General features: G+C 40.8%; 4 protein-coding genes and 2 long non-coding RNA genes across 10 annotated transcripts in view; 4 read left to right on the top strand and 2 right to left on the bottom strand.

Moving 5' to 3' along the window:
- Window positions 1–531: 531 nt before the first annotated feature.
- Window positions 532–1,394, bottom strand: LOC121049881. Its single transcript, XR_005801512.1, has 3 exons — window positions 1,309–1,394; window positions 758–861; window positions 532–650 (listed from the first exon to the last, which is right to left on the bottom strand). It is a non-coding gene; the product is annotated as an uncharacterized LOC121049881 (long non-coding RNA).
- A 19,316-nt stretch (window positions 1,395–20,710) lies between these two features.
- LOC121050232 lies at window positions 20,711–22,312 on the top strand. Its single transcript, XR_005802426.1, has 3 exons — window positions 20,711–20,909; window positions 21,429–21,560; window positions 21,723–22,312. It is a non-coding gene; the product is annotated as an uncharacterized LOC121050232 (long non-coding RNA).
- Window positions 22,313–31,267: 8,955 nt separating this feature from the next.
- LOC112169730 (DNA glycosylase/AP lyase ROS1) lies at window positions 31,268–32,078 on the bottom strand. Its single transcript, XM_024306785.2, has 3 exons — window positions 31,888–32,078; window positions 31,753–31,791; window positions 31,268–31,550 (listed from the first exon to the last, which is right to left on the bottom strand). Exons 1-3 carry the CDS (start codon window positions 32,006–32,008, stop codon window positions 31,441–31,443), a joined length of 270 nt encoding a protein of 89 aa, XP_024162553.1. The 5' UTR covers window positions 32,009–32,078; the 3' UTR covers window positions 31,268–31,440.
- Window positions 32,079–32,437: 359 nt separating this feature from the next.
- LOC112169114 (UPF0481 protein At3g47200) lies at window positions 32,438–34,887 on the top strand. The gene is made up of 2 exons (XM_024306064.2): window positions 32,438–32,565; window positions 33,327–34,887. Exon 2 carries the CDS (start codon window positions 33,331–33,333, stop codon window positions 34,666–34,668), a length of 1,338 nt encoding a protein of 445 aa, XP_024161832.1. The 5' UTR covers window positions 32,438–32,565; window positions 33,327–33,330; the 3' UTR covers window positions 34,669–34,887.
- A 30,157-nt stretch (window positions 34,888–65,044) lies between these two features.
- LOC112173041 (cytochrome c oxidase assembly protein COX15) lies at window positions 65,045–68,001 on the top strand. Its single transcript, XM_040508936.1, has 7 exons — window positions 65,045–65,248; window positions 65,561–65,865; window positions 66,194–66,419; window positions 66,500–66,745; window positions 66,870–66,980; window positions 67,435–67,566; window positions 67,727–68,001. Exons 1-7 carry the CDS (start codon window positions 65,099–65,101, stop codon window positions 67,895–67,897), a joined length of 1,341 nt encoding a protein of 446 aa, XP_040364870.1. The 5' UTR covers window positions 65,045–65,098; the 3' UTR covers window positions 67,898–68,001.
- A 57-nt stretch (window positions 68,002–68,058) lies between these two features.
- The window catches only part of LOC112174768 (probable E3 ubiquitin-protein ligase ARI8), a 5,462-nt gene continuing 1,934 nt past the window's right edge, over window positions 68,059–71,586 (top strand). For all 5 annotated transcript variants that reach the window (XM_040508940.1, XM_040508939.1, XM_040508938.1 and 2 more), the window contains exons 1-5: window positions 68,059–69,644; window positions 69,989–70,077; window positions 70,759–70,866; window positions 71,053–71,143; window positions 71,252–71,341. In XM_040508940.1, coding sequence (XP_040364874.1) covers window positions 70,823–70,866; window positions 71,053–71,143; window positions 71,252–71,341 — 225 coding nt within the window. In that variant the 5' untranslated portion in view covers window positions 68,059–69,644; window positions 69,989–70,077; window positions 70,759–70,822. The remainder of the gene's footprint in view (window positions 69,645–69,988; window positions 70,078–70,758; window positions 70,867–71,052; window positions 71,144–71,251; window positions 71,342–71,586) is intronic.

Below are 71,586 nucleotides of genomic sequence, written 5' to 3'. Positions count from 1 at the left end.
ATTATTTTTGTCGGCAACTTTAGTTCTTTCTCTCTCTCAAGTAGAAGTTGAACCGTAAATTTAACCTCTAGCACTTTCACCCCATCCTGTAACTCCTTCACTTCATCCTTAAATTCCTTGAAATAAACACTATAATGACAAAGAAAAACAATGATTAGTAGGTGAGGAACTGAGGATGATGGAGATAAATTTGATGGATATGGTAATAACCTTTTTCTTTCATCATGTTGCTGCAGTTGAGCTTCATCTTTAGCTTGAGCTTCAACATTAGTGATGTTGGAGACAACGACAATATCCTGTTCCTGATAGTATGTGAAGGTAATATGTGAAGATAAATATTAATCTTCATTGAGATGTAAAAGTGTACACACACCTTTGAGAAAGCATGAAGTTCTGTTATATTTAAGTTTGGAGCATCGTTCACTATCAGTAGACCAAACCTTTAGAAAAAGAAAAAACTAAAATTAGTCAAAATAACATACTTGCAAACTCAATATGTTAATTGTATAACATACCTTCCATCTGCTCTTATTTTTGCCTTTGCTTCATCATATAACTTCTTTTGTTCCTTATAAATATCTTTAGCAGAAATTCTAGAAATTCTACCATACGTCATATTTTTCAACAAATTGTCTCCATGCAAGGGAAAGCTATAGCAACAACGTAAAACACACCATTAAATAACACCAGTAAGTGCATGTACAAATCTTAACCTAAACAAACCAAATGTAGCAAAAAAATTGACCACATATAGCACCTCTTTGCTATCTCGAGCATTTTATCTGGCCTAAAACTACACGCTCTTGAGAAATCAAGGTACATGACCTTTTGCTTCTCCTTTGCTCCATCTTCCTTTGGGAGCTGCACACAACCAAAACAAATGGAATACGTACAATTGTAAAAGACTGTGAATATGAGAGTACATGTATATATACCGAAGGTTATATATCCAGTACACACGTCTATTGCACAACAAACAAATTTCCAGAGATTACCGTACGTCTCAACCTAAACTCAAGGGCCATGATATAGTGGTGGATATTGAAATGATATATGTCTTTGACTTCTAAAGAATCACAATTAATTGGCTGTTTTTCTTCATTTGAAGTCCGGAACCGAAGTTTGTTTTTTCTTCATTTGAACACGTCTATTTCACAATTTTTTTTTCTTCTTGGCCAAAAAAATAAATACATAGGGCAGCTAGCTTAGGAAGAAAGAAACCATCGGGAGGGAATATACCAAACCTAGACTAGCTAGAATGCATTATCTTGACATCTTAACATAAGAATCATGAACTAAGTCACTTACTTGGCTAATGACACAGAATCGGTGACACAGATCTGTCCTTGTCCTGGCCGACTTCTCATGGCCAGATATAAGGGTTACAGATTTTTTCTTGATTCCTCCTGCCATAAGGTAATAACAATAATTACAACACTAGCGAATAGTTTCAAAACTAAATAGCTCTGATATATCAAATAGATCTGTATACGTTGATTGATTTAAAATGAGCTTTCAATGGTCAATTAAAAATTCTAGAGCAGATCGAGCATATTTATTCTTATTAAGACTTTAGTTATTTTCAAATAGTTAAGGATGCATCCCGAAACCATACTCTTAGACTCTTAGCAGCTTAGTAAGATCATGAGAAAGCAGTAGCATCTCATTGTAGGATTATATACACTATTTCAAGGTGAAAGCATCCTTAAGATATCGAATGTAGATCTTACAGCTTATCAATAGATCTAAGTGTGCAAACTTGTGTTCTCAGAATGCTCAATCTATCATGCACTTCAGGCTGATATGATTGATATCAATACAAATTAATCAATCTATTGTTTTTACAATCTTAATTACTAGACGAGCATATTGTCTCCCTAGCCTCCTAGGTGACAAAATTGTCCTGCAACTAATTGAAATATATAGTTTCATGTAATACATGATCACACAAGTTTATGTTTAATTTTTACTAGTGTCACTTTATTTTTGAGACAGGAGATGGACATGTTTAACTTACCACCAAGCCGAGCATCAACCCTTTCCAAGTAAGTTTTAATTCTTCCTGCAGCCATGGCTCTATCTGCAAAATAACAGAAGAAGAATAATTTGATTACGAAACCCAAGAAACCAAAAACAACGAATAGTCATTAACAATATAATGAAACTCTAATCTATTTGTTGATACGGTAAAATTACCTAATGCCGAGTTCACATCAAAAGGCCTAGTTTGAATTAAATAGGGAACTCTGTGGACATGGGTTTTGGAGTCCTTAAGGGATCCGAATTCAGATGTTGCTGGGAGAACAAGTGGTAACCTACATCTAGAAGATCATGAATTCTAACTTACTCTATTCTAAGTCATCGAATCTATCACATTCTAAGAGTGCTCAGGTGTAATGTAGATATGAGGTGTGAGCGATCTTTATTCACTAGTAAAACCCTAAGGGCCTTAACGCCAAACTGAACGTAACCCGAATTGGAACCACTGTAAATTCGTGTTCTATTTGTTATCAATCTCTCATCAACATCGGGAGTTTTTCCCATAGGAAGTATTGATTACCAAAGCCAACAGTGGAACTTTTTAAGAAATCTATGAAATTTAAAAGTCCCAGTGTATTCAATATAGACTTTCAGCAGTCGATGAAAGTTTTGGGTATTCGATTAGAATTTTTAAAGACTTTATGAATTCCACCAAAATCTATGAATATTCAATTAGGACTTCTAAAAATGAATAAAAGTTTAGAGGTATTCAAAATTTCATTCATACTTATGGAATTAGAAAATCAAGAATAATCATGGACTTTGTAGTGTTAACTATACATACCAAATTCCAATAATTTTCTAGCCACGAGACCAAAGATTTGAAAAAGTCTATCAAAGATTTTTTTTTTTTTTTTTTAAATCTATCAAAGTTTTCTTTCTACGCGCAAAGAGGTTGGTTATCTATCATCTCTCTTCCTTTTTCTTCTTATCTTTTCTCTAATCTTACATGATATCAATATTTTTTGATTACCCAACATGTTCATTGTAGTTGTTGAATGTGATTTTTTTTTTGTTCAATTGTGATACTTGGAACCCTAATAGCAATAAAAAAAAAAAATTTATGAAATCCTAAAACCCAAATATTGTGGTCTACCCCTAAAACCTTAAATAGTGTTGCTATGAAATACTAGGTTTTGTTTTATTAATTATTCTCATCGATTTGAATTTATATCATGGTTCAAGTAAAGCTTGAACAATTGAATTTCAGTTGATTGATTATAGATCAAGACATTGATCAATATTTTTTATGATATATGTTAATAGGTGAAAATAAATTTGATGAGAATAATTAACCATAAATATCAGGTGATCTATATTGTATCTTTAAGTTGATTGGGAAATTAGAAATGAGAACAATCTAGCTAGACAGAGTAATAAAGAGTCAAGTTCTACTAGAAGATACTTGACCATTGAAGAGGCAAAGAGTTATTATCTTGCTTTGCATTTGAACTGCATTAGTTGTGTTTTTTGTTTTTTATTTTTATTTACTAGAAAATCTATAGAAGTCATTCATAATAAAGTATATAGATTTTCAAGAATCAATAAAAAGTATATTGCTAAAATCAATGGTTGTAAGATATCAATAGTAGTCTATCAATTTTTTAAAGAGTCTGTGGACTTTTTAAAAAGTCTGTCATTTAAAAAAAATCTGCACAAATCCAAATACAATACACCTTTATGAGACGCCTTCTCAATTTTACCACTCTCTCTCTCTCTCTCTCTTTCTGTATATATATAGTGCCTTATCAATGAAGCCTTCTATTGCTGGTCAATGACTCAATCAGTGATAATTGTCTACTAGCTAGTTGAGGCTTGAGAGATTACCACGACCTGCGTGATCAAGGCTCGTCGGATCGTCGTAGTAACTATGGAATCTAGTCAAAATATATATACACCATCAATAACAAAATTAACAATCCTTGGTGCTTTTTGATATTCTTTTCTCTTAACACTCCCCCCCAAAAAAAAAAAAAACACTCCCCCTCATTTACGGGTCTCTCTCAATCATGAGAAGTAACAGGTAGAATTCCAAGTCAACTTATTGCGCGCAATTTACTTTCATAAACATCCTTGATCTGGAAAACTTCATAAGTTTGAATACAGTACATTTTTAGGCAAAGAGATTAATTGACTTCTATGTTTCCTCTAATACATAAATCCAGTCTTCATATCAGAAAGTTGTAACTTCATCATGATTTCAATATGTCTTGGGATGATGACTGAGATGCCTGCTTCACATTCTAGGAATTCTATATTTCTATGTCATCGTAGCTTGTATAATGGAATTACCATTGTTCGCTTAATTAAAGTGTATTTATTACATTATCGACATTGTAAATTGGTCTTGTTGGTCATCTCGATTCCTATAAGAACTCACAAAAAGGAATAGGCTGAAATTAATTATCTCTTTATTGCTATTTTCTTTGTAATTTCTGATGCCGAGGGTGAAAATGTGGGTCTACCTGCTCCTTTTGGAGATCTCCATGACATTTGATACCCTTTTCGCTTGAAAAATGGTTCTGCTGGTTGTCTCAATCATCGAGCTGAACTTTCATGAGAACAGAATCGTGCCATTTTTAATCTTTACAATGGTACATATTATCATGTCAGTGGAATCAATTATGAAAACCATACAATTCAGCTTGTTGATCCTGGTCTGCTAAGGGATCGATGCTTGCCCCCCTAGGCCATTCTACCTTTTAAAAAGGAGTAACTTTAGCGAGGGAGGATCACACAGCTGGCACAACGTTAGTGATTTTGTAACCTGCTTGGATTGCTTTATATATAACAGTTGAGTTTCCCAGCCATGTAAAAATCAAATGCGTTACTACCTCATCTAGGAATTCCTATTCATATATTGGGTTGGGAGATAGTGTAGAGAATCTTCAACTCTCTTGTATATAATTAATGTGACCACAATATGTCCTAATTAAGATGCTGGAACAAGCTGGAAACCTTTCCTTCTCTTCCATCTACCATCAGTTGAAAAGAGGTTTCGAGCTTTCGTGGGGGCTATTTCTCTGCTAAAAGCGTCGTGCATGGGGTGGTTTTTGTTATGGAACTGATGTTTGAAGTAACACCTTTTCCAAGATGGACAAACATTTGTTAAATTGTTAATTCATAGATCGAGTTGGATTAGAGCGCATGAATAGAAAGGAGTTATTAACCAAAACAAAATAGAAAGGAATTAGAATCCTCTGCTAGGAAGGACTTGAAGTCTCACAAGTCTTCTCTGATCCATCTTATGCTATATCTATGCATTGGTCTAATTTGGCCAAGTTGCAGAATTCTTACTTGGTCAATAATTGATTGTCGGTCTAGTTATAGCACAAGAATACCCTAGCTACCCTAGGCAAGCAATCCATCATGATAGTGAGTAGCCATGATAAGAAGGTGAAAAGAAGAGAAGCAGCACTAATGAGAATGAAGAAACTTGGAGACCAAGTGGTTAAGATCTGCATGTCCATCGTGGCCAAACTCCCAGTACACAATAAGAACAAACCAAGGGGATCTTCCAATAAGACGATGGAGGATCAGAACAAACATGATGATGCCAAGACCAGCAGTACTAGTTCACTGAACAACAGTAAAAATACTAATACATCCAGTACCTTTATATTTAAATGCCTGTTCTGTAATGAGAAAACTCCTCTACTAAACGCATTCCATATAAAGGGTTGCAACCATTTTTATTGTCCCCCATGCGTTGTCAAATTCGTGGTGTCCAAGCTCCAAGATGACATCACGTCCATTATGTGCCCGGTATCATACTGCAGTACTGGAGTGTTAGACCTCGAGTACTGCCGAAGAATCCTCCCTAAGGATGTAACTGATCGATGGGAAAAAGCCTTGTCCGAAAATAATAATAATGTGACTACGGGGCTGCCATCTGACAAGTACTTGAACTGTCCCTTCAAGGCTTGCGCGGCACGGTTGAAATTCTCTGAAGTACGGGATTATCTGTACATGATGAAAAAGAGAAGGCTACTACCTTCTGGATTTTGGAGCGGGTTTAACACCGAGAACAAGTATATGTGTCCTAGTTGCAACAGAGAATTTTGTATCAAGTGTAGGGTTCCTTACCATTCTGAATTCAATTGTTTTTTGTATCAGAAACTTAGGGTCAATGGAGGCGGCGAAGAAGGGATGGTGATGTACCTTGCAGGGATGAAACAATGGAAGCGGTGTCCATGCTGCAACTACTATGTGATAAAAGAGGACAGCAGCTGCAGCATTAACTACGTCACATGCTGGTGTGGACATACTTTCTGTTACTATTGTCTATTACCATCAGGTAGTCATCACCATGATAAAAGCAAATGTAAACCCATCTTCCCGGCTTAGATATTGACCTGCATTTTGGATTTTTGGCTATAAGGATCAGTATTTTCAGTTGAAAGTTGTCATATATTTAATCCCCCTAGCTAGTAATGTTATCCTCAATTGTCTTAATTACCAAGCATATATGTTAGTAGTTTTTCAAAATAAATAAGATTTCGGCTCTGCCTAATTTAGCATTTGCATGAAGCACTAATTAATACATCATATACCACTTGATGCGCATATAATTAATTTGGTCGAAGTTGCTGGCTGGGATAGGTAAGCATATGATTAATCCAGAATTGATACAAAATCCCAATTAATGAGGATTGTGAACCTGCTGGCTGCTGCGAAGTTGATGAGTTACCATGATGAAATGATAATGTTCAAACAAGATTGGTCAGTAGGAAAGGCAAAAACATTGTGTAGACTGAGATGAAAACTGATGCTGATATTTGAACAAAAGAAAACAAAAGAAAAAATGATGATCAATAGGGAGAATAGGCCGGATTGATTCGTTGGGACTTGTGATGGTAGTCCATTATATATGGAAAAGCTAATTCTTAGATCATTGACCTTATGAATGCACATTGATCTAAAAACCAAAAGTACAACTACTTGCTATCACAGTCGATATTGATAGCATCATTTTAGTGCTAACAGAAACCAATTCAAAGAACAAAAGTTCATGAAAACAAATCAGTGTTGTGTAATGAATTCCCCGGTTGTTTTGTCCCGAAGATTCAGGGGTCTGAACATCGATAAATATGTTAATGTCAATGTGAACCACCATCAAGTCACAGCATCTTGACCTTCATTTTCCACGGTGACATTAACAATTTTGAAGCCTTGGGTATGCACATTGACATCAATATTCCCAGGTACACAACTCTTCCCCTAGCCCCAATTAAAAACAATTCACATAATGTATGAAAAACAACACATAAAGCTGCTTTACCTTACTCTTCACAGGTTACATCATTTGGTTTGGCTTTAGGAGAAGTTCACAGCAGAAAAAGGGAAAAACAAAAACAAAAACAAAAGAACCTAACACGAAACTATAGCCCTCCTCAAAAAAAAGAGAAAAAAAAAAACTATAGCCTAGGAAACAGAAAACACCTTGCAGAAACCAGAACACTAAGCTACAGAAAAAGTTGTGAATCAAAGAACGCTATTTAATAACCTCAGTAGCAAATACTTGGCACACTCCAAGTCAAGATTCTAGTGATTCTAAGACTGGCATTGCAGTTCTGCATGCGCTGGTTCCCATATGTTAGAATATGCTTTTCTCAATTCACTTTTATTAAGTTGAGCAAACAAACTTAATATAAGCAGAGTCGACTAATTGAGTTAATTACGGCAGAATTGGGGATTCCATTTATTATACTAGTTTCCTTCTATAAGAAGCCATTTAGTGTTCCAACTTCCAACACTGTTTATTGATGACCTTTTGCTCTTAAATAAGTACAAGATTAAATGCATGAATGACTCTTCAAACATCTAGAATTTCAAAGTTCCCAATTCTATCTCTAGAACATAGAATGCTCCTCAGGCTGCAGAATCTGGAACTTTAGGGCAAACTTCAAGAAACCTTCAGTGTATAAGATACCTTTAAGAGACTAATTAAACTCACCAGTTATTTTAACTTGGTAAAAATTTCCAGCCTAACATAGAGCCAGGTAGAACCTCATATATGTAACATGAAGCTCACTTTAACCCAAAAAATTTAACGTCAACATTTGCCAGGAATTGTATAGACAGCATAGTATGCTGATAATAGGTTTAATTCTAAAGTTCTTGGTTCCACAGATAATCAATTGTAGAGTCTCATTAATTAGTGGACTGCACAATGCAATCCGCTACTATAGCTACCTTTCATGTTTTGCATTGGATGCAGCACTTTGTTGAAACGGCATTCAGTATACTGATCACTAAAATTTCAAAACAATTACAAAATGTGAGGCGCTTTTGATGCTTGATTTAGTCCTTGGAGTGTTTAATATATAATGGGTACGTGTATCCCCTTTCATACATGCATCAAATGTTCAAAGTAGTATAAAGTAATGTAAAAACTGAAAACAAAATAATACAATTACATGTCAACTGTTAAGGGATTAAGGGGGCTAAATAAGTAAATAAAAAAATAGATAGTAATAGTAAACCAAGAAGATTTTCACACGAACAAACCGTTAAGACATTTATTGTTAGTTTTCTACTCAAATCATATTTTGAAAGTCAGTCAAGTCCAGTAACACACCAGCATCCCGAAACAGAAACACAGGAACTCAGAAATCTTTGACCTCAATTCCTTAACTAGGCACGGGATTGCTAAAAATTGTGGCATGAGTCTCATGCTTCAATTATCATAAAATTCTCTTGATTAGTAGGTTCATATGTCTGCACAGTAGTAAAAATATATCTGTAATTTTGACAGATTAGTGCGAACCTTGCAAAAGCAGTTGCGACATGTATACACTCTCCTCTTATTGGACATGCATTGCAATTTGGTTTGCCTTTTTTTTTTGGCAGAAAACCTACATACAGATCAATTACAACATATGAGACAATATATACTAAATAATTACAGGTAATGTTTGTAGCAAATGAAACGGCATTCATAGCCTTCCAAATGTAATCATTTGGTAGTGTAACGCATACCTGTAGTTCAAAAGCAAATCAATTAGTGAAATCATACGTAAATGAAAAAAAAAAAAAGCAAATCAATATGAATTCTGCATGTATAAGTAGTGTTTTCGAATTGAATGAATAGCTTCAGGGAGCTATGAATTGGCAGGATTAGTTGATCAAGTTGGCGTAATCTTGGCCACAGATCCTATTAAATTGACTGCTGCATTGTGTACCTACAAAAGAATATAGTTAGCATTTGCAAATACCGGAAAACTCAAGCATTCACTTTATGCAATACTCTTTCTTACAGTTCTAGGAGGTGTAACTGAAGTTACTCGGGAAGTGATTGGAGGCGGACTCATCCCAGTTGTACTGCTGTTCTTCCCACATTTGTATTGATCTTTATGTACAAAATTAGAAATAAAAAATCATTGACTATAAGATGCTCTACACCTTATTCAAAATCAGTAATTAGACATGTAAACTTTACCAGGAAAGGAAGATCAATGGTGCATCAAGTGTCAAAAGGCGAACACATTCCACATTTTCAAGCCCAAAACCTCAAACACTTAATAGATAATCCCTGCAAAAGAATTGTTTGGAAAAATATATGATGTCTAGGCATTTCAGGTTAAGGGGCAGAAGGAATAAGAAAATGGATTATATGCAATGGCTTGGCTTGGCTGGCTTACTTTGCTTTATTAGGGGGCACATTTCTTAACCATTCCAAATCGATGCTTCCATGGTCTTTAACCACTAGATTTAGGAACTCCTGCAAACATTTTGCAACCATTAGTATAAATTATTTCTTAACCTATCCACTGGCTGATCACGATGCTCTAAAAAAGAACGAGGTTGTTAAACTAAAGAATAAAAGAAGGGAAAACCTGAATTCCCTCTGCTAGCATGATGTTCTTCCTTCACTCCCTGATAGCATTATAAATCTCTTTAACAGTAGTACTAAGTGCTTCATAGTCAAGCGAGTCCATTACATCTTTGTTTCTTTCATTTTTCCTACCAGCATCCAGCACCTGCTTCCTTAAATTATCCCAGTCAACTGCATTCTTTTTCTCACTTCAGCCTTTCCCTTCCTTCCTTTGAAAATATTAGTAATTTTCTCATTCTGTCTCGTCTATGGGAATATTTCTCCTTTCTATTTGAATAAAGCAATCCATTGTTCTCTGTAGAGATACTGTCTCTGGCATTTTGAAGATTTCTTTTTCGCTGTAGAGATACTGTCTCCAGCATTTGAAGTTTTCTTTGTCTCTGTAGAGATACTGTCTCTGGCATTTGAAGATTTCTTTTTCAGCTGATTGAAATTTGGGATATGCAGCATGCTATCATTCTTCTTTCCTGGAAGTGGTTCACTATGTTTTACAGGCTCTGAATGAATTTTTCTCTGATTGGAAGTTCTGGTTCCACATGTTGATGACTATTGCAGGAAGGTTGATAACATTCATAGCTGTATCTTGTTTGAGAATAATTTTGTTCCTCAGTTGAAACAACAAATACACCGATAGTTTTCCTGCTTATGCATTTACCTTCTGAGATGCATTGCTCAGTTGTTGCTCAGGCTACTGTATGTGGTCTATCTTGTCCATAGACTGTATTTTCCTCTCCTACCGGATGAGCAAACTTTCTCATTTCTCAGTGATAATTATTTTTCTAGTTGATCGAACAATCTATATATGATTTCCCTTGAACAGCATATTTACAACAATAACCAAGTCAAAGAAGTCCAGAACATATGAAAGCAGATGAATCAGGCATGCTTTCTCAATCACCATATTTCAATCCAACTGGCAGCAACACAATGTTGGAGCAAGGTGAAAACAGATACAGACTAACTTGAGGGGACTAAGTGAATTTAGTGATCAACACTTTTTCACAACTTTCAGTAGATGAAACAATATTACTACCAATGGAAAAATAAAATATTCAAATGTAATCATGAATTAATGAGACAGGAAAAATGAAACTAGTTTCAGTGACTGTACGTGATATGGGAGGATTGGAAACAACACCAGATCATGGCTAGAGAAACCAATTGTCAACACTCATTCAAGTGGTCTTGAAATGTAAAAGTTTTGATATTAAATTCATTTACAAAAGAAACCAGAAGTGACACAACCTAAATCATATATGTAAATTTAAATTTGTTCTCACCAAATAAGAGCGCTGCAAATATTGATTATCAGTATATAAAAGAGGTCAAAAGCAGCCTCTGTGTGAACTACCATAGGCCTAGCTTATTTGATAAGTTGTAGTAATAATAAAATACAACTCAATAATGTCGACTTTGTTGGAAGGCAAAATACATATATTAGACAAAACAGATAAGATACATTGGTTCAAAGCTACCAAATAACACAATACAAAAAACAGAAGTTCAACGTACATACAATTGAAGTGATCAAATAACACAACACAGTAAAACAGAAGTTCAACATACATTGATTTGAAGTTACCAAACAACAAAATACAGTAAATCACAAAACTTCATCAAACTCCATCTTCATCAAACTTCACTCCCTAGCCTCATATTTTTTATATTCTTTCTCTTGTCCTTAGCCATGAGCTTAATGATATGAGAAACATGAAAAAGAAGGGCAGAAAAAACCAATCTTGGAGGCTTTCCTGGATGAGCAAGGCATGCCATGTAGAAGGCCACTTGGTTGACTTCCACAATTAGTCCCACAGTAGCTGGAAAGAATGGCCACATGAACCATTTGCGCTCTCTTGATGCCCACTTCTGCTTGATCTCTCATCCCCAAAACAACGCCCCAAAGGTAGCTACGACAAGCCCAGCAATACTCAAACTCCTACTCTCGGGCCATTTAAACTCCTTCAATTGTTCTAGGATAAAGGCAGCTGCACACAAAGACATATGAATGAAGGCTGTTATTATCCCATTTATTCTTCTTGTACACCTTTCTTAAATTTGTTGCAACATGCCATAACTCGAGAGCACACCAAAGCGAACCATTTGAGGAGGAAACTGCAAACATGGTCAAGATTAATACAACTATTAGTGCAACTAGAAAAGCACACTGAAGGATAAATCACAGTAAAGGATAAAAATAAATCAGAGGAAAGGATAGACATACTTTGTTCAATAGATGTGGCAATAGTCGCTCCGGTCATTCCTTTTGTTGGGAATTTTAATTCCTCATCACTATTAATGAGGAAGTGCGTCATCTCAAATTCCGAATGTTGTTCTTCATCCTTGGAGACTTTGATGTAAACACTATAATGACAAGAAAGACAATATTCAGTAGGATCAGGATCAGGAGGTGAGAAGTGAGAATGATGGAGAATAAATTTGATGAGTATTGTAAAAACCTTTTCGTGTCATCATGTTGCCCATCAGCTTGTTGACCATCATTGTTGTTGACAATGATAACAATCTTTTCTTTCTAAAAGAGAATATGTGAAGGTAAATATTTGAATGTAAATATTCACTTTAATCAAGTGTAAAAGTGTTAAATTCATACCGTTGCAAGATCATGAAGTGCCGCTGTAGTAAAGTGTGGAGTATCAATTGGAAAATCATTCAATATAAGTAGACCAAACCTTTAGAAAAACAAGAGAAAATAAAACCAAAATCAGTCAATAATTTGCAACAGTCAATAATTTGCAAGGTTGTTAACTTAAGATGTTGTATAACTTACCTTCCATCATTGCTTATTTTTGCAATGGCTTCTGCATATAACTTGTTTTGTTCATTGAGAATTTCTCCACTAGAAATTCTACCATACGTCACATTCTTCAATACATTGTCTCCATGCAAGGGAAAGCTATAGCAACAACAACAAAAACATTATTAAGTATATATGAAAATCTTAACCTAAACAAACCAAAAATCAGAAACAAAGTTAGTCACATATAGCACCTCTTTGCTGTCACAAGCATTTTGTCTGGCCTAAGGCTACATGCTCTTGATAAATCAAGGTACATGACTTTCTCCTTCGCTCCATCTTCCTCTGGGAGCTGCAACACAGCCGAAAAAAAAATGGAAATACAATTGTAAAGACTGAATATGAGAGCATAAGGTTATGCAGTACACACGTCTATTGCAGTACAAACAAATTTCCCAGAGATTACTATGTCAACCTAAAATCAAGGGGAATGACTGGAAACATGTCATTGACTTCTAACGGATCACAATCACACTTAATTGGCTAATTTTCTTCATTTAAACTCTTTCTATGCTAAGCAGATAAAGCACTGGAAACAATGGTTTAAAATTTTTCAATTTTTCCTTTTTTTATTATATATTTTTGGTTTATACATAATTAGCTCTAAGAGAAATCATATAAATAAAGACATATTAAATACTAATCACAATTACATATAAGTAGGTAAATTAATTTTCCTTATTTTGAATATTACTAAAGACACGCATGAAGTCCTGGACAGATAAGGAAAGCTAGGTTAGGAACAAAGAAACCAGAAACACAACCAGGGAGGGAACAGACCAACCCTAAATGGTTATCTTGACATCTTAATATAAGAATCATGGACTGAGTTACTTACTTGGCTAATAACACAGAATCGGTGACACAGATCTGTCCTTGTCCTTGCCGACTTCTCATGGCCAGATATAAGGGTTACATTGTTTTTCTTGATTCCCCCTGCCATAAGGTAACAAAAATAATTACAACACTAGCTAGCTAATAGTTCTAAAACTAAATAGCTCTAATATATCAAAGAAGATCGGTATAATGTGAGTGATTCAAAATGAACTTTCAGTGGTCATATAAATGGTGATTCTGGAGCAGAGCATATTTATTATTTAGGCTTTATTTATTTTCAAATAGTTAAAGATGCATTCTGAAACCATATTCCTAATTAACAGCGTAGTAAGATCATGAGAAAGCAATAGCATCTGAAGGTCGGATTATATACAGTAAGGTGAAAGCCTACTTAAGATAACTACATTCTTGCTACTGTTGAATTTACAGCTTATCTATGGCACTAAGTATGCAAATTTGTGTTCTCAGAATGCTCATTATATGATGCACTTCAGGCTGATATGGTTGATATCAATACAACTAATATATCAATCTGTCGTTTTTACAATCCTAATAGATGAGCATATTGTCTCTCCCTAGCCTCCTAAGTGACCAAGAGTCCTGTAACTTATTGGAATAGTTTCATGTATTGCATGATCACACAAGTATATATGTTTAATTCTTACTAGTGTCGCTTTATTTTGTGAGACAGGAGATGGACATGTTTAACTTACCACCAAGCCGAGCATCAACCATTTCCAAGTAAGTCTTAATTTTTCCTGCAGCCATGGCTTTATCTGCAAAATAACAGAAGACAATAGTCTGATGACGGAACTCAAGAAACCAAAGAAAATAAACTGATAAAGGATAGGCATCAACAATTTACGAAAACTCTAAACTATACATTCAGAAGTTTATGTTTGATGCTTTTCATTGTCACCACCTAAAATTCCTTTTCCCAGAAAAAGAAAACAGGGGGAAGTTGAGAACTTGAAAATGCAGCCATACAGAAATGATACAACCACCAATTTGGGAGCTAGGCAAGCATACACACCAACCCCTAACACCTTTATAGACTAGAACAATAGCCACTATAAAATGCTGAGTTGTTGCATGTGTTGAAGCAAAGTGAATTTCACACTGAACATGTTGGTAACAGAGTAATAGTCGATTATATTCATGCATGAGCATATCATGTCTCCCTTAGTCTGGCCTCCTGGGTTACTTAAGTGTGCTTCAAAATAGATTCAGAAATCTTGCCTTTTGGGCAGAAGGGAATTCTCTTATGTTGGGCTACCATATTTGATTTCAGGCATTAGGCTTTACATCTTACATGTGCTATAGACTGCTGATGTAGGTGTTACTTTTTTAAAAATAGGCCTCACAGATCTTAAGAAACTCAAATCTATTCCAAAACTTGTTTTTCATTGCCAAGTGACTCAAGTCCTTGAAATTCAGTTTCTATAAAATGACTAGTTCCCCAGAAAATGAAAAGGGGGGAAATAGAGAATTTGAAATACAGCCATATAGAAAATGATAGAGCCCCAGAAATTAGGAAGAAAAGAAAAGCCCCTAGCTAACCCCTCTAAATTTCATGCCTTTCACCTTTCCGTCAACTAAATGTCTCTGTTCTTTAGGAAAACCATCGAAATCTGAGATTCTAGCTTGCAAACAAATATATTTTAACCAATGAATAACAGCATACCAAATATATAACTCCATATATGCATAAAAGAAGTGTTTAGTTGCAGAAAAATGGGGAGAAAGAATAAGATTTTTGGTTTAGCTTCAGGGGAAGCAAGAAATAATTAAAAAGAGGCACTTGGCCTGTTTGTTTACCTATAGCTAGCTATTATTTCTTTTCTTTTCTTTTCTTTTGTAAGGAAGGAAGGAACTTGATGGAGTTCGTTGAAATTAACAGTATGAACATACAATAAGCTAAACATTCAAAACAATTCATGTTGAAGAAAAGAGTCATTTCAAACCAATTTCATAGAAATATAGCTCATTAACCAAAATATAAACTGGACCAAAACAGAGTAGGAGATGGAATACCAGAGAGTTTCTATTGAGCTGAAAGCCTCAAACACACAGAAACACAATATGGTTCGAGAGAGAGTTTGATGATACTGATATGTATTTGAGTTATTGATGCAGGTACGTACGTCCTTGTGCGCATGCTTATATTTCTCCTGCATATATTCTTGTCTTTAGGGCTTGTACAATTGTCTTCATGCACCACCATGCAGTTTGTCCTACTAGCAACCTGCAGGAGTCACTGTGCTCCATGTATTTATATTTATATAATAGGTTTGAGTTTGTATAACATACTAGTCTGTGCAATTTTGTCCTAAACCATTTCAGTGTATTGAAGCACAGAACTGGGCATTGGTCCTGGAGGAGAGAGATGACTGAGCATTTCAGTGTCAGCAGCTTTTGTTGGTGGACTCAGCACAGGATTAGGTTCTTGTCCTTAATTAGTTCTCTGTGTTTTTTCCTCTAAGCTTTCTCTTAATGCATTTAACTTGTAACTTATAAACTTCTAGACCTGAGAAATTGTCTCAATTGTTTCTTCATCAATTTAACCTCTCAAGTCCTCTTGCCAAGGTTAATTAATTGTCATATAAATTACACCTGAGTATTGGCTAAAGTAACTGGAGTTATCATCATCACTTCATTCTCTTTTCTCTTACTGTAATAGCTCAACCTATCACCATCTCTGAACTCCAAGTTTGCGTCCTCGAGATACCTTGGTTCAGCTGGTTACTCGAGATAAATAAAAGATCAAGTAGAAAAAAGTTGTACATCATATTTGTGTATTTAGCCCTGCAATTTTGTAAGCCCAAAACGTAGAAAAAAAGTTGTGAAAACCCCTCTTTTCACCCATTTTCTCCCAAACTACAGATCCTTTTATAGCCAAAGTAAATAACACTGCACATCTAACCAATCATCTAGCACAAAGCGGTCATATGCATAAGAATTCAATATTAGTGTTGCACACCTTAACAAGTGCAATCAAAATTTTGTCCATGCACCTAAGCAAATCAAAAATAAATAGACAAGTAAAACAGCTATATTGTTTCAACCAAAAAAAAAAAAACTGTTTTATTGTTTCGGATACAAACTGACGAATGTCTTTGGTTGCCAACTGATCCAAAAAGGACCATAACAAATCAAAATGCCATCTTCAAAAATTGGCAGAATTGTTCAGACCAGAATATGCCAAGAATCAAAGGAGCACGCCAATCAGGGTTTTTTTTATATCCCAGCTGATCATGCACTCTTGTCCTCATCAAGATCCTCTACACAAGACTTCACCTTCTCTATAACAATGCTACGCCTTAAACCAGCAAACTCCCCACGATGGTGGATTTTGAAACTGTAATGTTGAGCTGCACCACTAGAGACATTTTTTTTTTTTAATGTCAGTTTACATTATATGCTTCACTGTGCAATAGGTTATATGTAGTAATTGTACCCAGTATCATCATAAGCAAACAATACATTATTCTTTAGGATAATATTGCAGGTTAGGTTGCCCTGATTATTCTATTTCATTTTGGTTTTAGCCATACGGTTCTCTAAGAATAGCTCAATCTTACCGTCGCCCAACTTTTGGGTGAGCTTTTTCTTTATAATATCACCTACATTTTCACTATTAATGAATTGACACCCACATTCTTTGCAATATAGCTTTATAAAGTGAAGCAAACAAACATAAAAGAAGCACAAATGACTGATTGATATTAAAATACTTGTTTCGTATAAGAGACTAGTCTAATTAAGTTGTGATATTAACCTGGAAATGAACTCGAACAGGAGATTCCCTTTTTATACTAGTTTTCTAATAACTATCTTTACAATTCCTAAGCAGCCAGTTAGTGTTCCTAACAATGTTAGTGAGGACCTTCTTATCTTAATTAAATAAGTACGCAATAACATCTCTATGTCTCAGAGTTTGCATCCTCAACCTAGAACGCTTTCCAGGTTGCAGAATCTGAAACTTTAGGATTAACTGCAAGGAACCCACAATGTTTAAGATACGTTTTAGAAATTAACCTAAACCTCCTGCAGCTTTAGGCACACACTTTTGACAGGAGAGGGTCCTAAAATACTAAATAGAATCAAATATTTGAATAGTAACAAAAAGTTTTGACCTTTTTACTTGAAATTCTTCACACGTGGTTGGATACACGTATTGGTTTTCTTGAAAAGTTAAAACTGCACCCAACGTCGTCGTTTTGGAGCCCGAAAAGCCAAATAAACCTCCAGCTTTGCTTCAAAGTAGCCAAAACGGCTGCTAAACCCACAAGCTTGAGAATTGAGAATTGAGAATTGAGAGAGACCATGTTTCGGAGTCGAGTGATCGCGTTGTTTGTGAAGAACAATAGCAAGGCCCTCTACAATGTGAGGGCATCTAGGGTTTCCAATGAGGAGGCTACCTACCGCTTATTCTCTACTGGGCTCACAAGGAAACAATGTGACCCATCGACCTGTGAGAGTGTGACCTTCTCATAAGAGCTCATATGTGATAATTGAAGAAGACACTAGGCAGCTGATTATGACTGAAGCTGCAATTGATGCCTTGATGGTGTACTGATCAGTTTCTGGGTGTGAAGAGTATTTGGTTTCTGGGTGTTCATCAGTTTCTGCAATTGACGCTGTAAGGATGGGACTTGCGAGCCTGCTTGAACGCTGACACTACAATTGACGCTGCCTGTAGGTGTTGATCCATCAAGTGTTGCACAAGACTTGGAGCGCGTGAAGCTTGGCGGTGCAACAAGGAAGGCTGCATCATGGTGCTTGGCTGTGCGTCAATGTGCTTGGCGGAACGATTCATGATGGAACGATGCTTCACAGACCAAGCTTGACGGAACAAATCCTTGGCGGAAAATGCTTGACGGACGAATTCTTGGCGGACGAATCCTTGACGGATGATCGCTTACCGCTAGGATAGCAAGGGTGCCCAGTAGGCTTTGGCTTCATGAAGCATGACGTTGACTAGAGGTGGAAGTTGTCGTTGACGGCCAACAAAAGAGACTAGGTTGACGCTAAAGAACTTGGCTCTCCTGTCCTTATGGGTGCCCATAGTAAACTTTTGGGTGTCCAGAGTAAATAAAGTATTATTTTTTGTGTACCGCTAAGTACCTTTTGTGTGTCTGTTACCGCCAAGTGTGGTACCTAATGAAGGAAATCATTAGAGCTTTTGTGTGCGTTTTACCGCTAAGGATGGAATGTGTTGACACTAGTGCAGCATGCAAAGTTGACGAAGCACAATTGCCAGAAAAAAATGTTGGCGTTGACCTAGCTCAAGTTGTGAAAAAAGTGACGAAGCCTTTGTGTTGGCTTCCCACAGACGGCGCCAATGTTAACGTTTTGATCCGCGGGGGTCTAGTTAACGTTAGAGAAAGAGAGACAGAGAGAGATCGAGTAAAGACACGATGTATAGTGGTTTGTCTCCCGCTAAGGCGAGAGACTACATCCACTTTAATATTGCACTATATATGTTTGGACCTTCCGGCCCAACATAATTACAAGGGTGGAGGTCCCTTTTATAAGTAAGGGAGCCTCCCCTCTTACACTTGTTTTCCAATGTGGGACTCAAAGTCCCCTTTTCTAGTCTACAAAGGCTAATTGTGAGGCAACTTGGCAAGGAGAGGTATTGGTCGCTTCTGATTACCGTGTCGTAGCTTGGACATCGGGCTACGAGATGCATGTCACGATTGGGTCCCACCATGGCTTGTAGGTCACCCAAAGAGGGTGTTACATATGTTTGGTCACATAACAAATCCTCCATAATAGTGGAGGTATGTTCAAAAAGCGACAACACCAAGGATAATCAGCAACAACAGACTCTCCTCAAGATCAAAGTGAACCAGGTTCGATCTGAGGACAGTATGGCAGACTTGCCCACTAAGTCATTGCCTAAATTCCACTTTCGAGAAACATGTTGGTAGCATCGTTTATGGAAGTTATCCGGACTCCCATGACCGTTGTCATTAGGGGGAGATGTCTACATGTATGGTCTTGAAACGTGAAGGATGTGTTGTGCTCTTTTTTTCCTTCGACCGAGGTTATTTTTGTCCCACTACGTGTTTGTTACTCGGCAAGGTTTTTTAATGAGGCAACGAAAGGAGCACCGCGTTTGGGCAACACAAGGGGGAGTGTTCAAGTAAATCGAGAATATGTGTCTGCGTTACTTGACATAGTTGTAATAGGATTTTGAATTAGAGATATTCTCGGAGATATTTATAGATATCTGATTAATTGTACGATTATCTTTCCTTGTATAACTCTGATTCTATGTCTTGTAATCCTCTATATAAAGAGACCCCTATTATCAATGAAAGCACGACTCAATTCTCTCCCAATTTTAGTTTTCCTTAAACAAATACCAAATTAATTTAGAAAATGAATAGATGCAGTTGTTATAGCAATCTGGCTCTCTGCAACCTTGATACCTAGATCAAAATATATATTAGAAAGAAAAAAAAAAGCAATTCCCAAATGAAAGATTATAACTGGGTCTTTGATGTTTGAGTTTTGAATCGATCTCTGCGAGTTTTCTTAATGTCTTTCTTACCTAATGCTTTTGTAGGTTAATGAGGCCTTGAAACCATGGCTTATTCTGGTCGTCATTGGATAAATAGAACTGAGCATGGATGAGATCAACTAGCTTGTCCATAAATTGAGAATGTTGATGGATAATAGACTTCAAATAAAGAATTGGATAAGAATCAATATTGGTCTCTCTATCTGTTTTATTCTTCATCCTTTTCCCCATTTAAGCAAGATGAAGCCAATTAACGAATAACATTGGCTGCTCTTCACGAGAAGCACAGTGTAATTATATTTGTAATTGCTTTGATTTTTGTAAACATTAGGGTTTTGATAATATACAAAATATTTTCTCAAAAATATTGGGTTTTGCCATGTCATTAAAATTTATGGAATGATATTGATGATGTGTTGTATGCCACATCATTTGGTACTCAATTTTAATATAAATATTTGATGTCTCAAGCATTTTCCAATATACTAAATAGAATCAAATATTTGAATAGTAACAAAAGGTTTTCAGCTTTTTACTTGAAATTCTTCACACGTGGTTTGAAATGGATACGCGTATTGGTTTTCTTGAAAAGTTAAAACTACAGCCGACGTCGTCGTTTTGGAGCTCCAGCTTTGCTTCAGAGTAGCCAAAACCGCTGCTAAACCCCAGAAGGTTGAGAATTGAGAATTGAGAGAGAGACCATGTTTCGGAGCCGAGTGATCGCGTTGTTTGTGAAGAAGAATAGCAAGGCTCTCTACAATGTGATGGCATCTAGGGTTTCCAATGAGGAGGCTACCTACCGCCTATTCTCTACTGGGCTCACAAGGAAATGCTCCCCATCTTTCTCCAAGGTTGCTTCTTTATTTTTTGTGTCATCAATTCAAACAAAATTGGAAATCTTTAGTCTCATTTCCATCAGTAGAGTTTAGTTTGCTTCGCAAAATCGAGGATTTCGAGATTGAATGGATTTGGAATTGCATTTCTTCTTTGATTTTTTTTTTTTTTTTTAGAGTTTAACTATCAGTTTCCTGTGATGCATGCATTGGACCAAAGACTAGTTCTTGGAGTTTCATTTTCCAGTGAATATTCAAGGACGAAATTTGTGTTGCTCAGTTATTTATTTATTTATTTTGGTAAAAATAAAGTGGAAATTCTTGTACCATTTTCAGGGTAACTATGTACCATCTATAAGGAATATGTGCACTGTGGCTTCTGTAGGCATCAAAGATAAATCTAATACAGTATAGCATTCGGGAAGATAGGGATATCATTGCTCCAAAGTCCACACTATCTTTATTTTCCTGTTTTATAATTGGTTGGAAATTTCAAGCATCAAGTCTGATTATGATAAATTGTTTTTTTGATTGTAGCTTGACCACCGTATCCTTGCAACTGCAACTTTATTTTGAATTGTCACTTTGTGGTGGTCAACAAGGAAGTTTGACATACACCCTGCAGTTCGATCGTTGATTCGAACTACTGTTGGCATGGCTGGCCTTCAGGTATAATATTGTTTTTATTATTTGTTGTTCTCTTCTTATGGCTAGAATATGGTTCTCCTATGCATTTTATTTCGTTGTCAAGATCAGTTTGGTTCACATATTCCTTGTATACAGTATACTATAGTAAAGGAAAAAGATGTGTACTTTCTATTGTCATTGCAGGTCACACTGGGGATATCTACACTTCTGTCATATGTGCCTGTTGGGCTTGGCACTGCACATCAAGCTGGGGCATTGACTCTCTTCACACTTATGATCCTTCTCAATCACATTGTGAGGAAGCCATCACCATCCCTTCTTAAATCTCTACCTCAAGTAGCAAAGACAATATAAATGACAACATTATACAATTTTCAATTTTTGTAACAAGCACTACACATTTTAATTGTAAGAAATGAAATATTTAATTATTAATAAGTTCTTCTGTTATAGATAAATTGCCAGATTGAAAGCTGGACATGAGTTTTGCAATTGTGGATAAATGTTTAGCTCTGTTGCTTGTACTAGGGCTTCTATGTACCATATCCTATTGTCATATCAATTCCTTTTCTGTTGAATACACCGAAACCTTTCTCATCGTTATTTTCAAGTGGATACAGTATCGAAATGGAAACAGTAGTAGAAACAGGTCACTTTTCTTGAGCTACAATAAACCATACTCTATTGAAATGCAATGTCTGGCTCATACTGGTACTATAACCATTACAAGGTAGTCGACAGCTTGAACATTTTGGTCTACCACATCATTACTACAACCAGTATGAGCTAATTCCCCAGTGAATGCTGTGTTCTTCATTTCATATATTTCTCATTATGAGATACTTTCTCTTTTGCATAGTTTTACTTATAATCTTCTTTTTATGGGGTTCCATCTTAGTCTTTAGTGTTGACGGATGCTTATGGTTCTTGTATTGTCTGGTATGAGTAATTGTATATTGTATTATAGTACTTGTTGTTTAAAGCAATCCAGAGGTTAAATGAACTGTTATCAGAAACAAGGGACTCAGGGTTTATGTGCATATATAGATGGTCTGCTGTATTGGCTCCTATTACTAATCATTCAGATTTTAGTATCACAAACACAAGATCTCCATAAACATGGAATGCCTTTCAGTCATTGCAACTTGCAATTGAGTTTACTTATACTCTCTTATTGGACTTGCAATTGGCTTTGCAAAACTAACAGGTACTGATTTGATTTTTCTCGCTTCATTTCTCCAAGTTACATGCCTTCTAAAAAGAAAACTCAAAATTTGGTGTCAGCAATATAAATAGAAAAATTCTTGGGAAAATATTCTATTTAATGGCTAGAATCTGGATCTTGGACATTTCTTTTTACGAGGTACTTGCACTTACATGGAAGTTTCTTTCTTGACAGAGGTTCAGCAATGGGAGGATTCAGGGAAGCAGTGAAGGAGTACTTCCCTACAACATTGCTGATAAATTATGTTCAGCCTTCTAAGAACTCGGAGAAATTCAGGTTTTATTTCTAATCTTCTTCAGGTTCACTTACAATATCTATCTATTTTATCTCAGTCATGTGAAGAACTGTTGATATACTAAAAGATTCTGTTTCCAAACATATAAGTTCACTTATTGGGTAACAATGCTCTGTATGTGTATGTTGAGACTGGATGGGGAGTAGATATAGTATAGCTAGCCTCATTAAAATTAAGAAGAAATTCATAATAAGGACGATGTAGAGTGCCTATCTACCACATTTTGGATTCTAGTTTGCCAGGGTAGTAGTGAATTCTAACAACAATGCTGTATATAGGGGTGAAAGAATGATAGGAAATCATTAGGATGAGGCCCAGTATATTTTATGGCGTTTTGTCATAGCATCTGTTTTTTTAATCTTTATTGCTATGGTTGACTACCAACTCTTTACTTTCAGTAAATATCCAAACAGACACTTTGTTAGGCTTGGATGTTGTACACAAGAAGTGAATTAGAGAAAAAATTGTTAGCCATTTCCAGGGTAACTATAAACCCACCGATAAGGAATTTGTCCAACTGTCGCTTCTGTAGGCAACAAAATAAGGAGGGATTTAAAATTCTCGTAATTGGAGGAACTCATGCTCAGAAAATGGTCTGGCATTTGGCTTTTTGGCTTTTTGGCTCACATGGTGATACTTGGTACTGTTGCAGGCTAACACATTATGGGATTTAGATGACTGTCTAAAAATGTACTGGAGGACTCCTTCCTCTCTTGGATGAGAACTGGTTGCTTGAGAAGTTCAAGCAGTCCCAGAATATAAGCAGTTGATGTAAAATGCAAAGAACTTTGTTTTTTAAGAATTTTTCAGCTCGTAGTGATGCGGCAAGGTTTGTAAATTTGAATTCACATAATTCTTGCAGACAATTCGCTTATGTTTTGATTATAGATGCATTCTTTTTTTAGTTGGTTATAATGCTCATTGAATTTGAAGGACTATATAAGGTATGATTATCTTAGTGTTTATGTATCTATGAAGCTTTTCTGTTTTCTGTTACACAGTTTATAAGGTTGACTTACTCTATAGTTGAAGCTACTTTGTGGCTTCTTGTGGGAGTTGAAGTAATTTTAGATCCTTATGGTGTTTCCTGGTTCTTGGTCTTCCTTGCAGTTCAAATACTAATACAAGGATGGGTATTGAAGATTTCAGAGTTTATTATGTTTGCTTCGCCATTCTCATATTTTCTTCGCTAGGGTCTATTAACTTACAACTTAGACTGAGACTGTACACTTCTCGCCCATTATGCTTGTTTCACTTTAAATTGAACTTTATTAGAAACTAGCCAACACATAAAATTCTTATACTAACAAGGATCATTTCACAGCATCAGTTGGGGAAGAAAGAACCCTTTGTTTCTCCATTTCCACATATACCAACAAACAAATATAGACAAAGCATTTCATTGCAATACCATTTCTTCTGATGCTTTTCAGATCCAGGTTAAATGGCAATGTTTGAAATTACCTCAACCACTAGAGATGGCAAGCAAGCATTGATCAACGATATTGCCCGTGGGATTAGTACCATGTTACATGTGCTAGAACAATTAGTTGGGACTTCAATGCTAAATCACCTGTATCATTTTGAACAATCCTTGTAAACATTACTCTATTCATATCCGCAACCCTCTCAGAAGAGAATTAGATCATCCTCCCATTTAGATCAAATGCCCCCTAATCTGATGGAACTTAAGTACAATCTCATTTTTCATGAGTAAATCATTTATCTTCAAAGTTTCTTTTCATCATCTTGGATAGAGGATTCTGTAGAAGGGAGAGTAATAGAGGAAGTACTTTTCTGGGGAGAATTCTTGTTCCATCTTTTTCCCCCATCACAAATACTCATATGGCATCATTACAACAAGTTTATATAAGCATTTCATGTATGCAATTTCTGTAATTTTTCTGTTGATTGACCAATCAAGTATGTTCCAATTATTATTCTTGACAGGAGTGAAATTAATAATCGAAGAATTGCTCTCTTTTGAGCATTTATTGAAACAATATTAATGGGGATGTTGTAGAGAAACTGAAATTGAGAGGAAATGGCTGTGTATTCTCATTGATAATAGGGGCCTCTTTATATAGAGGATTACAATGTATCGAATCTCAATCATACAAGGAAAGTAATCGTACATTGAATATGAATCTAGATCCTTCTAATTTAACCCTATTACCACTAGGTCAAGTAACCTAGAGTTTGGGTCAAACACAAATTAGGGTTTACTTGAACACTCCCCCTTGTGTTGCCCAAACGCGGTGCTTCTCTCGTTGCCTCGGTAAAAACCTTACCGAGTAACAAAAACTTAGTGGGACAAAAATAACCTCGGTCGAAGGGGAAAAAGAGCACAACACACCCTTCACGTTTCGAGGTGAACATGTAGATATCTCCCCCTGATGTCTGCGTCTCCCCCTGATACTACAATCATGGGAATTTAGATAATTTACGCAAGCCAATTCTTGCCACATGTTTCTTGAACATAGATTTGGGCAATGACTTAGTAAACAAGTCTGCCACATTATCCTCAAATCGAACCTAGTTCACTTTGGTATTTGAGGAGAGTCTGTTGTTGCTGATTATGCTTGATGTTGTCGCTTTTGATGTAGCCTTGCATCATTTGTTCAAAACGAACAGAATTATCCTAAATGCTCGTAGGCTCATCTTATGGTAGACTTCAAACCACAATTGTTCGAACATGCGTAATTATGGATCCAATCCATAAACATTCACGAACCACTTCGTGAAAAGCAATAATCTCTGCATGGTTCGAAGATATAGCGACTACGGTCTGTTCTATAGACCTCCAAGATATCACGGTCTTTTCCCATGGTGAACACTTAACCAGTTTGGGAGCGACCTTTGTGTGGGTCAAAGAGGTACCCAGCATCAGCAAAACCTTCCAAAACACTTATATCGTTTTGGGATAGGGATAGAGAACGCAGGCCAGCGTTAGCGGCATTTCTGGTGTGTGATGGGTCTGAATCCATCTTCTCTCTGTAGGGATAAAACAAACCCATATCAATCGTACATCTCAAGTACTGAAAGATATCTTTTACACCAATCAAAATGGCGTCGCGTTGGCGCACAGCTATACCTTAGCTAACAAGTTCACTGCAAACAAGATGTCTGGTCTTGTGCATTGAGCGAAGTACAATAATGTGCCTATTGTACTCAAGTAAGGCACTTCTGCCTCTAGCACATCTTCGTCATCATCCTTCAGATGAAGAGGATCATTTTCAGGATCAAGACAACGGATGATCATGGGGGTGCTTGAAGGTTTGACCTTGTCAAAATGCCTAAGCATCTATCGACACGATGCTCAAGTTCCAAACTGAGACATAATCGTGTTCTCCCATAATCCTTCATCTCAAAATCGGATTTCAAGTGTTCAGCGGTTTCCCTTAACTCTTTAAGGGCTTCTAATGAAGATCATGTCCAACATGAACCGCAATGGAATCTGAAACTTGTTATGGAAACGAGTGGGCATATCCCTTCCCAATCAAGTAGTCATTTTAGCGAGCATTTCAACCTCTTTGTAAACGCACTCCGTGGTCTAGAGCCGCTTGACTTGGGTAAATGAAGTTCACCATGAACCTTCATGTATATTCCATATCTAGATCCCTATAGAGATACGTAGTGACCACATTTGTAAGCTGCATGTTCAGTTATTCGGAAACTACCAAACTGACTGGGTAGTTTGGTAGTGCAATGACATCCATTACGAGAGAATATGTTTCATCGTAGTCGATTTCAGGGCGTTTTATGAGAAGCCTTGCGCCATAAGGCGAGATTACCATCTCTTTTTCTCACTACGCTTTCTAACGAAGACCCATTAGTCAACAAGTTTTATGTTAGGAGGTGTTGGTATCATTAACTCGAAAACCTTCCTCTTCGTTAGAGAATCCATCTTAACCTGGATCACATCTTTCCATTTAGGCCAAATTTCTCTACGTTGGCATTCATTCATCAACGGATCGTGGTTCGATATCAGCTGACTCAACAAACTCATGTTCAACGAAATGCGCAACCTCATCATCAATTATGATGGAGTTTCTATCCCACGTCTCATGTACACTAGTGTAAGTTTCATAGAGCTCTATATTCTAGGGAATATGTTCTGACGTTGAGGCGTCCCCCAACGATAACCCTAACCCGAAAGATTCTCATGAGACGGATTTTGAGTCTTGATGATCAAAGGATTGGAATGTGCCAAAGTGTCCTTCAAACCTACAGGCCTCCCACGGATCATAGCTGGGGCCATGGCCTGTAACGCCAGAGTGCCACTCTCTTTGGCGTTGGCGCCATGCCTACCGCCGTGTAGGGTGGTGCTACGTCCTCTCTTAGGGATGTCCTTCCTTGCAGGCTTGTTTGCAGCATATTTGTGTGATCTCGTCACTTTAATAAAGATCGAGATGACACATAGTGAGGATAGGCCACGACAATTCCTGTCATTCCTGCTGAACATCCGTGTTCTTATCTCCTCCTAACGACTGGAAGACTGTCTCATCAAAGTGACAACCCATAAATCTAGCGGTAATGAGATCGCCTTGCAAGGGCATTAAGTGGCGGACGATTGTTGGAGTCTCAAATCCAACGTAGTTGCCCATTCGTCTGTAAGGACCCATCATAGAGCATTGTGGCGGCGCAATTGGCACATAAATGGCTCACTCAAATATGCGTAAGTACGATACTTGTACCCAGTCACTAGCTGTAACGCAGAGGTACATTGAGTGGCGGTGGATCGTAGACGAATTAGCATAGCTGCATGCGATATTGCATCACCCTAAGCGTATATAAGAAGATTGGTGTGCATTACCAATGTCCAGACTATCATCGTGGTCGTTTCCGCAAGACCATTTGGGTGTGTACATGGGAATATGATGTCTAACATCAGTCCCATTGCAATATCCATCGAAAGTCTTTCGATGTAAACTCTCTAGCATAGTCAAATCCAATTGACTGAATAGGATGATCTGGGGAGTGAGCCCGTTGTCATATGATATGTGCTAGGAGTGTAGCATAAGCAGCATTTATAGGTGGACAATGGCACAACACGTGACCAGCGTGTTTGCGTGTCAACCAACATCATGAAATATTTAAGCGTCCGCAAGTTGGTTGAATCAATCCACAGAATCCCCATGGATTCTATATAAGAACAGAATGAGTATGTTCATTTTCTTTGCATAAGACAGTCTTAGTCCTAATTTCCCTAAGGAACAGGCTTTGTAAAACGAGGGAGAGGCTTTAGAAGCAACCAATGAGTATTTTGGTTCGACCTAAGCGTCTTAAACGCTATTTGAAGCAAGTTGGTGATTGCAACATCACCTGGGGCGCCATCACCATGATGGACGCTATCCATGGCGTTATGGATAAGGACTGCGCCAGCCCTAGGCAGCTGCGTCGGTCACACTTAGTCCAGAAAATCAACTTTTGATTCATGCTTCGTTTCGCTCGAAAGAATTGATGTCCATGTGAAGTTTTTAGTAGACGGATCATCATATCATGACCAAGATGACCTATCCTGTCGTGACAAAGCCAATATGTGTCTAAATCCAAGAGATCTTCTCTCGTAACTTTATTGGATTTAGTAACTCGAATAGTGACATAAAGTCCACTAGAGAGACACATAAACTTCTCTAAGATGCGCCTTTATTCACAATCATTAGAGGTATTGCAAAGGAACTCATTTATGTTCTCTACATGCGTTTTCGCATGGAATCTGTCGGCTATTCATAGGTGTGATTCGCCCTAGAAGCGTAGAGAGTTTCTGTGATAGTAATTAAGGTGTCATTTGGCAAGTGGAACTTGGGCTATTCCATGTCCTTGAATTAATACTGATGGCCCAGCCATTGTAGTCACAAAAGTCATATACTCAGAATCAAAATGGAGTCATAAAGAACTCAAAATTTTATTCATAAGCCAACGGAGTTACATCATTGTCTCTTTGACTAAACAAAATCTAATCCAAAATGATACCTAATGCAAAACAATGGTAGTTGTCTAACTTCTTCCGGTAATTCCAAAATAAATGCAACCAGGTGAGTAGAGAGATGTCGGTGGAGCAAGTCTCGCTTAAGTACTGCTAATCTCATAACCTTCCTAGATATCACACTTACTTTGAGTGAGCCTACTTTGAAGAAAAGCTAAACCATTGACATTTACTATAAAAATATATGGCAATTGCCTATTACATCTCTTGGAAAAATAAAGACTTAAACAGAATTGGCGATCTATTGATCCGAGCCAAATTTGTAGTCTTCAACCCTTCACTCTAGATCATCTTCTTGATCTTCTTGTTCCATATAGTGAGCTTCTCTTGCTTCACAATATGCTTTGTAGGCGGTGACAATTTCTTCACGAGCTCTACAAATGTGTGCCCAATGATCAGACACTCCACATCGAGAACATATATCTCTTTGCTCAAACTCCATTGATTGAGGCGCTTTGAAAGCGTCATTTAGATGGCTCTTAGTGTTGGTGACGCCACCAACATGGCTAGAGGTCTTGCCTCCCTCTCTCTTTCCACGTTTACCTCTTCGGTTCCGTGTTCACCTATTTTAGTGATTACCTTCCCAAGTAGAGTGATTATATGGACCAGAACGTCCAAATGTATTCCTAAGATTAGGGTTTCACTCTTGGCGCTCTCTCTTTGGGGCGCGACTATAATTGGATTCCGGAATATGCTCTGTTCCCACGGATCTCGAATTATAGTTCTTCACAAGGATGTTGTCATGCTTTTCAGCGACATTCATAGCTCTAATAAGCTCATGAAACTTTGTGATTCGTCTTGTAGTAACATCGATTCGATAGTTCTTAGCAACCATCAATGCAGAGACGGGGAAAGTAGAGAGAGTCTTCTCAATCAACATCGCATTTGTGATCTCTTTACCACAGAATTCCATTAAGGATTTAATGAGAAGTGCTTCCGAGTTGTAGTCAAGAACTGACTTGAAATCACAGAAGCAGAGGCTATGCCATCTCACTTCTAGGTTAGGAAGCAGGGAGACACGGACGTTGCCAAATCTATCTTCGAGCGAGACCCACAGCCTTCTAGGGTCTTCTTCATTCATACACTCGTACTGGAGCGAATCATCCATATGACGAGTCATTAGGATAACGGCTTTCGCCTTATTTGCCTCTAAGGATGCTCTATTTGCTTCCAAAGCTTGAGCTTGCTCAACAGTTAGCACGTCCTGGCTAGGCTCGAGAATCGTATCCAAGATTCCATCGGCCTTGAGATGCTGGCGAATCGTATCCAATGATGTTTGCGGTCGATCGTTTTATCTCAACAAACTCTAAGTTTGGAGAACTCTACAAGCTCCAAGCTTGGAGTGAGTATGAACCCCCACAGTTCGGCTAAATTTGGTCTCCCCTATCAAAAAGAAAGGGGGGTAGAAGAAGGGAGGTTGCAAGTCCCCGAAAAAGAAGAAAAATTAAATTTAAAAACTCTAAAAAAAGGGGAACGTTTAGTAAAAAATACCTCGAAATAGGTCGCCGGAAAATTTGACCGGAAAAAGTTGCCTGAAAGTGGCCTGAAAAGTAGCTGACCGGGAGTTGACCGGCGTTGACAAGGAGTTGACCGGAGGGCTGACATGGCACTGATGCTGACGTGTAGTGATGACGTGGTAGTGCTGATGTGGCAGTGGGTCCCTATGTTGACGTGGCTGTGGGTCCTCCTGCTATCAAAATTTGGTGGAAATTGGAGGTCCAGAAGATGGTGAACCGGTGGATTATTTGCTGCAAGATGTATGGAGCTTCCGGTGGCCGGTTCGGTAGGTTTCCGGCAGGTTCTTGGGGTGCCGCCGCCAGTTCTGGATTCCTGGAATCGAGTTCTTCAATGTGTGAGGTGGAGGAGAAAAGGCTTCAAGGTTTTGTATTCGGATTCAAGGTTTTTAGCTTCTTGAATCAGAGTTTGGCTATTTGTTTCAGTGTTAGGGCTTCGTGCTGATAATGTGTTGTAGAGAAACTGAAATTGAGAGGAAATCGCTGTGTATTTTCATTGATAATAGGGGCCTCTTTATATACAGGATTACAATATATAGAATCTCAATCATACAAGGAAAGTAATCGTACATTGAATAGGAATCTAGATCCTTCTAATTTAACTCTATTACCACTAGGTCAAGTAACATAGAATTTGAGCCAAACACAAATTAGGGTTTACTTGAACATGGGATTATTTCTTTACAACAATTTTTAATGAGATCTCAACTAATATATCTGAATTTGCTTTCTCCTACCTTCCTACGGTATAATGAATGCCTCTCATGCTAGAGGAAGAATAATTGAATATGCTAGAATTTGTTAGTCATTGTTCTTCTTTTCATAAAGTAAGTGATCTGATCTCCTGAAGAAAATCTTCTCTGCACCATGGTCCTCGATCACTCTTCATTTTTGGCCTTCGTCATCTTGCTTTGAGGAAAGTGCAATCTTGTGATTAAGGGTTTTGGCGCTCTTGTACTTCTGTCAAAGCCCCTTACACAAACATATCCTGCAAATCAATCAATCAGTCAACAAGTAAACAATTGAGCATGTTGAGTAGAAGATTAATTGTAATTGCCAGATACTATTTAGTTTGTGTTGGAAGTTAAATTCATGGTCTTGTGTGATCTTCTTAGTTCTATACTTTGCGCCTAAAGAGTTGTTCTCAAGCAGATAAACTAATATGCAGAATTCAAATTAGTATCACATACCTCTCCAAAAGCAGTACTGGATCCCCTCTGTTGATAGACCTATTACTACACACTAAGTAATTCATTGTAAGTAACCTTTACATCTTTAACTGAGTTGTTATGTAGTAAATGCTTATCATCTTGATTTTCTGTTACCTCTGAATATTGATGTTACAGAAGTTCCAAAGTACACAGGTCGTCTTGGTAAATCCCATATCCATCCCCTTGGAACATCAATTGGGTTGCCACTAAAAGCATGATCTTCAAACATCTGCATGGTGATGAAGTAGTTAATAGCTATGAGTGCATGGTATATGGTAAATCTAGCCTGCAAAATGTACTCTTAATACTGCTATTAGTTAATCAAGAATGTGCAGAGCAGAGAAAGTTTAGAATGACGAAAAGATCCGGTACCATACGGGCCAGTTTTCCATATGTTTAATTACACTTTATCTAAAGACCTCGTTAGTTGTGGCAGGGTTGGAGATTTTCCTTTTTTGTCAAGGGTCAAGACTGCAAATTAGTGTGAGTATATGATTGGTCTGGGGCCAAACTGAGAAATAACACTAAAATTCAGGACTATTTTATAAAAACCAAAATTTCACTGGGGGCCACTGCCCTCACTGGTCTCCACGTGCATCCACCAATCCCATCAGTCTTGTAATATTGAATTATTGATAAGAAAAATTGTTATGTTGCTTGCTGTTACCTCCCATCCTGGCATCCTCTACCAGAAGAGAGGAGGTGTACTCTGAGCTTTTCTAGTCAATTATCAAAGGCAACAACAAACTTGGTACTTAATTTTGAGACAACATTGGCTGCGCATGCATACAGGTGCACATTTCACTTCTCTCTCTGCTCTCTTTTATTCTTTGATCATGAATTCTTGTTGAATATGTATATCATTCTCATACATATATATAAGAACCATGGAAGAAGTTTCTTTATGCATCATATGTGGAAGTGGGAGTTACTATTTAAGTAAGACTAATGGGAGTCTTCTAACTAATCTTCATCTCTCTCTTAAAACCTGCCCAAAAGAATCTGAATATTGGTACCTTGTATGAGATCTCTAGAGAAGGCGTACGTTGACCAACAGATAGAGTTTGCCAGTTGGTATGAATAATTTAGAGCATTAATCTACATTAGTTGTCAAGGCTTCTGGGTTGGAATTGGGTTTGAGACTTTGGGATGTAAGACTCACTGCAGAGTGAACACTACTACAAATGTGGGCTAAGGATACCATTAGATCCCCACGTTTTAACTAATGGTGAGAGCTAGGCATATATCTCACCAATCCTTTTCAAATCCTGCGGTCAATGGACTGTAGCAATGTCACCAAACAAGTAACACTCATTAAAATATTCTTGAATTGCAGAAAGCTAAGCAAATAGTTGGTTCATATATAGGTTTTGGATTTTCTCAACATGCATATAATTAATTTTGTACTCTGTTTTTCATTGAAGCATGCATCTTTGAAATTTTTGCAAGTAAATGCTTGTTGCATGATTGAAGTTCTAGTAATCACCTGTAATTATTCGTGCATCGATTGTCAACATCCTCATGGACCTAGCCTCTTCAACCATTACTCACAGGAAAATGGAAGGAATCAATTATCGAGCTGCTAATGACATAGAAAACCCGTACAGTGAATTAGAAACTTCGATACTCGAGGAGTTGGATAGCTTGTCTTCCCTGTCCCCTTCGCGTTGTATCTACAGAGTTCCCGATGCACTACGGCGTGTACGTGAGAAGGCCTACACCCCTCGTGTAGTATCCATAGGTCCACTTCACCATGGAAATGAAGCCTTCAAAGCCATGGAAGAACATAAAAAGAGGTACCTAAAACATTTTATAGGTCGGAGAAATTTAAGCTTGAAGGATTATATAAGGAAAATAAAGGACCAAGAGACAAAACTGCGAAGTTGTTACGCGGAGACAGTTGACTTCAAAAGTGATGAATTTGTGAGAATCATCCTTGTTGATGCCATCTTCATCATTGAGTTCTTATATAGGTCCTGGTACCCTAATTTAGTTGATGAGAATGACTGCATATTTGGAAAAGCAAGGTTAATACAAGGTGTATGGCCGGACTTGTTGATGCTTGAAAATCAGCTGCCATTTTTTATTCTTGAGGACCTTTTCGACCCAAGAGATTTTCCAGTCCCTAGCCCTTCTAAAGTGAGTACTGGCAATATTGACAGACTTTCAATAATTTTTCTCTCTCACTGGTTCTTAAATGAGTATGCAATACAAATGGAGGAAAGGGAAGACCAATTGAAGAAAATATGCTCTTCCAAAGTACAAGTACAACATTTTCTTGATCTCTTAAGGGCGTTATACATAGGACCTGCGGAATTAGTCTTGAAACGGCAACAAGTTGAAAAACCCAAAACTGTGACTGCACCCAACATTACAGAGCTACATCGCGCAGGAATCAAGTTTAAGGAGGGATCAACTACAGACTTACTTGACATACATTTTATTGGTGGGATTCTAGAAATTCCAAAATTAAAAGTGTGGGATGACACCGAAATCATATTTAGAAATTTAGTGGCTTTTGAACTGTGCAATGACTTGGAGTATTACATAAGTGACTATGTTAGCATTATCGATTCTTTTGTGAACACCTCAGAGGATGTGGAATTGCTAGTTAAGTATGGACTTGTTGAAAATATGCTCGGTGACAACAGTCAGCTGTCTACTATGATTAACAGCCTTGCAGCTGGTGTTGAGCTTATCCCCTCTGAATTCTATTATGCTAGTCTTTGTGAAGATCTGAGCAAGTACTGCAGTTCAAAGTGGCACAGAAGTAGGGCAAATTTGAAACAAAATTATTTCAACACTCCTTGGCGTACTACGTCCGTCATTGCTGCTGCTGTTCTGCTCATACTCACTTTCATTCAAACAGTATGCTCTGCTCTCTCTATTGCTTAATCTGGCATCGACCATTATACTCTCGATCTGCTCATCTTTTTTTTTTTTTTTAATCAAGCTAGTATGCTGTTGTGTGATCTATTGTATGTTTATTTTATTAGCTTCTTTATGTGTTGGACTGATTGTCAGATTCATTGTATGGAACTTATGTTATGTAATACCTTTTAATTTGTATGTTTGATGGAGATTTCCAAGATGGACAAACATTTAAATTGCCAATTCGATCATAGATCGAATTGGATTATAGGGCATGAATAAAAATGAGTTATTAATGGATATATGATCAGAACGGACCAAGGGGATCGTCCAATCAAACAATGGATGATCAGAACAAACCAAGGGGATCGTCTAACCAGCCAATGGAGGATCAGAACAAACCAAGGGGATCTTCCAATCAGACGATGGAGGATCAGAACAAACATCATGATGCCAAGACCAGCAATACTAGTTCACTGAACAACAGTAATAATACTAGTACAACTGTACCCTTATATATAAAGGGTTGCAACCATTTTTATTGTCCCCCATGCATTGTCAAATTCGTGGTGTCCAAGCTCCAAAGATGACATCTCGTTCATTATGTGCCCGGTATCATACTGCAGTAGTGGAGTGTTAGACCTCGAGTACTGCCGGAGAATCCTCCCGAAGGATGTAACTGATCGATGGGAAAAAGCCTCGTCTGAAAATAATAATAATGATGATAATGTGACTACGGGGCCTCCATCTGACAAGTACTTGAACTGTCCCTTCAAGGCTTGCGTGGCACGGTTGAACTTCGCTGAAGTACGGGATTATCTGCACATGATGAAAAAGGGAAGGCTACTACCTTCTGGATTTCGGAGGGGGTTTAGCATCGAGAACAAGTATTTTGTGTCCTAGTTGCAACAGAGTGTTTTCTATCAAGTGTAGGGTTCCTTACCATTCCGAATTCAATTGTTTTTTGTATCAGAAACTTAAGGTCAATGGGGGCGGTGAAGGGATCGTAATGTACCTTGCAGGGATGAAACAATCCATGCTGCAACTACGTGATAAAAGAGGACAGCAGCTGCAGCATCAACTACGTCACATGCTGGTGTGGATATACTTTCTCTTACTATTGTCTATTACCATCAGGTAGTCATCACCATGACAAAAGCAAATGTAAACCCATCTTCCCGGCTTAGATATTGACCTGCATTTTGGATCTTTGGCTATAAGGATCAGTATTTTCAGTGAAAGTTGTCATATATTTAATGCCCCCAGTAATGATCCTCAATTTGTGTGCCAAATTTTTTTACCAAGCATATATGTTAGTAGTTTTTCAAAATAAATAAGATATCGGGTCTGCCTAATTTAGACGTGCAAATGAAGCACTAATAACAACATATACCACTCGATGCACATGTAATTTGGTCGAAGATGCTTGCTGGATAGTTAAGCATATGATTAATCCAGAATTGATAAAAAAATACCAATTAATTATGAATATAGTGAACCTGCTGGCTGCTGCGAAGTTGATGAGTTACCATGATGAAATGATAATGTTCAAACAAGATTGGTCAGTAGTGAAATAACTAATAGGAAAGGCAAAAACATTGTGTAGACTGAGATGAAAACTGATGCTGATGTTTGAATAAAACAAAAAATGATGATCAATAGGAAGAACAGGATTGATTCGTTGGGACTTGTGATGGTAGTCCATTATATATGGAAAAGCTAATTCATAGATCATTGACCTTATGAATGCACATTGATCTAAAAACCAAAAGTACAACTACTTGTTATCACAGTCAGTATTGATATCATCATTCTAGTGCAAACAGAAACCAAGCCACAGAACAAAAGTTCATGAAAAGAAATCAGTGTTGTGTAATGAATTCCCTGGTTGTTTTTGTTAGTGTGAGTCATCATTCCCTATTAGGAATAGACAACAAGAGAATATATTGTTGTAACTACTTACCTTGTATATGTTCTGTAGTACGAGTTGTAGTACGTTGTAGTACGATTGTAACCTATATATATACACCACAGAATGGGTGTAAGATATATCAGAAAACTTATTCTCCATAACTTGTCTTATTTGACTTGGTATCAAAGCAAAGATCCAAAAAGGACTTTGTCTCTTTCTTTTCTTTTTATTATTCTCTCAATCCGAGGAGGAAGACAGTTTGCTTAAAACCCTACTATTGGGTTAAACGACGTCGTTCCCTACTATTGGTTATAGTAGACGTCGGTCTTCATCTTCGATCGGCTTCGTCCTTGATCCAGGACCGCCGTCTCTCATCCATCTTCGATCGGCTTCGTCCTCAGTCCAGGATCGCCGTCTCTCATCTTCAACCGGCTTCGTCGTCGTCTCCAAGACCGCTGTCACTTGACCAGTTCACAGATCGGCCTCTACTCCTCCGGTCTGATTGCTTCCATCTCCGGTCAACTCGGTGATTCCAGATCGATTCCAGTCAAGTCATCCTCCAGTCAGCTCCATCTCCGGTCAAATCGTCATCCTCTGTCTGATTCCAGATCGATCTCAACTCGGTCAACTCGGTGAGTCAACCCGCCTCAACTCAGTGAATCAACCCGCCTCAACTCGGTCAACCCATTCAGCTTAGTCAAACAGGTTCCAAAAAAAAAAAAAAAAGGTTACTATTTGTTTGATTTTGTTTGGAGACATCTGTTATTATTTCCGCTGCGCACTTTGGGATTTGTGTATTTTTCTAGTGTATTATTGCAATGGGTGGTGATGACAGTGAAGGTCAGAGTTCTAAGACCAATGAGGTCCAGAAGGTTGAAGTCTCTGTCAAGAGCTCAAAAGGTGGTTCTTTTGGGGGTACCAAACTCACTGGTGCTAATTTCCGAACATGGAAGAAGATTATGTCTGTTTATCTCCGTGGGATACACAAAATGGGGCATGTGACTGGAACAATCAAGGCTCCTAGTGAAGATAATGTGGAGGCCTATGCTAAGTGGGAAGATGATGATGGGTTTGTCATGTCAATTCTATTTCGAGCCATGACTGATGAGGTGCTACAAATGGTAGAGGAGTGTGAAACTGCTGCGGCGATATGGAAGACGTTGGGAGATCTCTATACAAATGAGTCTGATTTTATACAGGTTCATGAATTGATGTGCAAAGCTGCTAATATGCAACAGAATGGGCAACCAGTAGCTGTGTATTTCACTAAGCTGAAGAATGTATGGGCTGAAATTGATCAGAAGCGTCCTTGCAAGATCAAGAATCAGGAAGATCTTGTGTGGTACCAGAAAGAGAAGGAGCTAGAACGGATTCATGTGTTCTTGAGAGGACTTGATGAGAAGCATAGTAGTGCCAAGGGAGAATTGCTCAGAATGCCAGACCCTCCTAGTTTGACCACAGTTTTTACATACATCCGCAAGGATGAGTCTCAGCAGGAAAGTGTCAAACATGCACAGGTTGAAGTATCTAGCCTAGCCATTCAGGCCAAGTCACCGGCACCTTTCCTTCAGCAGCAGAATTCAGCCCCTCTTCATCAGGGCTTCACCAATCGCGCTCGTCCTCAATGTTCTTATTGCAACGACCTTGGGCATGTTCGGGAGACTTGTTGGAAGTTGAACCCCCACCTGAAACCTAAAAAGCAAGGTTATCGTCCTAAGGCGAAAGCAGCTGCTGTTCACATAGTCCAAGAACCAGATTTCTATGGCGTAGCTGGCCAAGATCATCATACAGCAGGTGGCACTACTCTTACAGCCTCTATAGCTGGTCGAGGTAAAATTGGTATGGCTTTAAAGGTTTCTAACTTTGTTGGTTCTGATACATGGATTATTGATTCTGGTGCCTCCGATCATATGACTTATGATAAATCATATTTTACTGAGTTGTCTTCTCCACCAGTGTCCTATGTAACCAATGCCAATGGTGAGGCTTTTCCTGTGTTAGGGTCAGGGTCCGTGCGTATTACTCCCACTTTAGAACTTCATAATGTGTTATATGTGCCTGATTTATCACATCACTTGATATCTATCCCACAGTTGAACACCGAGTCTAAATGCTCTGTAACCTTTTATCCAATGTATGTGATTTTTCAGGATCTTCTCACCAGGGAGATAGTCGGTCGGGGATATCTGAGGGGCAGGTTGTTCCATCTGGATCCGACATACGCAGGGGAGAAACCAGGAGCACAGTCCCGAGCCGCTTTGACTTCGAATTCTGATAAGTTAAGTGAAATTTGGTTGTGGCATCGCCGTTTAGGGCATCTATCTTTTAGTCTTATGAAAAAAAACCATGCCTACTCTGTTTATTGGTGTGGATGAGTCAGTTTTACATTGTGAAACATGTGTTTTGGCCAAGAGTCATCGTGCTACTTATTCTCCTAGTGTTTCTAATAAAAGTGTTATTCCTTTTGAGTTAATTCATTCCGATGTTTGGGGACCCTCTAGAGAGCCCACTGTATCTGGTATGCGATATTTTGTGTTGTTTATTGATGACTGTACGCGATTGTCATGGGTTGCTCTTCTTAAAACCAAAGATGAAGTGTTCCCTGCTTTTCAAACATTTCGTAATCTCGTTCAAACACAATATCATAGCACCATTAAAGTCCTTCGTTCTGACAATGGGGGGAGTATGTTAACCATGTGTTCCAAGAGTTTTTTCAAACTCATGGGATTGTTCACCAAACCACATGTCCACAAACACCAGAACAGAATGGAGTGTCCGAAAGGAAAAACCGTCATTTACTTGATATGGCTCGTGCCCTTCTTTTTAGTGCTCATATGCCTAAGTATCTTTGGGGCGATGCTATACATGCTTCCTCTCATCTTATCAATCGTCTTCCATCCAGTGTCCTCCAGGGCCAAATTCCATTTGAGGTTCTCGCCTCTCATGTCTCCTTACCATCATTTCATAATCTTCCAGCTCGTGTTTTTGGTTGTGTTGCTTTTGTTCATGTGCCCAAAAACCAGAGATCTAAGTTGGATGCCCGGGCCCTTAAGTGTGTGTTTGTTGGCTACGGAGGCTATCAGAAGGGGTACAGGTGCTATCATCCACCAACCAGAAAGTATTATGTCACTATGGATGTTACTTTCTTTGAAGACATGAGTTATTTCTCCTCTTTAGATACAGCTCTTCAGGGGGAGAATTCATATTTTGAAGAGCTATATCATGGAGAGGGGGAGGAATCAGACGGAGAAGATGAAGCCACACAGCCAGGAGGTATTTTGACGGATCCGGTTGAGACTATTAGCTCGCCGTCTCCAGCAGCAGAGGTTCCAGACACCCAAGCACCAGTTTCCATCACTCAAAATGAGGTGGAAGATACAACTGCCCCTCCTGCCATCACTTCTACCCCTGACCCACAGCTCCCTGGTACTGAAGATCACCCTTTTGAGGTATGTCCATCTACTAATACTAGTAGTAGTGAGTCTAATGTTGAGCAATATGTGTTACCACATAGAACCACTCGAGGTCAATCAACCAAAAGATATGAACCTACTTTTACTGCCAAATCAAAATACCCAGTAGCAAACTATATGTCCACTAAGAGGTTGTCTAAGTCATATGAATCATTTGTGAATCAAGTATTTGCTGTATCAGTACCTAACAAAGTGCAGGATGCATTGAGGTATCCAAAGTGGAGGAAGGCCATGGATGAAGAGATGGAGGCGTTGCAGAAGAACAATACTTGGCAACTTGTGCCTCCACCACAAGGCAAGAAGGCTGTAGGTTGTCGTTGGGTGTTTACTGTGAAGCATAATGCAGATGGATCAGTGAATCGATACAAAGCACGCCTTGTAGTAAAGGGGTTTACTCAGACATATGGTATCGACTATGATGAAACTTTGGCTCCTGTCGCCAAGATGAATACTATTCGGGTTCTGCTCTCGTTCGCTGCTAGTTTAAACTGGCCGCTCCGACAGTTTGATGTCAAGAACGCATTTCTTCATGGAGAATTAGCCGAGGAAGTGTACATGAGCCTTCCACCGGGGTATGTAGTTGCTTCTCCTGGTGATTTTGTATGCAAATTGAGAAAATCTCTGTATGATCTCAAACAGTCACCTCGTGCTTGGTTTGGAAGATTTTCACAGTTCATGCGGAAGGTTGGTTACAGGCAGAGCAACTCAGACCATACCTTGTTTCTCAAACATCAACAAGGGAAGGTAACAGCTCTAATTATTTATGTGGATGATATGGTAATCACTGGTAATGATACTGTTGAGATGGATAGACTGCAGAGACAGCTAGCCTCTGAGTTTGAGATGAAGGACTTGGGTGAGCTTAAGTACTTCTTAGGAATTGAGGTAGCCAGGGGGAGAGAAGGAATCTATCTGTGCCAGAGGAAGTATGTTCTTGACTTGCTGACAGAGGCAGGTTTGTTGGATTGCAGACCTATTGATACTCCTATTGAGCAGAACCATTGTTTAGCTGAGTATCCAGATCAGGTACCTACTGATCGAGCTCGCTATTAGAGGTTAGTTGGGCGCTTGATTTATTTAGCTCATACTAGACCAGATGTTGCATATGCAGTGAGTGTGGTGAGTCAGTTCATGCATAATCCAAGTGAGAGTCACATGGATGCTGTTATGAGAATTCTGAAGTACCTGAAGTCAACTCCAAGAAGGGGAGTACTGTTTTCTAAACACAACAACATTCTTGAGGTTTGTGGCTTCACAGATGCAGATTGGGCTGGAAATATCACAGACCGGAGGTCTACATCAAGCTACTTTACCTTTGTGGGAGGTAATTTGGTTACATGGAAGAGTAAGAAACAGAAAGTTGTTGCACGTTCTAGTGCTGAGGCCGAGTATAGAGGTATGGCTCATGGAGTGTGTGAATTGTTGTGGCTAAGAAATCTGTTACGTGATCTGGGTTTCAAACTCAAAAATACCATGCAGTTGTATTGTGACAACAAGGTAGCTATTGACATATCACAGAATCCAGTACAACATGATCGTACTAAGCATGTGGAGGTTGATCGTCACTTTATAAAGGAGAAGCTAGATGCCAAAATTATTAGCTTTCCTTTTGTTCCAACTGAAGAGCAACTTGCAGATGTTCTTACCAAAGGAGTTTCTAGGAAGGCGTTTTATGACTCACTAAGCAAGTTGGGCATGGTTGATGTATATGCGCCAACTTGAGGGGGAGTGTTAGTGTGAGTCATCATTCCCTATTAGGAATAGACAACAAGAGAATATATTGTTGTAACTACTTACCTTGTATATGTTCTGTAGTACGAGTTGTAGTACGATTGTAACCTATATATATACACCACAGAATGGGTGTAAGATATATCAGAAAACTTATTCTCCATAACTTGTCTTATTTGACTGTTTTGGCCTTGAAGATTCAGGGGTCTGAACATCGATAAACATGCTAATGTCAGTGTGAACCACTATCAAGTTACAGTGTCTTGGCCTTCATTTTCCACGGTGACATTAATAATTTTGAAGCCTTGAGTGTGCACACAGACATCAATATTCCCAGCTACACAACTCTCCCCCTATCAAAAATGTTAATGTCTAAAAGTCTAGCGGTAGCTGGACCTTAGTTAACGCTGATCCGGCGGGCGGATCGATACCTTCGTTGTGAGTGGTTCCCGTTACCTGTCAAATAAAATACAATGGGCGTCAGAGGGAGACCGCGCCGGGCGGTCTTCAACTCTCCGATGCCTAAGTTAGTCAATGTATTTATGTTGACAAAGTGACAGTAGGTAAGTATTGAATGTGTCATTAATGAGGAGAGAGGAGAGAACCTTTTATAGGTGAGGAAGAGGATGATCTTCTCTTTGTTTTCGATGTGGGACTGATGGTGCTTCAGTTCCCAGTTTCAGTAGCTTCTGATGCCATCTTGACACGGCGCGTGGCGGGCGTCGGCGGTGCTTTGGGGTTGATCCGGGGCTCAGGCGGTAACCCGGCTAACTGTCTTTACGCCAGTCACTCATATGGTGGGCGTTGGTACCCCTGGTGGTACCATGAGCGTGGCTCATTATAGCTAATTATGCTTGCAAATGGACATGTATGTACAAGTCCCCCAAATCCCCAGTCAAGGAGGGCAATCTTGGTTGGGGAGTTGATCGGCGGTTTGAAGCGTTTCTCCCGCTAGACTTTGCAGAAGCATAATTAGCGTCAGTGCGTTGTCAACCATGGATTTACTGAGCAAACGCTTTGTGCCCTTTCGGGTGGGCCCCTGCTAGGCCCCCAGGGAGTCCCCCACTCCCCGGCTAAGATGGACCTCCGGATGGTCGTTGTTATTGTTTGTTGAGGGGGAGCTGCACGGAGCAGCGCTGCACGGAGCAGAGGGTGTTGGGTTGCGAGCCCACTCTTAGCACCCAGGTGACGGGGGTCAACGTACCTGATCAGGGCTGTCGTAGACTGTTGACTAGTCCCCGTGTCCCGTAGGGACATTCTGACCGTAACCCCGCGTGGCGGCGTTGTCAGAGAGGCGTGGCCTCGGGATCCGCCGCTGGCGGAAGTCCCCCCGCTAGATGTAGCAGGAAGCAGCGTCAAGTAGACGTGCTTGGTGGTATTTTATTGAGCGGTGTTGCGCTGAATAAAGTACGCAGCTTGTCAGATGAGAAAGGGGGTCAGCTAGCGGTGCGCTGTGTAGCGGAGGACGCCCCGTTTACCAAATGAGGAGAGAAGCTCCGCTGGCGGGGTTTCGCTCAGCGGAGACTCCGTCACTTGGAAGATGCAAGTGAGGATCCGCTGGCGAGGTTTCGCTCAGCGGAGACTCCGTCACTTGGAAGATGCAAGTGAGGATCCGCTGGCGGGGTTTTGCTCAGCGGAGACTCCGTCACTTGGGAGATGCAAGTGAGGATCCGCTGGCGGGGTTTCGCTCAGCGGAGACTCCGTCACTTGGAAGATGACAAGTGAGGATCCGCTGGCGGGGTTTCGCTCAGCGGAGACTCCGTCACTTGGAAGATGCAGGTGAGGATCCGCTGGCGGGGTTTCGCTCAGCGGATACTTGCCATGGTTGGGGGTTTACTTGTCAGGTGGTGACTTCCCTTGGAAGCTAAAGAATGATGACGGTTGACACGTGGCTAACTCTCAGAGGGTTAGCGTCTGGAGGCTTGTCTCCTAAGCCTAGCCGTCTTCTCGTCATTAATGCGAGTAATGATGGATTTCGTAACCGAGGCGACGCCTCGGCTAATCCAGGGAGTTAATGAAGACGTGGGACACGTGTACGGTTGGTACGTGATGTAGTTTTGTAGCGGACGGCTCAGGATTACTTGATGTTGACATAAAAAGGGGGGAACTGAGCGAGTTTCGACATTTCTGGAAAATCTTCAAATCTGAGTTGCCTGCTTCGAGCCTTGTTCGTCTGCGAATTGCGAAGGAGATCCCCGGGTTTGCGTGGAGTAGTCGGACTGGAGGGGACGAAATCTGTCAGTGAAGACGAGCTGCACTCCAAAGTCTTCGACGTGAGGTTGGTATTTCGGATCCTCTTCCTGTTTCATTGAATCTGCAATGGTGGTTTCTGGGTTTTGGTATTTCTGTTAATGGTATGATATTGCTTCTGTGTTGTTCTCGGAGGGTGTAGGGAGAGATTTGAGGGAGGTTATGGTGTTTGACAGAAAGTTGGGGTTTTGGGTTTTGCTAGACGGTCTAATCTGGGTTGAGCGTGCGGTTGTTTTTGTTTTGGTATTTTTGTGGGTAGTTGTTCTTGGCATCTTTGGCTATATCTGATGTGAGAGTAGGTTAGATCTGTATTTGTGCTAACTGATGTGGGTTTTAGGGTTTGGGATGGCCAACGTCATAGATATTTCGAGCAGTGAGGATTCCGGGTCTGACGTGTCGTTCAGCGTGGCGGATATGACCTTTATTGACTCGTTGCGTCCGTCTGCCCATGCAGGAACCTCACTGCCAGAACCGCTTGAAGTTGAGCCACTTCGGACCATCCCCTGGGAAATAGCTATGGATCGTGGTTCGCGTCCAGAGAGCTCTAGGGCGGGTGAGGTTGCTAGGCGCGACGAGCGCTTGGCGAGCAATAGTGCTGCTAGCGGCTCCGCTGGCGAAGGGGAAGCGCCGGGCCAAAACGTCGAGTCGGCGTGGTACCTCTCAGATGGCACCGCCGTCGACGAGGCAGGTGGGCGGATGGATGCCGCCGCTGTTAACCGGATGAAGCGGACGTTCCGGTTGCCGGGCTCGGTGAAGCTGCGCCCCCCGACAGCGGATGAGAAGGCCTCGATGCTCCCAGCGGGATGTGCTGCCGTGCACGAGGCCATATTCCGCCAAGGAGTGACATTCCCGCTAGTGCCCAATCTCCAAATTCTTGTGTGCGAGTTTGGCCTTGCCTTTGGGCAGATCTGTCCCAACATGTGGCGGTTGATGTTGGCGATGAACTCCTTGTGGCGCTTGTCGGGGTGCGAGGGGCCTACCGTGGCGGAAGTGCTTCACTTCTACGAGCTAGTGTATGTGAAGCGCCGAGGTTGCAGAGGGTGCGTGAACCTGAGCCGCCGCCAGGGAGCGCCCAAGTTGATTGAGAATCTAAGGGACTCAATGTCCTACTGGCGGGGACCTTCTGCGTCGCCACAGATGGCTGGGAGTACCACACTAGGTCGAATGTGGAGGGGCCGACGTTTAAGACTAAGTCGGAATTCCAGCCCATCCGAGGTTGGCAACTGGTTTCCGCTAAAACTAACTGGCGGTTTCAAACTTTTGCAAACCTGCGGTTTTTGCTAATGATTATTGTGTTTGTGCAGCGGGACTAAGGTACATTTTGACGCGCGAAGAGGAGTGTCGCGTGGCGAGGATCCGCGGCTGCTGGCGGAACCGCAATTTGCTTGACTTCCGTCTTCTGACCGGTTGGGAATTGCTGGTCGACCTGGGGCTAACTCGCTCTATTGGTGAGAGCAATTCCGCCACACCTCATTTTTTTTTTTTTTTTTTTTTTTTTTTTTTTTTGTTAGTGATCCGGACTGACGGGTGTTTGTGTTTTTCTTTTCAGAAACCCCGCCCGGTAACAAATCTAGTCGCGACGCTTTCGAAAAAGCAATGGATCGTGCCGAGATAGAAAATTTTCTGGAGGCTATGTATGCCGAGGGGCTGGCGGCCCAGCAGACGGTGGTGAACCCGGAGACGCTGGTGCTGAGCCAGTCTGAGGTTGCGGTGGAGCTGCCGATGCCGCACCACTCCCATCTGGGTGAGGATGGCCTGCCGGTAGTGCAGGCGGACACCCAAGTGGGCGGCGGGGAGAGGGGGATTGTTGGTACAAGGCCGCGGGAGCGGATGCCTACCACCCGGCGCGGTCCTCAAAAGAAGACGGTGCAGCCGACGGAGACTGCCACCGAGTCCCGGGGTGAGCCGCCGGTGCGGGTGACGAGGACCGCTGCTGGGACACAACGGGCGTTGGAGAAAAAACGCCGGCAGCCTGACTCCCCCGTCGAGGAAGAGGAAGAAGAGGTGGTGATCGGAGTCCGCCAACAAAAGAAGGCTCGACAAGCTGCGTCGAAGGGTGCAGTGGCGGAGGGAGAGGCAGCAGCCGTCAGTGATCTGGACTCCTTTGCCGAGTATGCGCCATTCATGACAGAAGGGGAGCGGGCATTCCTTTTCCATCTGTGCGAGCGGCTGGGGTTCGGGGGTCTGGCGGGCATATCGCGCCCGACGGCAATTGACCAATCGCCCTTCAGCTCGGCGTTTGGTCAAATATCTGCGGGGTTACATGATATGTTCGAGGCGGCGTCTAAGCAGCCCCGGATTGAGGAAGAGCTCAGGGGAGAGATCGGAGGTCTCCAGAGGGAGCTGGCGGAGGCCAAGGAGAGATTGGCGGAGGCCGAGCGGGGGCTGGTCAAGGCGGAGTGTGACTATGCGGACGCCCGCGGCAAGCTTAATGCGGCCATAAGGCGGGACCTGGAGAGGAATGAACGCGTCTCCCAGTTGGAGCAGGAGATCGCATTGCTGCAGGAGCGGATAGCCGCTAAAGATAAGAAGCTCATTATTGTGCAGCGGGAGTCTGCCGCCAGACTGGGTGAGATGCAGCGGCTGGACGGGGAGGTCAACCGCCTGAAAAATGAACAGAGTTCTTCTGCAGCCGCCGCCGTTGAAGCGTTCAAGATGTCGGCGGAGTATAAAAAGACATTGACCGAAGCGGCGAAGTCTGGGGCCCGGGCCAATATAGACATGTTGACGCGGAAGGGCGCCATTGACTTTGTAAAGGCGTCACAGCCCGACGTGCCGGTGGTCGAGGGTGTCCCGCCGGAGACAGAAGTCGTGCCTCCCACTGCGGCAGGTACTCATTCGGGCAGCGGGGAAAGTGGCTCCCATCCGCCGGAAAGGTCCCAGCAGACTCCCCAGCAGACCCCGTTGGAGGTGTCACGTGCCGGATTTCTGGAGGCACACACCCGGGCGGATGGTACAATGGAGACTCCCAGTCCGACAGCTCGAGGGTCCGATCAGGCGAGCCGATCGGTCGTGCCGCCGCCAGTTGAAGCCGGAGAAGCCGAAGACAACCGCTGAAGCTAGCTGAGACTTCCATAGGTTTTTTTTTTTTTTTTTTGACACTGTAATAATGAACTATTTTGGGTGGGGAGTCCCAGCCCTGAAATGAAATTTCAGAGTTTGACGTTTGTCATGATGTGTTTGTACCGCTAGAGTTTTGACGTAGAGATTTTTCTTTTGCCAAGCAATGAAACATTAAAGGAATTAAAATTGGTCCAAGTGCACCACGTAGCGGACGTGGTCCGCTGACGATTCCTGGCGTTGCCAGTTGCCCTCAGTGCTAGACTTGGTAACAATGGTTTGAATAATTCCTCGTTTCATTGATAGCTGACTGATCAGCGTTTACAAAGAGGGGTAGTACCCGTTGGGTAGCTTCCCTTAGCTAAATATTGAACAAAAATTTAGCTAAGTCAAGATGCTCTTGGGTAGCGGCATGACTATTTGTAATAATACCGAAGGTGTTCGGTATTCCAAGGGTGGGTCGTTGTGACGCCATCCTTGTCCATTAAGTAGAAGGTGCCTGGGCTAACGACTTCCACAATTTTGTATGGACCTTCCCAAGTTGGGCGAAGCTTTGTTGGCGGTGGAATGACTTCCTTCATTACCCAGTCCCCCAGTTGGAGGTTCCGGGCCTTGACTCTGGCGTTGTAGAAACGCGATACCCGCTGCTTGTTTTGCAGGTTGCATAGGTGGGCCCTGTGTCGCTTTTCCTCCAGGAGGTCCTTGTCCAGGTTGATGCCGTCAGTGTTGGTCTCTGGGCGGTAGCCCTCGACTCTGGCGGTAGGTTGAGAGACCTCAATGGGCAGGACAGCCTCCGTTCCGAACATCATGCAGAAGGGAGTTTCACCAGTTGCGGAAGTTGGGGTTGTTCTGATGGCCCATAGAACTTCCGGGAGTTTCTCCGCCCATAGACCCTTTGCTTTGTCGAGTTTTTTCTTCAGCAGCTTTTTGATTATCTTGTTTGCTGCTTCGACCTGACCGTTGGTCTGGGGGTGGGCGACAGATGCAAAACTCATCTTAGTACCCAAGTTGGCGGTGAAAGAGATGAGCTCCTTGTTGTTGAATTGTGTGCCATTGTCGGTGATTATCGTGTGTGGGACACCGTAACGGCAGTAGATGTTCTTCCAGAGGAAGTGAATTACCTTGGCGGTAGTTATTGCTGTTAGTGGTTCCGCCTCTATCCACTTGCTGTCGTAGTCGATAGCCACTATGATGTACTTGAACTGGCCCTTGGCGGTTTGAAATTTTCCCATCAGATCCAGGCCCCAAGTTGAGTGGATCCATGGGGCGACGATGACCGATAGTGGTTCCGCCGGTGCATGCGGGATGTCAGCAAATTGTTGGCACTTGTGGCATGATCTTGATACCTGGCAGGCATCGTCGCCGAGAGTAGGCCAAAAATAGCCTTGTCGCATTGTGCGATTGGCTAAGGATCTGGCGCCTGAATGGTTTCCGCATTCTCCGCTATGAATTGCTGCCAGAACGACCTTTCCCTCCTCTGGGGTTAGGCAGCGGAGGTTGGGATGGGTGAATCCCTGGCGGTACAGCTTGCCGTTCTGGATGTTGTAGCGGGTTGCCCTCCGCTGGAGTTGTCGCGCCTTAACTTTGTCGTCCGGCAATGTGCCGTTGCGCTTGTACTGAATGACTTCGTCCATCCAGCTGGTATTGACCTCAATGTTGAAGATCTCCGCCAGGGTTTTTGTGATACTTGGCTTGTCAAGACATTCCACTCTTGTGTCCGCTGGACTCTGATGTGGCTGGGCGGTTGCTAGCCTTGCCAGTGAATCAGCCTTGGCGTTCTTTTCCCTGGGGATTTGTGTGATGTTATGAAATTTGAATTTCTTGAGGAGTGTCTTAACGTACCCCAAGTATGCCGCTAACTGTTGGTCCTTGGCCTGGAAGCTGTCATTGACCTGGTTAACGACCAACTGGGAATCACTGAAGATGTTGACGCTGTCAGCCCCTGAATCGATGGCGAGGAGTAGGCCGGCAATGAGTGCTTCGTATTCCGCCATATTGTTGGAGGCTTTGAAGTTGAATTTTAGTGCGTATTCCACATTCAGCCCCCCAGGGCCTGTGAGGATGACTCCGGCGCCGCTGGCCTTGGCGCTGGCGGAGCCGTCCATATGCAGGTTCCAATCTGATTGTAGGGGAGCTGGCTCCTTAGCGGTGACCATTTCCGTCCCGGGCTCATTCTCCGTGCTGGGACTGGGCTGACGCTCAGTGAGCTCGGCGATGAAGTCCGCTACCGCCTGACCCTTCATGGCGGTTCTTGGCTTGTAGTCTATGTCAAATTCACTGAGCTCGATGGCCCACTTGCTGAGGCGCCCTGAATGTTCAGGGTTCTGCATCACCTGTCTCAGTGGTTGATTGGTCAGCACATGGATTGTGTGCGCTTGAAAATACTGGCGGAGGCGCCTGGCGGCAACGATGAGTGCAAGAGCTAGCTGCTCTAAGGGTGGATACCTTGTTTCTGCCCCGTTCATGCCCCTGCCGGCGTAGAAAACTGGGAGCTCGTCCTGTCCCTCCCGCCGGACAATGGCGCAACTCACCGCTGATACCGATACCGCTAGGTATATGAACAGTGTCTCTCCTTGCACAGGGATAGAGAGTAGTGGGACTGCCGCCAGATAATCCTTCAAGCCCTGAAACGCCGTCTGACATTCTGGGTTCCAGTTGATGACTTTCTTGTGAGTTGTTTTGAGGAGTTTGAAAAATGGGGCACACCTGTCAGTGAGCCTGGAGATGAATCGAGAAAGGGCGGTTAACTTGCCTTGGAGGCATTGGACGTGTACCTTATACTCAGGGTCTGCCAGGTCGAGTATGGCCTGCACCTTGTCCGGGTTAGCCTCGATGCCTCGTTCACTGACGATATAACCCAGAAATTTGCTGGCGGTGACGCCAAAGAAGCATTTTTCTGGGTTGAGGCGCATGCCATAGGCCAGGAGGATGGTAACTATGATCTTGAGGTTTGCCACGTGTCCGCTGGCCTTTATACTCTTGACCAACATGTCGTCCACGTAGACCTCGATTATCTTGCCCAAATGTTCAGCGAACATAGCATTCATCAGCCGCTGATAAGTTGCACCGGCGTTCTTCAGACCGAAAGGCATAACATTGTAGCAGTAGAGGCCCTTGTCGGTGGTGAAGGTGGTGCACTCCTGATCGCTGGGATGCATCTTGATCTGATTGTAGCCGGAGAAAGCGTCCATCATGCTGAGGAGTTCATGCCCGGCGGTTGCGTCAACCAGCTGATCAATGCGTGGGAGAGGGAAACTGTCCTTTGGGCACGCCTTGTTGAGATTTTTGAAGTCGACACACATCCGCCACTTGCCGCTAGGCTTCTTGACCATGACCAGGTTGGAGATCCATTGGGGATAGATTACCTGGCGGATGAATCCAATGCCCTGGAGTTTGGCGACCTCTTCTCCTATGGCGCGGTATTTCTCCTCGTCGAAGGCCCTTCGCCTCTGCTTGATGGGATGGAAGGATGGCTTAATGGTTAGTTTGTGTGTGATGATTTCGGGAGAGATACCTGGCATGTCCGCATATGACCATGCGAAAACGGCGGCGTTGTCCCGCAGGAATTGAGTGAGTTCTGCGGCCACTTCTGGGTCTAGCTGAGCTCCTATGCGGACTGTCCGCTCTGGGTGCTCGTCAGAGATGCTGATGACCTTCAACGATGTTTCAGGATTGACCGGTTCCTTCCTCACGTATTTCTCCTCCTCATCCCTAGGATCCTCGAAGATATCTGGTGGCGGTGCCTGATTTCCTACCGTTAGGATTTCGTGGCGGCGGGTTGACCGCGCAATGGTGGTAGAGTAGCATTCTCGTGCCAGTTGCTGACTTCCCCTGACACAGCCCGTGCCGTTGGGTGTGGGGAACTTCATGAGAAGCATGTATCCGGCGATGATGCATTTGAGCTTGTTGAGTGCCGGCCGTCCTATGATGGCGTTATACGAACTGAAACAGTCCACAATTATAAATTCGGTATGTACCTCCGCCATACATGGACTGGAGCCGATGGTTAACCGCATGTAGTCAGAACCCAGCGGCTGAGTGATATCGCCGGAGAAGCTAAGCAATGGCTCATGGTCTTGTAGTAGTTTCTTGTTCCGCTTAAGGTTGTTGTAACAACCGCTGAATATGACATTGACAGCAGATCCGCTATCCACCAAGATTCTTCCTACCGACCATCTGTCGAGAATGGCATCGATCAGGAATGGGTCGTCATGGGGTAGATGTACTCCGCGCTCCTCCTCCTCTGAGAAGGTGATGGGCTCCCAACCAGACTTTGGGACTTTGGTGGACCTCTCGTAGCGGATGTTACAGACTTCCTTTGGGTGATTGGCGCGTGCGTAACGCTTTCTTGCCCTGTGAGACATGTTGGTGATTGGAGCCCCGCCGTCGATGGTGTTGATGCGGCCCAGTGGCTCAATGTTGGCAATCACAGGTGGCGGTTGGCGCACCTTGAACTGATCCATCTTGCCGTCACGGTATAGGGTCTCAATGGTTGTTTTGAGAGCGTTGCAACTGTTGGTATTGTGACCGCTGTCCTCGTGGTACTTGCACCACATGCCGGTGTTTCTTGGCTTCCCCTTTTTGGGGAATCTCGGTGAGGGTGGCGGTGGTATCTGATCCTTGCACTGATTGTAAATCTCCTCGTACGAGGCTGTGAGGACGGTGAACACTGCATACCGCTGAGAGGATTCCGTCTGCTTGTTGCGATTGTCCCCATGGGATTGGCGGTTGCCCTTGTAGTGGTTGTCTTTCTGCCTCTTGCTTTGGTAACCGCCCTGCTGCCACTCCCTCTTCTTGTCAGCTGGCGGTGCAGTGGGGGCTTTGCTGGCGGTCTCTTGATGGCTGGAGGAGGGTTGAGATGACTTTGTTGGTGTTGCTGGTGGCGGTGGGGTTTCTCCATATGTGATAAACTCTGCCTGGGCATGAATGACCGCCTCACTCATAAGGTGATCATACGCCGCATTTGGATGATTGTAGTTGAGGTGATAGAGGAATGGTCCCTTGAGGAGTCCCTGCTTGAAAGCCGCCGAAGCCATTGTTTTGTCGAGATCGCGGCACTGAGATGCTGCCGCTCGCCATCTTGTGACGAATGCCTTCAATGATTCGTCCCCTCCCTGCCTGACGCCAAACAACTGGCTCGTGTTGTGATGACCGGCGGACAACAAGATGAATCGAGAGAGGAAAGCATGAGATAATGCGTGGAATGAGTCGATGGACCCTGGCGGACACTCGAAAAACCAACTCATTGCCTCACTATCCAGCGTTTCGCTGAACAAGTGGCACAGGGTGGCGTCATCAAATCCCTTGTTGTTGGTGACCTTCTTGAACGTGTCCATGTGGACGAAGGGATCGGTCTTACCGCTATAATGTGACATTTTTGGGGTCTTTGCAAACGCTGGTCTGACGGCTTGCAAAATTGTAGCGGTGAATGGGCCTGGCCTGGACGCGAAGAGTGGGTTTGGGGCTGGCGCCGGGGTGCCTGCCTCCGCCAGGATTAATCTCCGTTCTAACTGCTGCATCCTCTCCAAAATTTGGGTGGTTGCGTCGCCAGCGGGGCCCGCTCGGGCGTTCCGCGGAGCGAACCCCCGCCCGGGAATGGGTAGATTACCCTCAGTCCTTGTTCTAGTCCTCGAGTGGTGGGTGCGCAGCGATGACTCCGCCTCCTGCTCCGGCAGTTGTGGGATAGGGGGTGGTCCCATTCCTGCCAGCTCAGGTGGGCTTAGCGGTACCTGCATTTGCACGATGGGTCCTATACCAGCGGTAGGCCGGCTGTGTCTGGTGCTGTGTGACTGCTCACTTCGTGCAGGGTTGGCGTTTGCGTCCAGCGTTCGCCTTAGCTCGTCGAAACGTGTCATCAGCGTGGCCACTTGGTTTTGGGCCTCCGCCTTCTCCTTGCGTTCCTGCTCGCGCTCTCTGTTTGCTTTGTGGAGGTCCGCCAGCGCCAGCTCATACAAAGCGGTGAGATCCTGACCTGGGGGACGGCTGCTACTTGGATTTGTTTCACCGCCTGGGTTGACCGGGGTGTTGAATAGTGCGCGGTTGATGCTTACCGCTGGGCGGGCGGGTTGGGGAACGGCGGACTGGTCTGCCTGCTCCCCGATATTTCCCCCGCTACCGTTAGTCATGGTAATTGTGATGGGATGACCTTCTGTTCAAGGATTCCCACAGACGGCGCCAATGTTAATGTCTAAAAGTCTAGCGGTAGCTGGACCTTAGTTAACGCTGATCCGGCGGGCGGATCGATACCTTCGTTGTGAGTGGTTCCCGTTACCTGTCAAATAAAATACAATGGGCGTCAGAGGGAGACCGCGCCGGGCGGTCTTCAACTCTCCGATGCCTAAGTTAGTCAATGTATTTATGTTGACAAAGTGACAGTAGGTAAGTATTGAATGTGTCATTAATGAGGAGAGAGGAGAGAACCTTTTATAGGTGAGGAAGAGGATGATCTTCTCTTTGTTTTCGATGTGGGACTGATGGTGCTTCAGTTCCCAGTTTCAGTAGCTTCTGATGCCATCTTGACACGGCGCGTGGCGGCGCGTCGACGGTGCTTTGGGGTTGATCCGGGGCTCAGGCGGTAACCCGGCTAACTGTCTTTACGCCAGTCACTCATATGGTGGGCGTTGGTACCCCTGGTGGTACCATGAGCGTGGCTCATTATAGCTAATTATGCTTGCAAATGGACATGTATGTACAAAAAACAATTTACATAATGTATGAGAAACGACACATAAAGCTGCTTATGCTTCACAGCTTACATCGTTCGGTTTGGCTTTAGGAGAAGAAGTTCACAGCAGAAAAACAGAAGAACAAAAAAACAAAAAAAAAACAAAAACAATAGAGCGTAACACAAAACTATAGCCTAGGAAACAGAAAACACCTTTGCAGAAACCAGAACATTAAGCTACAGAAAAACTTGTGAATCAAAGAGCGCTATATAATAACCTCAGGAGCAAAAACTAGGCACACCCCAAGTCCAAAACTACGAGATTCTAGTGATTCGAAGATTGGCATTGCAGTTCTGCACTTGTTCCTAGTAGAGGTTTGAGGTAGGGTGATCCTTTATCACCTTACTTTTTTTTGATTGGGGCTGAAGGTTTTCTGGCTTTGCTTCAACAAAAACAGGAGCTAGGTTTGCTGCCTGGGATTGTGGTCTGTGATGGTGCTCCTGCTGTTTACTTTTTGCGGATGATAGCATGCTCTATGCCCCCTTAGATGATTGTTATCAAATTCAAGATGTTATTGAGACTTATGGCAGGGCTTCTGGTCAGTTGGTTAATTTTGACAAGAGTTCGGTGGTTTTTAGTAAGAATGTTTCCGAGTACATGAAGGAAGAAATCTCTAGCTTTTTGGGTGTTGAGGTGGTGGAGTCTCACGAGAAGTACTTGGGGTTGCCTACTTATGTTGGGAGGAAGAAAACTTCTACTTTTCAATATATTAAGGATAACTTGGCAAAAAGACTAGCTAATTGGCAAGGTAAATTGTTGAGTGGAGCTGGAAAGGATATACTCATCAAGGTTGTGGCTCAAGCACTGCCTACTTATGCAATGAGTGTTTTTCAATTAACCAAGAATTTTTGTGATGACTTAGAACAGATGTGTGCTCAATTTTGGTGGGGAAGCTCTCTTGATAAGAGAAAGATTCATTGGAAAACTTGGAAGGCATTGTGTAATCCTAAGGAAGAAGGTGGGTTAGGCTTCCGAAGTTTGTCCAATTTTAATTCTACAATGCTTGCCAAACAGGCTTGGCATGTGGTGAATAATCCTAATAGTTTGGTTGCTCGAATTTTCAAGGCCAAATATTTTCCGGATACCTCCTTTTGGTTAGCCACTCCTCATGCTACCCCTTCTTTTTCATGGAGAAGCTTATTTTCCACAAGGGGACTGCTACGGCAAGGTTCTTATTGGCAGATTGGTGATGGAAATACAACTAATATATGGACTGATTGTTGGCTACCAGGGGTGCCAGAGTTTAAACCGGTGGGAAATAATGGTGCAGTTGAAAAGGTTAGATAGGTCCGAGATCTCATTACTCATGCAGGGCTATGGAATGTTACCTTGATTAGACGTCTGTTTCCTTTAGCTGAGGCAGAAGCTATTTTGAGTCTCCCTTTGAGTAGAAGGGTTGTTCTAGATAGGGTTGTGTGGCGGCTGGAGAAAAATGGCAAGTTTAATGTGAAAATAGCTTACAGGTTTGATTTCTTGTCTTCTAATTCTAGACGCCCTTTCCAATTGTCTGTTGGTGTGAATTTTTGGAAAAAGTAGTGGAAAATTACTATACCTAACTCTGCCAAGGTGCATATCTGGAGAGTTTGTCATAATATACTATCATCAATGGCGAGGTTAGCATAAAACTGGACTCCCAAGTATGTGTACTATGCTCTTCGGCTTTGGAGACAACATTACATCTCTGTAGAGATTGCCCATACATTAAGAAACTGTTGCAATCTAACGGAGTTTTGACTCGGGTGTGTTTTAATCCTCAACAGCCAATTACGCATTACTAGATTGGTTTGGTTATTGTGTTCTTGAGCTAGCTTTGAAGGACTTGGGCGACTTGGTTTATCTTCTTTGGGGAGTATGGAAGGAACGAAATTGTAGAGTTTGGGAAAATAAAAGTCTGCTTGTGATGTGTTACTCAAGTGCATGACTAGGTTGAATGCCTTCAGATTTTATAACGTGAAATTGGGAGTTGTACGTACTATAAGGGTAGAGCGTTGGTCTGCTCCACCTGAGGGATGGTATAAGATCAATATCGACGGGTCTTTTAATTACATAACAAAGAATGGTAGCATTGGTTTTGTTATTAGGGATCATCAGGGGTTGATGCTTGCTGGGGAGGTCGACCGCTATTTGGCCTTTTGTCTCCTGAACATGCAAAAGTATTAGCTTGTTTTATGGCGATGCAATTTACAGTTGAAAATAATTTTGTTCCAGCTTTCTTGGAAACAGATTGTCAAATCATGCAGAGGCAATTGTCTATGATGGATGGAATTAATACATCTGTCTTGGGTCGGCTATACGAGGACCTAAGAAGCACCAATACTGGTACGCGTACCCAGATACGATACGATCGGATACATGGAAATGGCAAATCTTAAATGTAATTGGATACGGGTACATGAAGGAAACAGCAATTAAATATATTTATATACATATAATTATAAAAAAATATAAAACATAAACAAAATACTAGTTTATCACAATCAAACATTATAAATCCAAAGGTTCATACTTGAGTAAATTGACACATATGCTGTTAACTGAACCACTACTAGCACAGCTCCACTACTAGTCAAAAGTCAAAACGCTCATCCATTCACTCGCCACGTGTCCTCCCCACCTCCACCCCTTTCCCTCCCTTTTTTTATTTCCGTTTTTCTTCACAAAAATAAACTATTTCTCTCTCAAAAACACAGACTTTCTGTCTTCTTCTTCTTCTTCTTCACTTCCCTCTTCATCTTCCCTAATCTCTCTCTCTCTCTCTCTCTCTCTCTCTCTCTCTCTCTCTCTCTCTCTCTCTCTCTCTCTCTCTCTCTCTCTCTCTCCCTCCTCCTCCATGAAAATTGAGGATTAGGGTTTCAGCAAAGCTCATCGACCTTTATTGCAATGGCGTTAGTGGTAGTGGATATAGTTCGAATGGCGCGACGAACAAGTACTCGAATGGAAGCGTGAGGGTGGTGGAGAGTGAGAATGGGAGCTTGGTGAAGTATGTGAATGGGAATGGGGTGGCTCAGATTAGGTATCTCTCTCGATCTGGGTCTGAGATTGTAACTCTCTCTCTCTTGATCTGAGATTAGGTCTCTCTGTCTCTCAATCTGAGTTTAGGACTCTTTTTTCTTTTCTTTTTTTCAATTTTTGCAGAGTAAAAAGTCAGTATTACCCTCGCATTTCCAGTTTATTTACATTCTGGAGTTTCCGCATTGGATACGGACGTATCCAAACCGTTTCCAAATCAGGATACGTGTTTCCGAGGCGTTTCGTACCCGTTTCCCGTTTTGATACCGGATACGCGGCTAGTTTCGCGTTTCCGTGCATCATAGACGAGGACCTTGGGTTGGTGTTGGACAGTCATTCTAATATGAAGTTGGTTCATATTAACAGAAGTGCAAATAAGGTTGCACACCTTATGGCAGCAAGAGCTTATACTGAGTTGGATGAGTTTTTCTATTTTTCTTCTCCTTCTTTCCTGTTAGTTGCATTAGCAGTTGAATCTATTTCCATGTAATTTCCAGAAGTTCAATAAAGTTGTGACCTCCTTTCTCTAAAAAAAAAACAAACTTAATATAAGCAGAGTCGACTGATTCAGTTGATTACGACAGAATTTGGGGATTCCCTTTATTATACTAGTTTGCTTCTATAAGAAGCCGTTTCGTTTTCCAACACTATTTATTGATGACCTTTTGGTCTTAAATAAGTACAAGATTAAAATGCATGAATGACTCTTCAAACATCTAGAATTTCAGAAACTCCAAGGCGCTGCACGCGCACCTACTTTGGTCTAGTTTCAGCCAAGCTCCTCTTGTCCGGCTGCTCTCTGCTTCGGTGGGGCTTACCTCATCGTCGCTGTGAGGCTGCCAAACTGGCGATGATGGTCTAGGGGTGCACTGTGGTTCATGGATCTACAGTGGCTCAAAGTTTTCGTCTAATCGGGTCTTGGTTAGGTCGAAGCTTCTATGTGGCTGGGGAAGTCGTGGATCCTATTCAAGGGACGACGCGGGCTGGTGGTCTGGTAAAGGCGGTAGCGCAGCTGAATCACAGGATGCAGCTGGTGCTCTAGGGGCACAGGGGATCTTTTCTTTTTGGATCGGGTATGGTGTCGTTCGGGTTATTTGTTGTCCTCGCGGTGGTGGTGTTGTGGTGTGGCGGTGGTCCTTGAATTGGGCGGCGACGGCATGGTGCAGGTGTGGCGATGGCTGGCTTGCGGCGTGAGGCGTCCTCAACACGGGAAGACGGAAGCGCAACAGGGCTGGGTCAGCTTGGGCCTCGGGCTCTGCTCTTCTTTGGGCCATTTGGGCCATTAGTTAGCTGTTGTTATTTTTTCTAGTTTCATTTAGGCCTTTTTGAGGCAATCTAGTGGATTTATTTCCTACCTAGTTTAGTATTTGGTCTTGGTCTTTGTGTTTGCCTCAAAATCGTCTCGGCCAAATGAGGGCCGAGGGACTTGCGGTTGAATCATCCTTCTGAAATAGCGCGGGCGTGCCAACTCGCGGCCGAATGGCCGAATGAGGTTTATGATTTGAATGGTGCGTGATCTGACTTCTTTCAAATGATTGTAGGCCGAGGAAGGAACCCTCTCGGCCGTTAGGTTCTAAAGCCTCTGTTGCAAGGACTTTGGTTAGGCGTCAATCCTGACCGAGATCTTCTATCACGTTCACTTCTTGGATAAACTCAAAGGTTCGGGTGTCAAACGAGAGACCTATCGGGTGAAGGTACTCGCAAATCACAGTGAAGACGAAAATGAAGTGGACTCGGTTATCAAAGCGTTGTGAGATGATGTGTGTGTGAATAGTAAATCACATCGATCCAATCCGGACTGGCTGAAAGAGATCAATGGATGATAATTTTAAGTTACGAACTACTCCTAAGTGTGAAAACTAAGTGCATATAAAATAAATGAACAAGAAAGTAAGGTGCTTGAATGTAAAGTACTGAATTGAAATAGAAAAACTAGAAATGAAAACAAGTTATAAAAGTTGGATCGAAGGTAAAGTACCTATGAGATATTAAGAGAGAAGTTTGTGTAAAAGTTGTATATTGATTTGTTTGTGTGGTGCAGGACCTTTTACAATGAGTTTAAAGCTCCTATATATACAGATCAAAACCTAGGCTAACTTGCTCTCTAGGCCGTGGAATTCAAGTAGGATTCATCTTCCTTTTTTGGGTTGATTCATCCATAAATATTATGATTCGGCTGATATCTGGAATCTTCACAATTGCAATCCTTAATTGATTTGAACTCTTTCCTTGTGAGGATTCCTTCCTTGAACGGACTCCTCGGCCGATGTTTGTTAGTTGGGCTTGGCTGAGCATATCTAAGCTTCTTCTCGGCCCATCTACGTAGTCACTCATTTGAACTTGGATTTTCCAACCACGTAACCGTGTGATCCACTTTCATCATCTTTTGGGTTGTTCGACCCAAAATCTCAAACCTCGGCCGAGTGATTGAACGATGTCTTTATCTCAGACTCAAAAATCTAATCTCGGTCGAGTGACCGAACAACGCTCAGTCATACGACTCAAAACTATACTCTCGATCGAGTGACCGAGAAACTCTGATTTCGATCAACACCTTCATTTCGGCCGTATGACCTAAATTCTATATTCTCGGTCGACCTAATGCTTAGTTGACTAATTTCCTTATCTCAGCTGAATGACCAATTAATTTCATTCTCGGCCGAATGATCGAGTGAATTCATTTTTGACCCGTACTTAATCTCAGCCAAAATTCTCTCTCATCCAACAGTGAAAGCTTAGTAGGTTGACGTGCAAAAAACAGGTGCAAACACTTTGTCAGTTTAATTCTCAGTGTCTCTAGTTGTACACCAATTGAGGTCTCTAGGCGACTAGATTTGCTGGTTTATGAATTAGGTTGGGAGGACCGGGCCTTCTAGCGCCTCCGGCGTAGTACCAAAGGGGAATCCCGCTATGTCTACGATGTATTCAATGTCAAATAAGTGACCTAGTTTTATGTACCACTGTGGGTACTAACACATCTTTTTGTCTGTCTAAATGGCAGCGGAAGGGTATGTAAGGGTCATTCTGGCTTTTCATCAATATATTGGCTTTGCCTTCTTTCAAAAAAAAAAAAAAAAAACATCTAGAATTTCAGAGTTCCTAATTCTATGTCTATAACCTAGAATGCTTCTCAGGCTGCAGAATCTGGAACTTTGGGGCGAACTTCCAGAAACGTACAGTGTCTAAGATACTTTTAAGAGACTAATTAATTAAACTCACCAGTTATTTGACTTGGTAAAAATTTCCAGCCTAACACAGAGCCAGGTAGAACCTCATATATGTAACATGAGGTTACTCACTTTATCCCAAACAATTGAATGTCAACATTTGCCGGGAATTGTATAGGATGCTGATAATAGGTTCAATTCTAAAGTTCTTAGTTCAACAGATAATCAATTGTAGAGCTTCTCATTAGTGGACAGCACAATGCAACCCACTACCATAGCTACCCTTCATGTTTTGCATTGGATGCGGCACTTTGTTGAAAAGACATTCAGAGTACTGATCCCTAAAATTTCAAAACATTTACAAAATGTGCGGCCGTACATGCACTACTCTCATTCACATAAGTAATATATAATATCAAATGGGTCTCGAGTTAACAGAAACTTAAGCTAACTAAACTCAAAAACCCAAAATTCAAATTACCCTGACACAGAAGCATGAGTTCCAAGTTTCGAAATTCATGAACAGGTGCCATCACAGACAGCAGCATAGTTCTGATGCTTGATTTAGTCCTCGGAGTGGGAGTTTAATATATAATGGGCCGGTACGTGTATCCCCTTCCATACATGCATCAAATGTTCAAAGTAGTATAAATAATACAATTACATTTCAAACTGTTAGGGGATTAAGAGAGAAGGAGGCGCGGGGTTAGATAAACAAGTAAATGAAAAAGAAAAAAAAAAGATAGTAATAGTCAACGAAGAACATTTTCACACCAACAATCCATTAAGATGTTTATTGTTAGTTCTCTACTCAGATCATATTTCAGTCAAGTCCAGTGACACACCAGCATCTCGAAACAGATCGAAACACAGGAACTCAGAAGCCTTTGACCTCAATTCCTTAACTGGGCACGGGATTGCTAAAAAATGAGGCATGAGTCTCGTGCTTCAATTATCAGAAAATTCTCTTGACTAGTAGGTTTATATGTCAGCACAGCGGCAAAAGTATATCTGTACTTTTGACAGATTAGTGCAAACCTTGTAAAAACAGTTGCGACGTGTCTACACTCTCCTCTCATTGGACATGCATTTGTTTTTGCAGAAAACCTGCATAAAAATCAATTACAACATGTGAGACAATATATACTAAATAATTACAGGTCATGTTTGTAACAAATGAAACGACATTCATACCTTTCCAAATCTAATCATCTGGTAGTGCAACTCATACGTGTAGTACAGAAGTAAATCAATTAGTGAAAGCGTATGTAAATGAAAAAAAGAAAAGAAAAAAAAAAGCAAATCAATATGAATTCTGGCCGGAAGTAAAAACAGGTTCTCGAATTGCATGAATAGCTTCAGGGAGCTATGAGATTGCAGGGTTAGTTGATCAAGTTTGCATAATTTTGGCTAGAGATGCTGTTAAATTGACTCCTGCATTGGGTACGTACCTACTGAATAATATAGTACTAGCATTTGCATATACTGGAAAACTTAAGCTTTCACTTTATGCAATACTATTTCTTACAGTTCTGGCAGGTGTAACTGATGCGACTCGGAAAGTTATACACCATATTTGTGTATTTAGCCCTGTAATTTCGCAAGGCCAATACGTAGAAAAAAAGGTTGTGTAAACCCCCCTTTTCACCCATTTTCTCCCAAACTACAGATCCTTTTATGGCCAAAGTAAATAACAATGCACATCTGACCAATCATATAGCACAAAGCGGCCGGTCATCATGCATAAGAATTCAAAGTTAGTGCTGCACACCTTAGCAGGTGCAATCAAAATTTTGTCCATGCACCTAAACAAATCTAAAAATAAATAGACAAGTGAAACTGCTATATTGTTTCAGCCAAAACAATAAACTGTTACATTGTTTCAGATACAAACTGACCAATGTACGTCTTTGGTTGCCAACTCGAAAAATTTTACAATATGTTTACGTATGACATGCATATAATTGTCATAAAGTGGTCAAATGAGTCCTCAAAATAGTAATATTAGTCCTCAAAGTGGTAACATGAGTCCTTAAAGTGGTAAAATTTCTTAGTTACGACATTAGTCCTCAAGTGGTAAAATGAGTCCTCAAAGTGGTAAAAATAGTTGATGTATGAGAAACATTAACATTCCATAGCCTTACCCTGCCAACTGATCCAAAAAAAAAAAAAAAACAAGGAAAAGACCATAACAAAAGGTTAATCTCTCTCTCTCTTTCTCATTTTTTTTGAGTAAATGAAGATTTCATTGATAATCGCAGGCCAGAACGGCACTTACAAATTCAAAATTCTCAAAAATGAGAATCATGCACCATTCACTTAAGACATCGAAGCTCACTTAATCAAGGAGCCTAACAAACTATAACATTACCCTATAAAGAGATAATTTTGTGTGAAAACTTCATTTGCCAATGCGCTCAATTGCGGTGCTCCAGAAGCTTCCATTATCAAGATGTAAAAGAAACATCATAATCTGCAAGCTAAAAAACCACATAAGCGTAGTTATTTGGAATAATCCTCCGAGATCCCAAATGCGAAACCCGAAGTATGTGGGCCCCACATTAGTCCACATGGTAGCGAAAAACAACCTAGAAAGGGCCCAATTCCAACTTCCAATATCTGCAGCCTTTTTTTTTTTTTTTTTTTCCAATATCTGCAGCCTTAGTTAGCCCACTAGAGCCTGAGACCAGATATGTCCGAGACAAGCTAGGGTACCAAATCGAGTTGGGCCTCCATCTTGCTTTGGGCCCCCGAATGGGTGTCCATATCATTGCATGAGAGGGCAGCTCGTCACCACCGACCAAGCCATACGCCGCTACCATCTGACCGCCCGCTGTCGCCGCTCTTACCTTGGAGACCCCAGACTGGAGCACTTGTTCATCACTCACATCGCTGATATCCTGCCTCAAGGCCACTGCCATCCCCATCACACAGCCCTCAGGACAGATTCTGATCCTCCTCTGCCATGACTGATCTTTTAGCATCACCATTATAATCAAGTCGTTTAGGAACCCACCATCCCATGGTTTTGACTCCCAGATTCAGTGGATAGCAGCCTTGAGTTGAGCCCTCGGTGGACAAAATCGAGCCAATTCTCGCACCCATCTAGCGTTGGGTCCCCATGGATCTGACCGCCGATCAATTTCCTTCTCATCAATCAGTCGACTCCTGTAGGGAACAGATCGGGTGATGAAAATTTTGGGGCAAAACACTTTGCCCGATCGAGTGCTCGCCGTATGGGATTGGCACTTTGGGGCCATTTGCATGTGGCTTAGCAGGGAGAGTATTACCGGCCGCCATAGCTGGAATGCAGGGCTGTGAGAGTTAGGGTTTGGGGAGAGCCGAAACGCCATGATACTTATTGATTATCCTTTTTTTGATATTGGGTTCTCTCTCTCTCATCTAATTTGCCTTTTTACTTAAAAAGTGCTTCTATTCATCCTCTTAAATTGGCATGTTGACCTCCCTATTTTTTTTTATAACTTTTTAAATACAATTTTACCCTTTGAAAAAAAAAATTGAAATCACGTACTATGTTCCTCTTTATATCTGCTTCTTATTCTATTTGCAGATATTGGTGCTGGCTTGTAATGTTTGTTCATGGTGATATAGATTAATTTCAATGTTAGTTATACAGGATTGAAAAATATTGATCCCATTCTCTATTTTCCTGTATCTATGATATGTGTGCCATCCACGAAGGCTCATGAGATGATGTCCAAGTTAATCAAAATGGAATAGACAGTTTTTGCCTATAAGCTTTTAAATTTCTGTTTATAAAATTTGATAAATGAAAGAGAGTTTCTATTGGGACCTTCTAATCTACTTACTAGACTTCTCCTATTTTTTAATTATTAAATAATCTATATGTCCTTATGTGAAAAGACTGTTACAGACAACAAAATATTAAGAATTTTTTTCTCTCTCTCCACAACTTTTATTATTCATTTCCATTTTCAAATCTCATTTATGATTTTATTTGTTCATGAAAACTTTCAAAGAGAGCAAAGATTATATTCAAAAGATAATGCATTCAAAATTACTTGGTGGATTATACAAGAACACAATTATGATGCAATAGAAAAATATTAGATAAATGGTTTTCTCATTAGTATAACAAGATCATAAAATGAGGGATAGAGAGTCATCGTGTAAACTAAACCAAATAAGCATGTAAAGTAGCATATAAGATAAAGTTAGATAAAAATCAAATAAGCAAATTTAATTTTTGTAAACATAAAACATGAAAAATTAGGCTTGAAAACAATTATGGTAATATTTTTTTAATTAGTTATCAAGCTATGACTTCCTCCTTTTTTTTCAATAATTATTTCAATTTTTCTTTTTTGGCAAACAAACAATTATGGGAGAATTAAAACTCATCTTTAATGTTTGGAACATTCTATTTATAAATAAGGTTAAGTTAGGTATTTGAAAGAGGTTCAAATAGCAAACTTTACTTTTTAAAAAACAAATAAGAGGTATAAAAAGCCGGTGGGTCAAATGAGCAAATATGGAGGTCTCAATAGAAAAACTCTAAATGAAATCATTAATAGATTGTAAGTATGATAGAAGAACAAAAAAAAAAAAAAAATTTCTCAAAAAAAAAAAAAAAGAACCAAAAAAATTTGGAAATCATTTAAAATGTTGGCGTGCAGTGTGTGTATGAGTATATGGGTCCCGTTCCCCTGGTCAGCAGCTGACCAGAGATTGTGTGGTCACTCACTATCCAATTTCAATCGGACTGACCAGGGGATTGTGTGGTCACTCACTGTCCAATTTCAATCGGACTGACCAGGGGAATATTTTCAGGTATTATATATACCATGAGCAACAAGACAAATGTACCAGAGCCAATATTTGTAAGGGTAAAGTGAGAAAATCTAAAGGACACTAATGAAAGATTTAGGGAAAAATAAGGAGTAGAGATCTAAATACTAATTAGGGAGGTATAAATAGAAATTCCCTTACTTAAAATTCTTCACACGTGGTTTGAAATGGATACACGTATTGGTTTTCTTAAAAAGTTAAAACTACAGCCGACGTCGTCGTTTTGGAGCTCCAGCTTTGCTTCAGAGTAGCCAAAACCGCTGCTAAACCCCAGAAGGTTGAGAATTGAGAGAGACTATGTTTCGGAGCCGAGTGATCGCGTTGTTTGTGAAGAAGAATAGCAAGGCTCTCTACAACGTGAGGGCATCTAGGGTTTCCAATGAGGAGGCTACCTACCGCCTATTCTCTACTGGGCTCACAAGGAAATGCTCCCCATCTTTCTCCAAGGTTGCTTCTTTATTTTTTGTGTCATCAATTCAAACAAAATTGGAAATCTTTAGTCTCATTTCCATCAGTAGAGTTTAGTTTGCTTCGCAAAATCGAGGATTTCGAGATTGAATGGATTTGGAATTGCATTTCTTCTTTGAATTTTTATATTTTTTTTAGAGTTTAACTATCAGTTTCCTATGATGCATGCATTGGACCAAAGACTAGTTCTTGGAGTTTCATTTTCCAGTGAATATTCAAGGACGAAATTTGTGTTGCTCAGTTATTTATTTATTTATTTTGGTAAAAATAAAGTGGAAATTCTTGTACCATTTTCAGGGTAGCTATGCATCATCTATAAGGAATATGTCCACTGTGGCTTCTGTAGGCATCAAAGATAAGGAGGGATTGAAGTTTCTTGTAAACGGAGGACCTCGTGCTCAGAAATTGATTGGCATTTGGCTTTTTGGCTCTGCTGCATGGGTGTTTAGCATGGTGATACTTGGAGGTGCTACACGACTAACCCGATCTGGTCTTTCAATGACTGATTGGAAATTTACTGGGGGGCTTCCGCCTCTCTCCGATGAAGACTGGTTGATTGAGTTCGAGAAGTACAAGCAATCCCCTGAATATAAGCGGTTAGAGCAAACAACGCTGTTCCATTATTTTAGCAATAATTAGCTTTGAAGTCAATACCCTTTCAGGTTTTGTAGCTCGTAGTGCTACAGTAACTTGGCCCTAAAATGGAAATTTAGCATAGTTTGCTGGCAGAGAGGCATTTCATTTCTGGTTGGCTTGGGCTTTGAAGGACTATATTAGTGATAATGTTAGTGTTTATGTAGTAGTAGTAGTAGTAGTAGTTTCTGTTATATAGTTTATATGGTTGACTAACTGTGTAGTGGATGTTACTAAGTTGCCTTTTATAGTAGTTGAAGTGGTTTGAGAACTTTTCTTGATAATTTGCAGTGTAAATAAAGGGATGAGTATTGAAGACTTCAAATTTATCTACTGGATGGAATATGCACATCGTATGTGGGGAAGGGCATTGGGTATTATGTTCGCTTTGCCATTCTCATATTTTCTTCGTAAGGGGTACATTACCTTACAACTTGGACTGAGACTTTCTACTCTTCTTGCCCTTGGTGCTGGGCAGGGTCTAATTGGTTGGTGGATGGTTAAAAGTGGTTTAGAGGTTAGATATCATTTCTTTGTGCTTTGTTCATTGAAATATATTACAGTTTATGGCCCTTGAAAATACTTTTGTTTCTGCAGGAGCCAGCATCTGAGTATGCTCAGCCAAGAGTAAGCCCTTACCGATTAGCAGCTCACCTTACTTCAGCCTTTGCTATATACTGTGGCCTTTTGTGGACTGGTCTTTCTGTTGTCATGCCTGAACCACCTGCTGAATCTGTAGCCTGGGTTCATGGTGCTGCAAAAGTGAAGAGACTTGCTCTTCCTGTAAGCTTACTGGTTGGGCTTACTGCTATCTCAGGAGCATTTGTTGCCGGGAATGATGCTGTATGTAGTTCTTCTTTGTTTCTTGACTTTCATAGTGTTCTAAATGAGTAATTTTTTTTTTCCCCTTTCTGAGGAATAGATTATAGTTACACTTATATAGTTACGCTTATATGTCGAATCCTAGGGACATGCTTATAATACTTTTCCCAAGATGGGCGACAGATGGATCCCAGAGGATGTTTTTGACATGAAGCCACTAATCCGGAACTTCTTTGAGAATACATCTACTGTGCAGGTATGACCAATGATTGTAATTTATTTTCTCAAAAAGGAGATTGACATTGGTTTTTGGTTGCGTCAATGGTTCCTGTTATGATATTGAAACACTAAGATACTATGACATAAAACATAAAGAAGTGAACAATTGAGAGAACGTATTGTTGAAGCTTTTCCAAAAGAAAAAACAGAAAACAGTTGATTCATTTGTTTTCCTCAAATTACCTTTGCACAGATAATTTGCTAGGTCAAGGTATTATCATATTGAACCCATTGAGATGTAATTGCAATAACAGCACTTACACTATCTTCTCTGAGAATTTCATAGGAATAAATCTAATACAGTATAGCATTCGGGAAGATAGGGATATCATTGCTCCAAAGTCCACACTATCTTTATTTTCCTGTTTTATAATTGGTTGGAAATTTCAAGCATCAAGTCTGATTATGATGAATTGTTGTTTTGATTGTAGCTTGACCACCGTATCCTTGCAACTGCAACTTTATTTTCAATTGTCGCTTTGTGGTGGTCAACAAGGAAGTTTGACATACACCCTGCAGTTCGATCGTTGATTGGAACTACTGTTGGCATGGCTGGCCTTCAGGTATAATATCGTTTTTATTAGTTGTCTCTCTTCTTATGGCTAGAATATGGTTCTCCTTTGCATTTTATTTCATTGTCAAGATCAGTTTGGTTTACATATTCCTTGTATACAGTATACTATAGTAAAGGAATAAGATGTGTACTTTCTATTGTCATTGCAGGTCACACTGGGGATATCTACACTTCTGTCGTATGTGCCTGTTGAGCTTGGCACTGCACATCAAGCTGGGGCATTGACTCTCTTCACACTTATGATCCTTCTCAATCACATTGTGAGGAAGCCATCACCATCCCTTCTTAAATCTCTACCTCAAGTAGCAAAGACAATATAAATGACAACATTATACAATTTTCAATTTTTGTAACAAGCACTACACATTTTAATTGTAAGAAATAAAATATTTAATTATTAATAAGTTCTTCTGTTATAGATAAATTGCCAGATTGAAAGCTGGACATGAGTTTTCCAACAACATTATACAATTTTCAATTTTTGTAACAAGCACTACACATTTTAATTGTAAGAAATAAAATATTTAATTATTAATAAGTTCTTCTGTTATAGATAAATTGCCAGATTGAAAGCTGGACATGAGTTTTCCAAGTGTGGATAAATGTGTAGCTCTGTTGCTTGTACTAGGGCTTCTATGTACCATATCCTATTGTCATATCAATTCCTCTTCTGTTGAATACACGGAAACCTTTCTCATTGTTATTTTCAAGTGGAAACAGTATCGAAATGGAAACAGTAGTAGAAACAGGTTACTTTTCTTGAGCTACAATAAACCATACTCTATTGAAATGCAATGTCTGGCTCATACTGGTACTATAACCATTACAAGGTAGTCGACAGCTTGAACATTTTGGTCTACCTTACGTCATTACTGCAACCAGTATCAGGTAATTCCCCAGTGAATGCTGTGTTCTTCATTTCATATATTTCTCATTATAAGGTACGTTCTCTTTTGCATAGTTTTACTTATAATCTTCTTTTTATGGGGTTCCATCTTAGTCTTTAGTGTTTACGGATGCATATGGTTCTTGTATTGTCTGGTATGAGTAATTGTATATTGTATTATAGTATTTGTTGTTTAAACCAATCCAGAGATTAAATGAACTGTTATCAGAAACAAGGGACTCAGGGTTTATGTGCATATATAGATGGTCTGCTGTATTGGCTCCTATTACTAATCATTCAGATTTTAGTATCACAAACATTAGGATCACAAACACTAGATCTCCATAAACACAGAATGCCTTTCAGTCATTGTAACTTACAATTGAGTTTACTTATACTCTCTTATTGGACTTGCAATTGGCTTTGCAAAAGTAACAGGTACTGATTTGATTTTTCTCGCTTCATTTCTCCAAGTTACATGCCTTCTAAAAAGAAAACTCAAAATTTGGTGTCAGCAATATAAATAGAAAAATTCTTGGGAAAATATTCTATTTAATGGCTAGAATCTGGATTTTGGACATTCCTTTTTACGAGGTACTTGCACTTACGTGGAAGTTTCTTTCTTGACAGAGGTTCAGCAATGGGAGGATTCAGGGGAGCAGTGAAAGGAGTTCTTCCCTACAACATTGCTAATAAATTATGTTCAGCCTTCTAAGGCTATGTTTGGGGGAGCTTTTAAGCGCCCCTGCTTATAAGCACAACCTACTTTGGTGTTTGGTAAAGTTCCTAACAGCCAGCTTCTCTACGAAGCACGGGCTTTTTGGACGTAAAAGCAGAAGCCACTCTAGGCCTGCTTTTAGAAGCCAGAAGCCGCGTTTACTGTAGCGAAGGTTTAATGAAATTTTCAAAATACCATTGGGTACCCTCATGAACTTCAAGGAATTACACACACGACCAGCCTCTTCTCTTCCTCTTCCTCGACCAGTTCTTCTCCCTCAACTGTCTCTCTCTCTCTCTCGGTGCTAGGACGACATCTTGTGCACCATCGGCGCCTCCACCTTTGCTCTCCCTGGTGGCCACCATGGTGTCCTGCTCCAGGCTGTGATTATGCTATATATTTTATTGTTGGTAGTGGAAGCTATGATGTTACTTGCCGCTGTTCATATAGCTTTTGCTGGAAAGTGAGTGTCTCTGAATTTCTCTAAGATAAACTTCTTCACTGATTATAGATAGTGAATTGCATGTCTGTGCTCATCAATTACCATGGATAGGGGATGCCAGAAATCTCCAAAAATTAGAATGTCAAATAAGATAAGGATATATCAGATAAACTTCTTCACTGGATTTGTATCACTTTCTTCTCTGTATCAATCTCCAAAAATTAGAATGTCAAATAAGATATATCAGATAAAATGCATTCTTGGATATCAATTCCTCGAAAAATACTTGCCAAAAAGTTAGCTGCCTATGGATTTGTAGTATCTGGGCTTTATGGCATTTACATATTGTGAATTTGACTTTGCAGTGTACTGAAGAAGCTCATCGCCCCGTTGATTGTGGCACAGTGGCCAACTGGATATTGAAGAACAGTGCCGAATCTGAAAATATGAATTGGTATGGAATATCTTAGTTATTGATAGGAAAGTAAAATTATAAAGTTCAAAGAAAAGTTATTTAGATGTGAACGCTGGACTTCCTTGGGCCATAGGATTGCTGAGATGATAACCTATGTGCAGATATAAAGTGGTTGCATGGCCCAAGATGTACCATGATAATTGTGCTGGCCTGTCTACCCTTGTCCACCTGGATATATATACTTTGATTGTATTATAGCATAAGAATGTAGTTTGTTAGATATTGCAGAAATGTCAATATTAAACACTGAGTTATTAATGATTCTATAAATTATTGAAGGGAGGGAAATATCTTAACAAAATCATGATATTTCATTTCTAGTATAAGTATTTTGCTGGGAACAATAGCAAAGAAAGATAGGTATTTGTCTGGGTTAATTACAGCAGTCATGAATTGAAAGATATTATATGTTTCAAGATTCCTTCTGTTTTAAATGATTTATTATATTTATTGAAGAGTCTATCCGAAATCATCCTCAAGAACTTAAATCTCTCTCTCTCTCTCTATTGTATCAATTGGCACATGGAAATCAGAGGGCTGGTTGGTTCAATAAAAATCTAAACTCCCCAACACATTATAAACAGTGGCTGCAAAAATCCTGTAGTTGTCTGTATTTATGCATAGGCCTCATTGCTAAGCTGTATGGCTGCTGGATTTCAGGATATTGGCTAATTCCAAGCCTTGCCCCAAGTGCAAATGACCCATTGAGAAAAACCAAGGCTGTATGCATATCACTTGCACACCACCTTGTAAATTTGAGTTTTGCTGGTAAGCATTTTTGCAATGCGGTTGCTTGCCTTTTGATTTCTGGTGTGCTTTAATTTTATAAAACGGTGTTTATCACCTTAGGCTCCTCTTATTGTCTTCTAGATACACTATCTTGGTATCTCAAAGCTGCATTGCATGTTATCATGCATCTTCTGTGAACTCTAATGCATTTGTACATGCCTTCAGGCTCTGTCTTGGTGCATGGTCAGAACATGGTGAAAGGACAGGTGGCTTTTATGCCTGTAACCTCTATGAGACAGCGAAGCAGGAGGAAGTGGTACGTTAACATAGTTTGCAACTCTATTTTGATAGTTGAGGATTTTTCTCTTGTATTATTTCAGTTAGTGGCATTATTGATTGATTGTTGTGATATGGTTATTTGCAGTATGATGAGGCAGAGAAACGAAGAGAGATGGCCAAGAACTCTCTAGAGAGGTACACCCATTATTACGAAAGATGGGTAACCAATCAGTCGGTACGTACAAGTTTAATAGTTCATTTAAAGCTGGTTAACTTAAACATAAGTTACCTGGTTTCTGTTGGCCTGATTTATTTGTGATTTGCATCACTCCTTGAGTCCTTGCCCTTGTTAATTAATATTTATAGTCAGTGTATGCCACCTTGTCCCCCCAATGAATGTGCCGACTTCCTAGTAGTTTTGATACTTCTGAAATAATTTAAGTTAAGGCAAGGCCTAAATTACTTTTTCTTTCTTCACTG

The sequence above is a fragment of the Rosa chinensis genome, chromosome 6 (assembly GCF_002994745.2).
Source record: "Rosa chinensis cultivar Old Blush chromosome 6, RchiOBHm-V2, whole genome shotgun sequence".
NCBI classification, from domain to species: Eukaryota; Viridiplantae; Streptophyta; class Magnoliopsida; order Rosales; family Rosaceae; genus Rosa; species Rosa chinensis.
Note: the sequence above shows the minus strand (reverse complement) of the source record. Positions and strands in the feature narration are given on the sequence as shown.

Bases quoted from the DNA above. Each gene is read 5' to 3' on its own strand.
- LOC112169730 (XM_024306785.2), bottom strand. From the start codon at position 32,008: ATGCAGATGTTTGAAGATCATGCTTTTAGTGGCAACCCAATTGATGTT. The intron at 31,792-31,887 runs GTAACAGAAAAT...GTGTAGTAATAG, and splicing joins TGTAACATCAATATTCAGAG to GTCTATCAACAGAGGGGATC. The intron at 31,551-31,752 runs GTATGTGATACT...ATTGATTTGCAG, and splicing joins CCAGTACTGCTTTTGGAGAG to GATATGTTTGTGTAAGGGGC.
- LOC112169114 (XM_024306064.2), top strand. From the start codon at position 33,331: ATGGAAGGAATCAATTATCGAGCTGCTAATGACATAGAAAACCCGTAC.
- LOC112173041 (XM_040508936.1), top strand. From the start codon at position 65,099: ATGTTTCGGAGCCGAGTGATCGCGTTGTTTGTGAAGAAGAATAGCAAG. The intron at 65,866-66,193 runs GTTAGAGCAAAC...GATAATTTGCAG, and splicing joins CAATCCCCTGAATATAAGCG to TGTAAATAAAGGGATGAGTA. The intron at 66,420-66,499 runs GTTAGATATCAT...TTGTTTCTGCAG, and splicing joins TGGTTAAAAGTGGTTTAGAG to GAGCCAGCATCTGAGTATGC.